At 30.9% G+C, this 60,948-nt stretch overlaps 3 protein-coding genes and 1 non-coding gene across 7 annotated transcripts; 3 read left to right on the top strand and 1 right to left on the bottom strand.

Annotated features, from left to right (window-relative positions):
* Window positions 1-404: 404 nt before the first annotated feature.
* Window positions 405-2,920, top strand: LOC129303277 (mitochondrial import inner membrane translocase subunit TIM10). Of its 4 annotated transcripts, none has more exons than XM_054942492.1 (6): window positions 405-551; window positions 621-683; window positions 1,287-1,339; window positions 1,815-1,853; window positions 2,079-2,148; window positions 2,610-2,920. In XM_054942492.1, the coding sequence occupies exons 2-6, from the start codon at window positions 651-653 to the stop codon at window positions 2,658-2,660; spliced, it is 246 nt and encodes an 81-aa protein (XP_054798467.1). In that variant the 5' UTR covers window positions 405-551; window positions 621-650; the 3' UTR covers window positions 2,661-2,920. The 4 variants fall into 4 exon arrangements, with proteins under 4 accessions (XP_054798467.1, XP_054798466.1, XP_054798465.1 ...); XM_054942490.1 differs by having other exon boundaries at window positions 409-551; window positions 621-679; XM_054942491.1 differs by having other exon boundaries at window positions 408-683.
* A 16,240-nt stretch (window positions 2,921-19,160) lies between these two features.
* LOC129303485 (telomere repeat-binding protein 3) lies at window positions 19,161-24,301 on the top strand. Its single transcript, XM_054942832.1, has 9 exons — window positions 19,161-19,418; window positions 20,487-20,627; window positions 20,738-21,581; window positions 21,682-21,906; window positions 21,996-22,075; window positions 22,337-22,566; window positions 22,676-22,996; window positions 23,079-23,142; window positions 23,819-24,301. Exons 2-9 carry the CDS (start codon window positions 20,547-20,549, stop codon window positions 24,077-24,079), a joined length of 2,106 nt encoding a protein of 701 aa, XP_054798807.1. The 5' UTR covers window positions 19,161-19,418; window positions 20,487-20,546; the 3' UTR covers window positions 24,080-24,301.
* A 2,181-nt stretch (window positions 24,302-26,482) lies between these two features.
* On the top strand, window positions 26,483-26,557 carry TRNAE-UUC (transfer RNA glutamic acid (anticodon UUC)). Its single transcript has one exon. It is a non-coding gene; the product is annotated as a tRNA-Glu (tRNA).
* Window positions 26,558-28,263: 1,706 nt separating this feature from the next.
* LOC129297966 (actin-related protein 5) lies at window positions 28,264-34,039 on the bottom strand. Its single transcript, XM_054936331.1, is given in 13 exon segments — window positions 28,264-28,966; window positions 29,100-29,439; window positions 29,562-29,689; window positions 29,882-29,949; window positions 29,952-30,321; window positions 30,397-30,487; window positions 30,575-30,684; window positions 31,173-31,282; window positions 31,552-31,654; window positions 31,934-31,978; window positions 32,925-33,049; window positions 33,539-33,609; window positions 33,751-34,039. Coding segments are annotated over 13 exon segments (2,166 nt in total). The 5' UTR covers window positions 33,852-34,039; the 3' UTR covers window positions 28,264-28,462.
* Between the last annotated feature and the right edge of the window lie 26,909 nt (window positions 34,040-60,948).

The raw sequence follows: 60,948 nt of genomic DNA, 5'->3' as shown, positions 1-60,948 counted from the left end.
TAGAAGATTAAAAATACTTTATATTTTTTAATATTTAATTCAAAAAATATCTTATATTTTTGAATGAAGGGAGTATATAATTATTATATATTAATGAAATTTTTGAATTTAATAATTCACATAATAATATATTTGGTTTCTTTAAAAGGCACTTTCAAATTATAAGATGTTTACAACCCATTAACTACTTTTGAAAAATCAATCAATCAAATAATTGAATAAGTTTCTAATTTTGCATTCATTTAAAATTACATGATATAATTTTAAAAAATGAAAAAATATCTTGAACAACAGTAATATAAAAAATATAAAAATATCTTATATATTTATTATTTTATAACAATGACCAACAATTTATAAACCTTTGTGGGGAAAAAAACAGTGAGAGCGGTGCATGGATGACTCTTAAATTTTTAATTGTTCAATGCCTTTTTTTTTAAATTCTTCTAAACCCTAGGTACATGTCCGGAGCGCCGGAGCTTGTAGCTTGTTTACACTTCCCCTTCTGCCAGTGCCGCTCCGTCTAATTCGGGAACCCTACAAGCAAATAGGTTCCCTCTCAGAGTTCACATTTCCACGCTTTTCTTTCTAAATTTGAGTGTGTTTTCCTCTTGGTGTAGATTTCTTGGGTGCCATGGCTGCCAATAACAATGCGCCCTCGGGTTTGGATAAAGAACAGGCAGGTATTCTAATGACTTCTTTGATATATTGGCCGCTGATAAAGGAATTTCTGCGCTTATCACCGTTCTTTTCTTTTGCGTCCTCTGTTCATCGTTTTTTTCCCCCTGGTAATACTCTAATTATATTTTTTGGTTGCCCTTGAATTGGGTACCGGATGTATTTAAGTGAGTTTTCCCCTGCTTTACTGGGAATGTAACTTGCAAATTGATGTGGCGTTTGATGTTGTTTTCTCTTTACCTATCTGTTTCATTGTTATGAATCTTCGAGTTTCTGTCAATTTATCAGTGTGATCCATTTCAATGTGGTTTTGTCACATGGAAAGAAGATGAAAGGGGAAGATGATATATATAGGAAGAAGGATACTAGAGAGAGAGGCAGCATAGAGCAGAACTTAAGTCTCCGTTATGATATCCAAAAGCCTAGTAATTACTATAAAATACCCGAGACTTAACAACCTAGCCTCTCTAACTACGCTATAACCCCCTAACTAACTCGCATTTGTTTGAATAAACATTTAAGCTTTCAAGCATGAATTTGTCTGATTTGATTTTTTATTATTTGCTCGTTTTGGATGCTTTTGAATAGTGCTAGTGTTGATGGTGCAGATATTTGGAATGGCCGAAAAGGAGATGGAATATAGGGTCGAGTTGTTCAACAAGTATGTTTCTGGCACTTCAAAATTCAGTTTTCCAAATGCTTCTCTCCCTCACAGTTGTTATTTCTTAGATAATTCAATTTGTTATGTTGTTGAGGTGGGGAGTGCGGACCTAATTAGACCAAGTTTTCTTCACATATCCTTATCATACAAGTTAACTCCTCTCCCACCACTTTTGAGTTTTCTGCCACTCATGTGAACTTAGTGGATGGAATTATATCCTGAAGGGAAGTCTACTGATTATGATATGAGCTATTCTGTGATTGATTTGTGCCCTCCCTGCTCTCTTGGTGGATCTTTAGTCCACAGTACTCTTATAGTTCCTTAATTTCAGCTCAGTGTTTACATAGAACCACACGGCTTATGAATGGTTGCGGACTTCTTTTTGGTGACTTAATTTTGGAGAACTTCACAAGCTTTATTTGAGTCATATGACATGCTACGTACGATGGTTAACCCCTTGGTTTTTTCTATTCAGGCTGACTCACACCTGTTTCAACAAATGTGTTGACAAAAGGTATGAAACTTTCTTCTTATAACCCTTGTTTAAATTGTACGAACTCATTGATGAAAGATCACTTTCTTGTTCTTTGAAGGCATCTAACTACTCTGGAAGAAAAATTGTTCTCTTTCGTTTTAAATTTATTTAAAAGGAGTTATCCGCTTCTAGACGCGGGATTATATGTATAAAGGTTGAATGCAAATAGCCAAATACTGACATTTGTTTGCCACTTTATCTTAGGTACAAAGAGTCTGAGCTAAATATGGGTGAAAATAGTTGCATTGACCGCTGTGTTTCAAAATACTGGCAGGTATGATGTTGCCTGTTTACTTTTGATTTTTAATTATTACTATAACACTTTCTTTTTCTTTTTCCCTCCCTTTTTGATAATACGCGCTCTTTATCCGTTTGTCTACTAGTTATGTACGCCTTCTTCCTTTCTAATAATAGGGTAATTTTACATGTTTTAAAATGAAAACTTCACGAACTTTGTTTCATCTTGTTTCATTTCATATGTCCTTTCATTTTGCTTGACATTTGTGTAAGTGCGCTTCCAATGAAATGTCTGCGATTTAAGGTGCCTTGAAAATTCGACACTATAAAATTTCGAGCACCATCTGCACTTGTGCAATCATATATTATATGGAATCATGGAAGCATCACATTGATTTCAATCTTTTCATATTTTGGATCATGAAATCTGTGTCATTCAAAATGTCAACTGTTAATAGTAGCCGTGTTGTATAAGCATTGTTTTCTTGTTGTTGCCAGGTGACTAACCTAGTCGGACAGCTGCTTGGTTCCGGTAGACCTCCAATGTGATTCAAGTGTATTGTTTTCTGCTGCAATTTGATCCACCCGGGAGCTAGGCTTGGTTGGCTACCCAAAGGGAACAAGAAGTTGAATACTATGCAAGATCTTTATTTTGCCTATGACGATGCTGAGGTTGATGTTTCGTTTAAAAAGATTAATATCTTTCGTGAGTTTGAGCTGGCCCATGGTTAGCATTAGAAATAATTTTTTTGTCAACTTCATTCTTCATTTTATAATTATTAATATACCAATCTTCCAAATTAAGCAAATGTTTTTTGCCGGTTTAATTTCATTGGGGTTCCTGTTCGATAAATTTACCCCTTGTGCGTTGTTGAATACTACCACTCAACTTCTGTGAATTCAGAAATATAAATCCGAATATGAATTCTGGAGTATGTATAAACATTATAATATAATTATTAGCAGATAAATGAGTTCCACTCTCCCCCCACCCCCCCAAAAAAAAAAAAAAGTTTTCCCCTATGTATGTAGAGCTTTTCATAGTTTCGGAAGAATTGGTCGTAGACATTGGATAGATGTTTAATTAAAAAATGCAACGAAATTTATTCTTAGGACTTTGATTTAACTGAAATCGATATGAAGCATGAGAAAAACTAAATGGCCTTTGGATTGGCAAAAAAAAAAAAAAATTATTGAGAAACTCACGAGTATTCCAGATTCATTATGCTTTTGCAAATTTTTCCTGCTTTATGAACTTCTCGGGTCCAACTCAATCATGTAGATATTGTAGAGTTGATTGGATCATTGAAAGGTTGGGTTGACGTCAGCCCAAAAGAAGCTTTTATTTATTGGCAAATTAAATGTTATCTTTTCAATATAGATATCTAATTCTATTCTACCCAAAAAAGGTTTCTAATGCGAGTGGTTAAGAATTACCTGTTTGATTAGTTAAATACCGTCACAAAGGAATCCCATATTCTCTCAATTAGTGGACAGCTGCACATATTTATCTAATTAATAGCTAACAAAGAAAAAATATTTATATTATTTTAATATTTTGCTATTTAAAATAAACATAAATCAAATTGTCAAATTTTATTGTATTTTAAAAATTCAAGTACCAAACAAAATTTATTAAGAAAATATTTTAGTATTTGAAAATTAAACAGATGAGATGTCCATGTTTTTATAATTAATATGTTCTAAATTTTAATAAATGAAACAATTTCGATCAAAATGTTTAAAATTTCAATCTGTATTTAAGTTATATCATATTTATGCCAATATCTGACAACTAGATCAGTTGTGGGCTATGGATATTAACTAATTTATGAAGAATTGTAAATTTGGAGGATGAAAGGTCCATTGCGATTGAAAGAACTAAAATGATTATGAAATTAAATTAAGAATATTTTTCAAAGATTGAATACACACACACACACACACACACACACATTTATAACAGCTTGGAAATATTAATTCAATCCCAATAATCCTATCAGCGATGCGCGTGAGATAGACCTGATTAAAGTCACCAACGTATTTTCCTCTTTGTTTCGGGCCTCTAGATTTTTGTTTTTTTGTAAAGCAACATAATAAACTTTGCATAATTGAGAGTTGAGTCTAGCTGAAGGGTCTAATTTCTCATAACTTAATGAATCAAGATTCAAATCTCCACTATAATAGGTACCTATATCTAGTGCTTGATAATGTCTGGAATAAAATTGACTTCAACAAGAGAACATATGAAAGGGAAAAAAAATAAAAAAAACGTGCAGAGCCATTGCACTCTAAAGTATAGCCCATGAAGCCCATAAAAACGGAAAGCTATTGAGCTGCAAATCATTTTGAAGCAGCCAAGATTTGGTACGAAAAGTCAATAATCAAGTTGCACTAATATGGACCAGGTAAGTAAACATGTTTTGGTTTTTTGGTTTTGTATTGATACATTGATAAATTTTTTAGGTGGACTTGGTTATTACTTTAATATCTTGTAACCAATGGATTACATCATATGATCTAGAGCCTTATTTTTCATAACAGAAAATTGACTCGTTTTAAAGTAAGTAAATTATGTATTTCATTTTTCACGTGGATTGTATAATGAATAATATTATCTATGAGTTACCAATATTGCAAGCTCTTATGGATTTATATTATATATCGATGACCTCGATTTTGATAATAATCCAACGGACTTAGCTCATCTAAATTTATTAACTTAGGGGAAAAAGTAAATGGTAGCATGAATAGAATTAGAGTATTAGAATAATAATGAAAGGGCAAAAGTATTCCTTTTTTGCCCCCATGAGGACATTAACGGATGCATGAAATCAGAATCACATGGAACCACATTGTTCACAGCTGGGTCCTGCTCACAAAGTCACAGGCTTTCCGCAATAATATAGAACGACTTCCACAACGATGGTGATGCTGATGCTGATCCTTATGCTTCTTCATCTATATATTTGTGTTTGTGTGTGTGTGTTATATATATATATATATATATATATAAAATTGAGCGGTAATATTTATGGAGGAGAGCATATATTCTATTGGGAAGTCTTTTTTTTTTTTTTTTCCAGCCATGTGGGGGTTTGGAAGTTATTTTTGGGTATCCTAATTTTGTTTTTGTCTTTCTCTTTTGATGTGCCTTGAAAAGAAAAAGTACCATTGTGTCAGGGTTGTTCCTGAAGTTTTAAGCCATCAATATAAGGAAAAATGGATACCTTCAAATTCAAGATTTGGAAGTAAATTAAACAGAGCAAGTGATCGAGAAAAGTGAGATGAAGATTGAAGAATATGATGAATCGCACAGCTTTTTTGTTTTTAAATGCACACAGTTAGAGTTAGAGGAAGGAGTTCATTTGGGTAAATTAAAAGAATAAAAGCCTGTTTATTGTCAATTACACATGCTCCTTTCGATCTTATCAAAGTCATTTTCAAAAGGAATTTAAGGGCCTTTTTATAAGTCACGTTATATAAAAATGTGGGTCATTAATTTTTTTTAGTTTTATCCTTTTATAATTTTCAATTAGTAGAAGGAAAAAAAAATTACAAGAGAGAAAAATTCTTTTAAAGATGATACATTTAATTTTAAAAAAAGATGATGCATTTAATAAAAGAAAATTGAAAAAAAAACTTTTTTTCCAAACACTATCAATAATTTAATTAGAAAAAATCACATACAAGGACCTATGAAAAATGTTATTCATAAACAATGACTAATAAAAAATAAAATATTATTAAAATGACAACATTAATTTGTTTTTTTTCTCAAATAGTGACTTGTTATTATATTGGATCTTGTCCCTAAATAATTTTCTTTACAAATCCTTAAATGCAATTTTCTTAATTAATTACATTTCTTTAGTTCACGAGATAATTAAAAATAATTTATAAATAAGAATACATAAGTAAATATTAATGTTAAGAATAAATGAAGAAATTTTTTTTTAAAAAAAAAGCCGGGCCAAATGGAAGGATGCCTTGAGGAGGACGTTAGGAAGACAAGATGCAAAGAGATTCATTGAATAGCTGTCCAGGCAAAGAGAGTTGAGATGCTATCTGCTTTCACAAGCAATCACATGTCTTCCCTTCTATCTCCACTCCAACATCTCTCTCTCTCTCTCTCTCTCTCTCTCTCTCTCTCTCTCTCTCTCTCTCTCTCTCTCTCTCTCTCTCTCACATTCTTTTTTGGGAAAATGACTTTCAGGGATCTTGCAATATTTGGCTCAAGGACTCCCACTTTGATGAAAGAGCTTGGTTGTTTGCAACTTCTACTTCTAAATTGTTGAATATCAAATTACCAATGGCAAATTGATTGATTTTTATTCCCAATTTATAACTGATTTTCATTAAAAATAAAAAATAAAAACAAACCACTATTAAGTACATATTAAGTTCCCTAATTTATCACTCAGCTCATCAAGGACATGGGTCGTTCAATGTGTCTTCCAAAACTTGGTGCATGGCTCTTGGTGTAGTTTGCAATTCTCCCCACGCCCCTAAATGTCATTTCCCCTTTTCTTTTCTTTTCTTTTTTTTTTTTAATTTTTTACTCAAGGCAATCTTATTCAAAACATGATAAAGTATGTATCCCTACATCACTTAAAATTAGGACAGGCAATATCTCCTTTTATCGACGAACATTGAAAAGTTATTGGTAAAAAATTGAGGCCTTCCCCATTGTTATTCTGTGGGTCTGCCGTCCTTCTCCAATGAAATTGTATTCTGTGATACAATATATATGTAGCAGTATCACCATCTCCATGACATTTTTTGAAGATTAAAATTAATATGTGGTACTAACTAGTGTTTGTTATAATAGAAAATATTATGACTATTTAAGCACAAAAACTCGAATTCAAATTCATTTGCATGCATGAGACAATTTTAAAAGACCTACTCATAATTAGATATGACAATGCTTGAATTCACTCCAACATATTGTCATATAAAAAATTAGCATGTGGTAAATATTTACTCTCATATATCTCTGCTTTACTATATTATTATTATCCTCATGCCTTCTTACTACCTCATCACGATTAGGCAAGAGCATCGCACGTTTCCCCTTTTACATATTTCTGTTATCTAGTAAATCTTCTCTGTACTATTAAAATGTATAAATATTTTATATTATGATATGTTTGATAATAAAAAAAAACAAATAACTCATAATAAAATTCTTAAAACGCCAGCTTAATAATTTCTTCATCTCCAAACGTCAAAATGTCACTTGTCTGTTTTATAATAGTGATATTATTCAAATATCAAGAAGCCACTGGTCTTTCACCAAAGAAAATCTTTTCAATTAAGCTCGTTCTTAACTCGTAAGTCGTAACATATAAATACTAAATAAGGAAAACGCTTAGCAACATATAAATAACTTATTATTTTATTGGCAAATTAGTGATTGGGATGTTTGATAAAGTTAAATGAGGAAATATCTCGTGTCAAAAAATCAAAGTTAAACCTACCTAACAGAGAAATAAACTGCTTCATCATCAAATAACAGGTTACCAAATTAAACTCAAAGCTAAACAAGAAAACTAAAAAAAAAAAAGGAAAAAGAAAAATCAATAAGGTTGTCAAATGAGAGATACCTTCCTTCAACCTCCAGCTATGGTTTTCAGATAAAAAGGTGACTGAACCTATTACACATACAAATAAATTATATTGACAATCTCTCACCAACCATTCTTTATTATTAAAATAAACAAATTTTGGATTCAATTATGTTGATTAATGACGTTCTTGATCTGAAAACTGGAATGATCAATCAGCAATATAATAAAAACCAAACGACTCATCCTTGTTGATCCTAAATTAATATATTTTGCTTATTCAATAACCACTATAAATAAAATTGTTGGATCGTTTATTTATTTATACTTTCTACAGTCAAGTCAAGCTCAACCATATGCAGCGGCAACTCAAATTGACCCCATCTGGATGTACCAAGACGCCATGCATTAAACTCTGAGAGGAGAGAGAAGAGAGAGGAAGTATTAAAATATATTTTATCTTTTTTTTTTTTTTAAAGGCAGGGTTGGGTTGTGAGATTTAGAATGTAGAATATAGAAAGATCATCACGCCCTATTTAAACGTGTAACCATTCCATTCGTGTTCTCTTAGCTTTCATGTCTTTTAGTCAACTATCTAAACAGAGAGTTATTTGGATTGGATTCTTTTTATCTTTTTCTTTTTTATTTGTTACTCTTGGAGTATTAGCGTTGTTGGGACACCGCGACACAGATGACCAAAACTTTCAAAGAGAAGGCAAGTACAAATAAAATAGGAAAAATATAATAATTAATCTTTATAATTTTATTGAATTTTATTTTTAGTTTTTGTAAATTTTTTAATGTTTTTAATCCCTATAGTTTCAATAAAATTGACTAACATTTATTACTTAAGTTTTTGATAGTTTCAATATTTTTAGTGTTTATAATCCATATAAAAACTAAAAACACTCAAAAAAAAAGTATAAGAGGTAAAAGTAAAATCCAATAAAATTATAAGGGCAATTGATCATGCTTTTTCAACAAACTATTAGGAGGGAAAGACATCATGCTTTTATGAGGGCAATCAAGATTCTAGATTAATTTTCATGGAGTATGTGATAAAAAATTTTAAGTATAACTTAGGGGTCTATCATTGCCTATCTTGATGGATTTATCATTACCTATCTTTTACTCATGCAAGCTTCTCTCTCTTATTCTTTGATTATTTTGATGATATCATTCCTATTCAATCTTATTTTATTTATGTATTATTTGTTAAAATTTTAATTAGCTCAATTCACCTCCTCTTCGATACTTTTATAATTGATATTAGATCAGGTTGCTCTTTATTAGTATGAATGACAAATTTTGCAAATGATAACCTTAAAAAATGACTCTCAACCACTAGGCTAGTAGCATACAAAGGGAAAGACTATCCTTTTATGAAGAGCCAGATGATGATGTATTTATAAACTCTAAATCTAAAAATGCCCAAGAGTCACAAAAGGTCCTTATATTTCAATTGTAACATCTTGAAATTAAATTAAATATAACATTAATTAATAAGGTGATTTAATTAATTTAATTAGGGCAATTAAGAGTTAATAATTGGGTTTAGATAGCCATTTAGGTCTATTGTGCCCTCTAAAAGGTTTAGAATAGGGCTTAGGAGACTATTAGGCCAAGACAGGCCCAAAATTTTGTGTTTAAGTGAAACTTCCTGTTTTAGGTTGTTTATTATGGCGAGTGCGATAGAAATTTTAAATCATAAATGTGGTTATTTCTCATTTTTGGAGAAGATTTTTTAGGGTCTTGGTTGAGACTAAGCCGGAGGCTTTACTAAGTGTAATATCTCACTCTACTAAACACATTAATTAATAAAACTTATAGTAATTAAAGGATTAATACAAAATGGTGATTATCAAGTTTTAGTTCAAAATCGAGGGATCTCAAATTTTCTTAATTGAAGTGAATTTAAATAAATTAAAATCTCTTATATCGGAGTAAAAATAAGTTATGAAAGCATGAGATATCTTAGAGGGGTGAAATAAATTGAAACAAGTGAAAAATAACTCTTTTGCTGTGTGACACAGTAATGCGCCACGGCTTGGGGATGCTGCGTTGTAGCATGCTGTTCTCTATGCCATGCATTATGGCTTAGGCGACATGTGCCGTGGCGTATTGCACAAAAATATCAGCAATTCTGCTATCATTGAGAAAATTCTAATGCGACCCAATTCTCTATCCGACATTCAAATGACGTGATCTAGGTGTCTACGAAAAGCTCTTTACAAGAACTAGCTAGTGGCATAGGTATTACTTTTAAAATAAGTCACACAAGAAAATTGAACACCTAAACACATTTTGATCACTTTTTACATCTTTCATGCAAAAAGGGTGTCCTAAACCCTCAATATGTGCCATAATCAGTTCCTAACACCTGGACCATTCCATTAAACTTAGAACTATTAATACAATACGTCACACACATTAAAACACAATTTTAGCACAAATTCACTTCTCAACCTCTTTTTATCAAAAATAGAAGGGGAGTAAAATTGTCATTACTTTGCACCAAAAATCATTGTAACATATTTAAAATATCATTTTTACATTTGCACCATCTTTTTGACCCTATAAAATATATATATATATATATATATCTTAACATACATAAGCACTCAGGGCCCAAAATACAACTCAGATGTTTGCCACAATAAAATAGGGCAAGTGTAATGGCTTGCAATCTATAATTGACAAATCATATACTATTACACAAAATAAATTTAAATTAGAGGCACACAATAGAAATGTACTAATTCCTAGCCTCTTGAGTCTTCTCTCTCTCTGCACCAGAGTTAGAGCCTGAAAAGTGTTAAATGAAAGGGGTGAGTTTAGCCACTTAATAACCAAGATAAAACCTATTCTATGTAGTTATATATCAATTATAAACCAAACATATGTTTATAAAATCAAGTACTCAAAACATGCTTATACACATCATAACTCATCATTTCTCATTTAATGACATCTTTATCTCATATATACCAGGTGCATTGTCACATTACTTTTAAACATGTGAGCGTAACCATTATTCACACGACTTGCCATAACTCCGCATATGTGACACGTCATATATTTATATAGGCAATGATCATCTAACCTTATATCCTCCTTATTTCTGGTTAATTTACAATCAATTAACAATCAATTAATATATAACTACTCAGAGTAGGGTTCAAGGAGATGTAGATCAGATTCATTCATATTATTAATCATTTGATGAATCTGGATGAGAAGTATACTTAAGTCGAGCAACTGAGAAAGTTGCCAAAAAGTCTTCCAGTATAATGATAACCTAATATAACTACCATCATAGAAGCACAAGGTTCTTCCATGCATTCTGTTGCAACTCCCAAAAGGGCATGAATCTACCCTTCTTAATGCAAGGAAGACATGAACAAAAAAAAGAAGGGAATTGCTCTAAAGGTTGTAAAAGGAGATTTTAAAATGGAACTTGATGAAGATAAAGAATTTACTATGATGGTCACACGCTTCAAGAGATTCTACAAAGGGAAGATGAACTTCAAGAAATGGATCCTCTAGCAACAATAGCAAGACAGACCAGAAGGAGTCTCTCACATGTTTTGAATGCAAGAAGTCAGGACATATTAAAGGGGATTGTCCCTAATGGCAAAGGAAGTAAGAGAAGGAGAAAAAGAAAGAGAAGTGCTAAAAGAATAAAGCTTTTATAGCACGGGGAGACAACTCTTTTGATGAAGAAGAAGAGGAAGAAATGGCCAACTCATGTGTCATAGTACAAGAAGATGATTTAGTTGAAATTCATACTTAATCAAAAGAGGTAAATTTTGAATCTCTTCAAGATGAATTTCATAATTTATTTCGCCATTTTCAAAAAACCTAAAAATTGTTAACGCTTGCTAAGAAAAAAAGTCTCCTTTCTTAAAGATAAGCTGAAAACTACTCCTACAAAGGAGATTTCTAAAAAAGACAAAAATTTTGATTTATGTGATCATTGCATTGCATTGAAAAATCCGAATAAAACCATGAAAAATGATTTGACTAAGTCCACATAGAGAGAAGTAAGATGCCAAACATTCAAATAAAATCTTAATGTTGCATCTTTGATAGGTAAGGTATTGGGTGTAATATCATGAGAAGCCAAAGAAGGTCATAAGGTATTATCATAGTTATTTTAAACTTTCTATACATTATTCTAGCACATTTATTACTTATGCTTACTGTAATGAGAAGGATTATATGTCAAGTCTTGCCTCTACAAGAATAATGGCACAAGTGGCACCAAGAAATGGGTTTCTAAATGTTATGCAATAACAATTTCTCCATTTTAATATTATTCATTCATTAATTTGTATTTAATAATTATTAAAATAAAATAATAATTATAAATATTTAAAGAGCTTCATAAAAACAATTTAGTAAATGGTATCCAAACAAATTCGGTTCTTTCAACATCATTAAAAAAAAAAAGTTTCCAAGCTATTTTTTTAGGACAATATTGTAAAGAAAATGACGCATATAACCAAAGATTTCCCTCTGGGTGAGTGATGTTTGCATATATTATTATGTTTGCACTAATTTATTATTTTCACATAACTAGAACAATAATGCAAAATGTTTTGCATGTTTTATATTAAAATGTTTAATTTAAACATAGAAAACACTTGAATGTAACATATAAAAGTTTATAATTCAATTTAAAAATTGAAATAAAAAAAAAGGAGTGAGTTAAAGCTAAGTTCACTGTGGGACAAATTTACAAGCAGGTCCTTTTGTTAAAAAAAAAAAAAGTTGTTGATACAGTAAATTATGGTTATCAATCTCAATACGGTTCTAGTTCAAAGGGATATAAGTGTAGTTTACCAAAAAAAGAAAACATAAATGTAGTACTTTGTATGGGACTTGAATGTGATTTTCTCGTTGTATGCTAAAAATGATAATTAAAGCGAAAAGTATAGAATATGGTTTTTTATTTTGGTAAAAAAGAATATGGTTTATTATAGGGTGGGGAATGCAATTTAAAGTAAAATTGATTACTCAATTTTCGTTGGGGGTGGCGATATCAAGACTGACATTAATATTACACCTCATCTGATACTTTCTGCTAAACGACGCTGATATTGCTTGGATTATATAAATTGTAAATTTTACTAATATGAAATTTTGGTTGTATGCAAACAATTTACCAAAAAAAAAAAAATCCGCTTACAATTTCCATACAAATTCTCATTACATACTTTATCAGCTTTACATCAAAATTTAGACATTTTTGCTATTAATTTGTAATTATTTTATTATTTTATTTTGAATTATAAAATTTTAATGGATAGAAGAATAATCTATCTTATTAAAGATTTAATTAAAGGCGTCTTGTTAAATTATTTTGATTGTAATACTTATAATATATAATGTTGTATCATTTTATAATATCACATTTAACAATGTTTTTAGAGAAGTAAATAGGTATACTAATCTCCTTGCTCATTAAATATTTAGAGACAATTTTAATATCGATGTCTACAATGACCTACAATTTTTTTATGGTCTTGCATTCAATTTTTATTTTTTCATATTTTCATCGCAGTTAACCACATATTGAATTGTGACCAAACCAATAATTATTAAATTAACATATTGTAAATTCTATGTTTTATATACTTTGATGTAAAATTATAATTTTAAAAAGCTATTAAATATTTGATAATTTGAATAATAAAAATAAAGTAATTATGAGATGTAATTTATACGGCACATACCTATTGAGGCAGAAAAATGTACATACTTATTATATAATTTATAATTGAATAAGAGAAAAAATTGATCTTTATATTATAAATTTACGAGTGTCTAGAATCCTAAATTTATTTTTGATATAATGTTTATCTTCAATTTTTGAAAATGGTTAAAAAATATTTCTTTTAATCCTTAATTGACCATAAAATAATAAAAAAGACCTCAAGATAGATAAAGATAAACAAATGATAATAAAGGACTCAAAAAATTACAGAAAAGACCAATAAATTTTTTTTGGTTTTTCTGGTAATTTTTGAAGTTATTTTCTAATCAAATAATTGTCAAAATTAACTTTTGTTAAAAATAATGATTATATTATATCATTTTTAGAAGTTGAAGAAAAGCATTATACAAAAAATAAGTTTTAAATCTCAAATACTTCTAAGCATATACTTTAAAAGTTAATTTTTTTTATCTTTTATAATTTTATAATAACATTTCCCACTGTTTTTTCTATTAGTTTTCATTTTCTAATACCTATTAAGTGTATCAGTTCATAAAATTTCAAAAGAAAAAAATTGACTAATTTGTTTAATATTTGAAAAAAATTGATTTTTAAATGGTTAACAAAAATTTTAATAAAAAATTTATTTTATAGAGATTTTATAAAAAGAAAAAATTATTTTATGTTTATCTACAATAATAAAAAAAGTGATTATTATTTATTTATTTTTAAATTTTATGATATGTTCATTTACTTTTATTTTATAAAAATAATTTATTATTTAATTATTTTAAAATTTTATGATATTTTTGCTCATTTTAAAATTTTTTTACCACCTGTCACATTAAATTATTTTTAGAATCTACTGAAGTAACTTCTTAAAATAAATAGAAAAATATTTTTTATTATATATTAATTTTTTTAAAAAAATTTAAACTAATATCATAAAATTCTCAAAATAGTTTCTTTTTGACCAAAAAGTAATTTTCCCATTAACTAAACTAATTTGTCCTTCAATTTATTTTTAGTTACGCAGAGGACCCTTAAATCAAGGATGACACAATTAAATATATTAAATTTTAAAAAATCTCAATAAACTAATTTTTTTTCTTACTCACATAAAATATAAAAATACCATTTCGTCCAACCATTGGGTGATTATTGATTTATTAGATTTTTTTTGCCAAAGATTATTAGATCATCAATGCTAGAGATATTAATAAATAATTAAAAATGTTATATTTATAGGTGAATATGTTTTTGACACTAGTTAATTTGTAAGTTAAAATACTATGATAAATTATTCTATGTTCCTTTGAAATTTGCAAGTCATCCTTTAAAAATTTGTATATCCCAAAAGTTGACTTATAAATTGTGTGAAGATTTTTAACCAATAATAATATTCAAATTATTAAATATTTTTTATATATTAAATTAAATTATTAATACTTTAACAAGATATTATTTAAAAATTAATATTTTTAATTAATTATTCATGCTGTTGCTAGCAATGGTAATATGATAGTTACTTAGTAGTCAATCAAAATGATGTGTTAAAATAGTATTTTCTAATGCTGGTAATTCAGGTTGGTCAAGTTTATTCAAGTCAAACTTATTTGTGTTGAGCTTGAATTATCCTCTCCTCTTAAAAACATATAGCTAAGTGTCACGGGCTTAGAGTCTGGCGTAGCACATGGCGCTCGTGCGGTGTCTCGAGGATCCCATAATTCTCGAAAAAAGCTTTACCACATACGAATCCTACTGGTTTCGCCCTGTCATGGGCTCATCAAGGAGGCGGCACTAGCCTCCGACCAGTTGTGCACTCAGCTCGAAGACTGAGGCAGAACGCACCCAAATGCCAATGTCACCCCTTTTATCCATATTATGTTAGGCTAACCAGCGGATCGTTCATTAAATTGGTCTTTACACGGTCACGAAGATATCATTCGTGACATTCTCCTATACCTAATCTAGCACGTCCTTGTGCTAGGGGAGAAAGACTCCGCCCAAGGATTGCACGTACATACTGCCACAAACACATCAGCTTACTATTGAATGGCTACCCGAGTCCAGCACTCTTCGAACCCACTCGCACCCACGAGCCAACAGGAGTGGAGTCGACCACTGCCAACTTTCCCGCCCGAATCCCTATTTTAGACCCACCTACACCTCGCAGGCCTACTGGAGCGGTGTCGAGATCAACTGGTCCCAACGTGGGACTTCACAAGCACATGACAGTAAAGTACGTCCCGCTCTGATACCACTCTGTCATGGACTTAGAGTCTGACGTAGCACACAGTGCCCGTGCGGTGTCCCGAGGACCCCATAATTCTCGAGACAAGCCTTACCACATACGAATCCTACTGGTTTCGCCATGTCATGGGCTCATCAGGGAGGCGACACTAGCCCCCGACTAATTATGCACTCAGCCCAAAGACTGAGGCAGAATGCACCCAAATGCCAATATCGCCCCCTTTACCCATATTGTGAGAGGCTAACCAGCGGATCGTTCATTAAATTAGTCTTTACACGGTCACGAAGATATCATTCTTGACATAAGTTTGACTTAACTTTTTTTGACTAGGTTTGAGTTAGCTCATCGGGCTTTGTCAAAATTGCCAACTCTCTCTATATATATAATTGAAAATTTCAATAGTTGAGCTTATTTAGGTCGGACTCAATTTGAGTCAAACTTATTCAAATTAGGTTTAAAGTATGATATCCTCTTAAAAAAGCTCTATATAAACAAGCCTAGCTCTAGCTTTTTTTAGGGTAGCTCGTCAAGCTTGACTTGAATTATTGGCTCTAACATTTTGATTTTTTATATTGGTGAGAAATAGCATTAATCTATCAAAATTTATTTATAATTAAGGAATTTAAATAATATTAATTTTTATATAGGATTTTTTTTATAATTTTTGATTAATTAATGGTCAATTGATGGATATTCAACGGACGGATGATATTGTTACGTTTTCTTGAATACATAAGAGGCAACATCACGTCACCTTGACTTGATGGTACTTAGCGCACTTGAAAAATAGTCGAGGCAAACTAACATTTTATCTTCTTTTTTGTTTTTTTAAATTTATGGGAAGGTAAAAATAATTGTGGGACAATGATTGATAAATCCTCTTTGAAGTAAAATAATAATAATTTGGTTTCACAAAATATGATAATTATAATGAGGTCTTAAAAGACTTCTTTAAAATTAAATTTATAAACAAAATTATTTTAATATCTTTTTACAATTTAAAAAGTCGTGATTTTTTAAATTATTTCAATCATTGGTGAAACTAAACTTGTAAATATTTATACTAAATTTATAAATGATATAAAATTAGTTAAATTTTGCTGATAAACAGTTATGATTTTTTAAATTGTTTTAGTTATTATTAGAATCAAACTTGTAAATATTTATATCAAACTTGTGAATCACATAAAATTAGTTAAACTTTATTAATTGAAAAAAATTACTGATAAAAATTTTTAATTTTTTAAATTACTTTAATAATTTATAAAACTAAATTTGTAAATGTTTATATCAAACTTAAAAATTATATAAAATTAATTGTAGAGAAGTACAAAAGTAATTTTATACAAAAATGTAACTTTAAAGTAGTCTCTTTAAGACTTTACTTGATTATTATATTTTGTAAGACTAAATTATCATTTTTTGATTTAAAAAGAATTTATCTACCATTTTCCTAACAATTATTTTCCCGTCTAGCATAAAAGTCCACATACGATTAGTTGTACGAGTTAATTTTTTTTTTTTGGACAAAGTGGTACCGGTTATTTACTTGCAGGAAAACTTTTTTTTTTTGAGTATATTATAATTATAATGTAAATAATTTTTGTGAAGGCAGACAATCAAGATTGATACTGGTGCTTTATTAATTTCTTAGCCTTGTGAAAAAGCGTGTAGAAGATGCTAGAATTGGCAAATAGTAGAGGAGATGCTAAAGGGTATTGACAATTGACAATTTTATTTTATGTGAAAGGCCTCGACAACAATATATTTGTGTGACAATGACTTGGGGCGACCCAATGCCCATAAGAAACTATAAAGCTCTTTTTTTTTTCCCCAAAGAAACCATAAGGGTATGCTTTGCTTTAATTTGGCTAACTAAAAAAAATAAAATTTTGGCTGAAGTTAGTTTTTGTTCTCTTATCTTATATAATATTTCACTTAATTTTATAAACTAGCTTTTTTATTTTTTAATGTCAACATCATTAGTTTTAAGTGATTATTTTTTGTTAATCATTGTTCTTTTAAAAAATCAAACATAATATGCTAACATTTAAAAATATTTTATTAATATTTAAAATTTTAATGCATGAATTTTTTATTAATAAAATAAATAATATTAAAATTAAAGGATTGAAAAAATATTTTATAAAATTAAATGATTAAAATAAAATTTGGTATAAAGATAAAGAATTAAATATACAGTATAATTTAAAATTTTTTTAATTTAAAAGATAAGCACTGCTATTGTTGTCTGTAGATAACTTTTTGGCAATTTTCAACAAGGGGTTGGCTGATTCTTAGTGGCTCAAGCCCACAAGTCTCTGTATACTAAAGTCATTGTATTTTTCAAGTCTCGTCCTTATTTAAAATTTGAATTATCCAAATATTCAATTTAACAAATAATGTCATCTTCATATATCACTTCAAAAAATTAAATAAACCAAACAATTTTACAAATGATATTTTGTAATATCAACAATTTCTTCAACCAATTAATTTTTTGACAATTTCTAATACAGAGCTTGTAAGAATGAGTTTAAGCTCCTTTTTAAAAGATTCATAAGAGTTTGGTCTCAAAATTTTTTTTATATGAAATTTTTCAATCTTTTCAAGTGTAACTCTGAAAAAATACCAATGCCCGGATAGTTTGAGGGTTAAGAGGTGGAGAAATGTATGATGAATGAAAGAATCATTGAATAGAGAATAAAGAATGAGGAGATGAAAATGAAAGAGAGAAAATAAACATGGAAATTGGAATGGTCAGGCAAAATACTAAGCGACACATGAAAGCCCAATCCTAAAATAAATGTTTCTAATCATGGCTTTCGTACCATGAACGACCACTCCTCCACGTGGCACGAGCTATCCTCTGCCACGGAAATTTGAGGTTCAGACAATTTTAGTTATCTCAATTCTATATTATATTATATTATGTATATATGTACATGGGCATATGTACAACAGAGAGTTTGAGAGTAAGTAAACGCGGCTTCAGTGCGTCTGAATTTTATTACAGGACTAAATCCTGTTTTCTTTCCTAGTAAAACTAATTCAAAAATTTTACCTCGGAAGTTGGATGGAATTTTTGTACATTCTCTTCATCAATTTTTAATTGAAATTTAATAAAATAAATTCGTTGACAAAAGTATATAATAATTATTGTTTTAACCTGCACGTTGTAATATGCAAAAAATCCTTGTTATATAAAGTCAAGATTATTTATTATATGAATACTACATATATATTTTTAATTAAATATATAAATTTATGGAAAAATATAAATACTCTATATCATTCCATTGATATAAAATAATATAAAAATATTGCTAATGTTAATATGTCACTAAAATAAAGTTTAGGATTAAAGATAATGGGATACTAGATGAGAAACCTTGAGGGGAAACCTGATATTGCCGGGACATTTATGCCCTTTAACTGGCTGGTCCGGTTTTGTGGTCAAAACCATGAAGATATAAGGGGTTTAAGGCCACTGTTGCGTGGTTTTTGAATTAGGTGGGTTTTGGGTTCTCTGGAACTGTTTCTCTTATTTTCTCCGAGCGAAACAAATAAAAAAGAAAGCTAATTTACAAATAATCCAACGCAATTTTGGGTCTTGAGATTAGATTTCACAGACTCACAGATCTCTTGTTTTTCTCCGCACTTCTCCCATATCGATTTGTTCTGCAAATGGTTCCCCTTCGAAATTTCGTTACTTGATCACAATTCAGCTTCGGATCATTGCTCGAATGGCGTTTCTGGATGAGGTAAGTTGACACGAAGGTCTCTTGCATCGCATGAATTTTCAATTGTGGCTTTGTTTCACTTTTGTTCCTTGTCTTCTGGTTGCGATCTCATGGTTTTTCTGAATATTTTGTCTTGATTCTGCAAAGAAAGAGATGAATTCTAGTAGCGTGTACCCAAAGTTTGTGTTTTTGGGAACAGTTCTCTATGAATTATCCTATTGACGTTCCGTAAAGATCCGATCGTGGATGCGAGGCTATTCATTGACGTGAGCAACTGATTCTTTGTCTGTTTCAGTTGGAGAATTTACATGTTGTCGTGAATCTCTCCTTTTCTTATTGATCGGAGTTTCTCTAGATTTATTCTGGTCCTGGATGCAAAATTTTGGGAGTTCGAGGACGTTGAGGATTAGAATTGGGTTGTTTATCATCGATTTTACGCATTTAATGCACATCAACTAGATGCAGCTTACAACTGTTTCTGTTTGTGCTTTTGTTGACTTTAATGATTCCACCACCATAGAAAAAGCTTGCTTTTTTCTGTGTTGTGCGTGAAATTTTATGCGATCCTTTGTTCATTGACTTCTCGATTTGTTTCTTGCGGTTCGTGGGTTGGAATTTCAGGAAAATGAGCTCTGGTTTGTTTGGCGCGTGAGCTTTTAATTGATCCATTTTTGGTTTGTAAGGTGTCGATTTGTGAGTTGTGTGTAATTAGTCTGTTTAGATTGTTGTATATTACAAAGGGACCAGCGTTCGTGGATAAAAAATGAAGTTGTTAGATTTATTTAAAATTTTGCCTTATTTTTACATCTTCGTTTGGGACTTTATTTTAATGAAATAAGCATTTTGATAAGATATTATATCATAGTTTAATAATTTTATTTTCTCGTGTTTTTTAATCTTCTTTTATGAATTATATATGCTTTTAATCTTCTTTAGGCCTCTGTCCAGTCATGGGCTGAGAAAGAAAACTGAAATGAGTCATTAGCTGGTGTTATTCACTGGATCTTGAGATTTTTACTTTTCTAATATAATCAATAGTGAAATGAAGTTGATGGATGGGTCTTTTTGATTTTTTTTCTCCTTTGGCAGTGAGGAGGAACCGGTGTATTGATTGTTCTGGTTATTCATTAAGCTTTATATGTCTACGCTATGGTGTGCAAGAAGAGGCTTGAATATGGATTCAATGGCTTTCAGGTGCCGTTTATTCCCAGAGCTCCTAGATCTGTAAGGGTAAGTGCTTGCTGTAATTATTCTTTAAGCTTTATATGTCTATGCTATGTTGTTACAATGTATTTATGCTTTGAACATTGTGCTAATCCCTGAAGTTTGATTAATTTCAGAGGAGGATTCTTTACAAGAAAGATGAGGAGGATGGTCAAGCTTGTGCTATTGAAGTACTGGCATCTTTAGCTGGCAAGTTGTTGCAAGAGAGTGAAAGTTCAGCTTCTAGCAATGCGTCAGAAGGAAGTCACCAGCCAGCCTCAGGCCAAGGTGCTGTTGAGCAGGAAAGTCAAGATGAAGCCAAACTGTTAGCACCAGAAGGTGTTCATCATGGAAGTTGTGCAGAGAGCGCGTTTATGACTGAGGTAATCTCACGAAATTCTAGTCAGAAGTTTCGGGGCCAAGCTGAGACTGATGCGGTACCAGAATGCACTTCTATTACTAATCCTGCTGACTGCTGCAAGAAAATTGAACCTAACATTAAGCCTGAAACATGCAAATGGGAGGATCAAGTTGAACATTATTCCAGTAGGTTAGCAGAAGCACCCCAAAATTTTAGGGAGTCTTATAATAATGGTAATATAAACAATGGCTTTAAAAGGGAACAAGAAGCTGGAAGTTCAGGCATCGAGGGACCAAATGTTGCTGATAAACGTAGTTTGAAGGATCCTTTGGAATTAGGAGTTAACTCTCATGCAATGAGTAACTCAGATAGTAAGGTTAATAAATATCCATTCTCTAAAGGAACTTTTCCAAATAGTTCGTTTTCTAACTATGGAAATAATATTAAGTTAGGTTTTAGAGATGATGATGAAAACTTTATAAGGTGCAACAAAATTAGCACCAAATCAAAGGCTTTTAAGCCTCCACGTCGGATTGCACACCGAAGAATTAGGAAGCTCATGACTTCCAAATACTGGAAGGCTGCTCCGAAGTTGAAGGATTGCGAGCTTTCCAGATCTGGTGAGGTTGCTTACAAATTGTTTTTGCATCCAAATGCTTGATTATTTGATGCAATCAAATGCTGTGAGTTTTTCAACTGAAAATAATGTGTAATTTGCAGATGCTGGAGAAAAGCCTCTTTTTCAGAAGAGGAAGGCTTGTCACAGTTTTGAGAGGGGTCATTATGGTACTCTTTTCAAGAGGAGAAAATTCTCTAATCGGGCTTCAGGCCTGACATTTGATGGAGGATTCAGTAGTGAGAGCATATCTAATTCACTCGAGAAAGGAATAGATAGCAACAATCCTAGCTCATCTTCAAAGCAGCACGAATCGAAGGATTCTCATGGTACTTTGTTATGAATTTTCAGTCATTGTTCTATTTGTTTGTTCTTTGCATTCTATCATGTTTATATGCCATTTTTATCTTGTGAACAGTGAAGTTTAGCATTAAGTCTTTCAAGATACCAGAGCTTTATATTGAGGTTCCTGAAACTGCTACTGTTGGTTCTCTAAAGGTATGAATGCAGGCGCTATTTTAACAGAAATATAAATTTCTGAAATAAGTTTTATCTGCACACTAAAGTGGCATTATCATATTCTTTTCTGTTCCACGGCAGGAATTTTCTATGATATGTTCTTCGACTGGTTTACTATTTTACATAACTAGTAGCATTCGTTGTGTGTTTGCCTTTTCTCTCCCCTAAAGTAGGATCTTTTAACTAGTCAGTTATTGCGCTGTTATCATCTTCTAACTTCAGCCTTGTCTCTTCCTCTAGAGGACAGTCATGGAGGCTGTGATGGCAATACTTGGGAGTGGAGTGCATGTTGGTGTTGTTCTTCAGGGGAAGAAAGTTAGAGATGACAACAGAACTCTTCGGCAGACTGGTTTATCATGTGAAGAAAATATCGATAACCTTGGTTTCACATTGGAGCCAAGTTCCTTACAAGGCTCTCCATCTGTATGTGTTGGTGATCCTTCTTATCATGAACCATCCCATTCAAACAGGTGAGGCAAACTTGGTGGTATGAATATACTGTTATTTGTATTCAATTGCACTCTTAGCTTTATTCAATATGGCTAACATTATTATCATTTGATTGATTTATTCTTCTAGGTCCCCTAGAACTCCTGTGTTAGATTCAGGGATTACTGACATCGTACATGACTCACCCTTGCTGACTACTCTGAGCAACCCTATTGAAAGTAACCGTGGATCAATTTCTTCTCCCACCACTGACATAATGACTGACAAAGTAGCACCAGACTCCAAATCTTTAGTAGTTGTTCCTGATAGGAGCACAGAACCACTGGCTATAGTTCCAGCGACTCAGAAAACTAAGCGCTCTGAGCTTGTACAGCGTCGAACCAGGAGACCCTTCTCAGTGTCTGAAGTAGAAGCACTTGTTCAGTCTGTTGAAGAACTTGGAACTGGAAGGTCTGATGTTTTGTTTATGACCCTTTTTTTTCCTATATATTGTGGATAGGAGAATTGAATTGCTCATCTTTACCCTGTGCAGGTGGCGTGATGTTAAGTTGCTTGCTTTTGAAAATGCGGACCACAGGACTTATGTAGACCTGAAGGTGTACATTTTCTTCCTTACTTGTTGGTTACAATGCAAGGATAGTACATGACATGTGGTATTTTAAGTTGATTCATTGCTTTCCTTATGCTTGGTTCACATGACAATTCTTTCTGAGCAATGCATCCGGTTTCATTCTATTCGATGATTTTTACAGTTTAGCATTACACAATTGTTCATTCTGATTTTTCTCAAGAATAATCTATTCACCTGCACCTGCTGAGTTTTTATTGGGAGACCTTATAGCAGATACCTAAAATCATCTTTGTCAATTTTAATCCTCTTCATCGATGCAGCTGTATAGTTAGACATATTCTTCTCTTCATACTCCAACCCCTTGTCTCACTATTTCTTTTTGTATATGCATATACAAGTTTTGGGTGTTAAGAGTCTGAATTCTCTGCAGTCAAATAATAATGTGGTAAGAGAAAGAATGAGGCAAGAAAATGTGGTTGTTTGTATGATCCATGTCTTATAATCACACTCTTCTATTCTCTTCACTTCATCTCTCTCTCCGAATGCACTATATACATCAGGATGCACACTGGTGATAAACTCACTTTTGTGAATGCAGTAAATCTGGCGAGCATGTGTGTTTTGAGACAATCAATGAAGAGATTTTTTTGTGTGGCATATGTTTGGCTTATGTTGTTTTTGTGTTGACTGGGATGATGCAGGACAAATGGAAAACGCTAGTGCACACAGCAAGAATATCTCCTCAACAGAGAAGAGGAGAGCCAGTACCTCAGGAGCTGTTGGACAGAGTGTTGTCTGCTCATGCTTTCTGGTCACAACAGCAACATGGGAAGCATCATCATCAACTTCCAGGGACTCCCGACAAGGTCAAAGAATCTTCTGCTCCTCCTCCTCAATTTCTCAGTGTCGTTGTTGGTGAAGCTGGTGGTGTCAGTGTCATCCAACCCGTTGGGACAATGTAAAAACAAAAGGATATAAAAAGGAATATTATTAGTGGTGACACAGGTAAGGAATTAGAGGAGGACTGGGAAAAAAAGCGAGCCAGAAGAAACCTTTCTGTACATTTTGATTCAATTTCATGTATTATTCTCACACCACTTATTCATTGCCGACCCCTTTTAACTGCGATTTGCTGGTTGGCTTTTTTGTAAATGACTTGTTCAAATAAGATTGTTTCTACACCATCTTAGAATTCTTTCTTTGTTGGACTTGTTTTATTCTTTGCCTTGGAAGTGTATGTAGTCAGAACTGTCTGATAATAGACTTGACATGTTAACGCTCAACAAAGCTTATTCTTTGCTTCTTCTTCATGTTACCTTTTGCCTTTTGGGATTTTCTAGATTGATGTCTGTGAAATTGAAATAATGACATTTTTTTAAAATTCATAATTAATAAAAAATTAAATTTTACTTGGATTCTTTGTGAAAATCTTACCTGTCCTTTGCCTGATGTATTTGACTATTATTAATTTCATCTAAAAATTTTTAAGTTTTGATATGACTACCAACATAGAATAATTTGTAGAAAACATTAATTTCTTTTGAAAAATAAAAATGGTATATGTAATTTATGATAAGAGTCATGTTGATTATGAGTTATCAAACAATAGGACTCATCAGAATATTTAAATGAAGGAAGATTGATGAAAATAATTAACTAGAGAAAATGAAAAAGAATCAAATTGGAAAGGCGCGTGATTAGATTAGTTTAGATTTTGAAATGCTGCGGGAGCATGTTGTGCCATTAATGATGGAAAAAGAGTAAAGAAGGTTATTATATTAATATAATTTGAAAGCTTGGATGATGGAGATGAGATGAATGAAAGGAAAGAGGAGAGAGAGGAGGGTGTGGGGTGAGTTTTATTATTGGATGAAGACAAAAGCTGAGTTGACGGTGGCCTTAGAATATTCTCTCTATCCTTTGGGATCCTTATCCTCACGAATCCCCATGTGCCTTTACATCCTAGGAGAAAGAATTAATGATAGTTAAATAATTTTTTGATAATTTTTTAAAATAAATTATAAATAATATCAACTTTAATTATTATAAATTCATGAATTTTAATTATAAATAAAATATTTAAATTTTAAATATAACTCACAATTTACCTAAAAATTTTATTAGAGGCTTAATTGTTGTTAATTTATTTTTGAAACTTTATTGATATTGTCCCTTTTTCATTTGCCAACACCAGAATTTTTTCATATTTCTTGAATTTATATTTATAATTCAATTACAATCTTGATGGTTATAAAAATTTATTTTATGTAAGATAATAATATTATAAAATTATTTTATTTTGAATTTCATATAATAATTAAATTAATTTTACTTTTTTTTTTAAGTAAATGTTACCCGTAGAGCGTGAAAGATGGTTTCGGTGTTGTGACATTGATCTCATCAGTGTACGAACTGCGAAGTTATTGTGTGAAATGGATTAAATCTCTTACTTCAACTTACACGACACATCAAATAATCATACTAAGAGTACCGTACGGTGTATCTCTGTTGATTGTGTCGAAAAAGAAGTTGTACTTGAATTCTCATGAAGCCAACTCGCTTTCCCGCACAGAGGAAAAAAGAAAAGAAGCCTAAAAATAAATTAAACTATAGATATTTATGCTTTTGTGAGATTATATTTAAATCTTAAGATAAACAATTTAAATATAAAGGAAGAAAATTTAATCACGTAAAAATTTTATACACACATATATATTAATCCCATACTTTTTTCAGTTATTTTTAAGAAAAAATAATTCTTAATCTTTAAACTTTTTTAAATTATCAATTTAATCTTTAAATTTTAACTTGTGAAAATGTAAAATTACAGTTTCTTGATTCAGAATTCAATCCTTGTAGTTTTGGGGGTCCATTAACTCCATTCTTATGATTTTTAAACGCAATGAAATATAAAAATTAAGTCCTATTGAATGAAAATTAATTGACTAAATCAATATTGGCAAGAAAATTCAAGACCAAAATTATATTATGGTTTATTTTTATGATTCACCATTTCATTTCATTCCTGTTCGGGAAAGACTTGTCACAATCAATATTTTTTATTCGTAAATATTTGGGATTGAATGTCAAAGGAGGGAGTTGCGTCGGATGGAACCTCACGGAATGCCTCATGTCATCCTTATCTCATCCTTTGAGTGTTCGGTCACCCCAAAATTCCCGTCAAAATAATCAAATCAAATATACTGTCTTTGTATTATTTTTTCATGTTTATATATATATACGGGGAGGGGGAGACACACACACCCACAGAGAGAGAGAGAGAGAGAGTGATAGAAGAGGCAGGTTTTGGGTCCAAAAACATGCAATTCAATTAATATTAAAAATTTGGAATGAACAATCGAAATTCCATTGTCGTCTAGTCCGGTTTAGGATACCTGGCTTTCACCCAGGCGATCCGGGTTCAAATCCCGGCAATGGAAAGTCTTTTGTTGTGAAGTTTTTGTCATTAAGTAATTAAAGCAGCTGATTTGGATCATTGATAAACAAGATAACATAATATATTACTCTTTTAAGCAATGCCAGTTGATCAAAGAACATGATTTTAACCCATAATCCTGTAACCTAATAGCATGTAGATACCTCTATAAGTAAAAGGTTATAGTTTGGTCTCGCTTGTAAACTTAAATTCCTATCCCTTTCATTTAAAAAGGAACAGTATTTTAGTTTTATAAGAAATGCTTCAAAGTAGTAGTAGGATCTACTTCTTTCATGCTTCAAAGTACATCATATTTTGTGTTGTTAGGTAGAAAAAATGAGTTAGGTGATAAGAATCACGTTCTGGCAGTTGCTGAATTGCTGATTATATAGTAGTGGCGCAGCATATAACATTTCATTTTTATTCCATGACCTTATGATTTGTTAGGTTATATGATGAATTGATGATATTTTTAATAGCAACAAAGACAGAGATATGGGGATGGAAAGAGAATGACACAGAAAAATTATCGCTATATGTCAAGTTCGCATCTTATAATTATATTTCTTCATTTATTTTCGCTTATAGTTAATTTTGTAAAGTCAGCGGATTTGTAAAATTTGTGGGCTATTACCATATTCTTGTAAGAAATTTTTATATGGATTTCGTGTACAATATTATCTTCCGGTTATATTTTAATCAATAAAACAGTATAGCATAAAAATGAAAAATTGAATACATAATAATAGTTATATTAATGAATACCATGGAAACATTTTACTTCACTTCTTGTAGTCGCTATTTTTTAATTGTAAAGTTATAATTAAATTTTATTAGAAAGCAGTTTTTTAATGAAGTAATTTTATTATACGTCCTTTTGTTTCTTGAAAGAATGAAGGTTGTTAAAGCATCTCATTCTTACGCTATTCAACTAAATTTTCAAGTAACAGCAATAGTAATAATTAATATAAAATTTAAAATTTATAGTCAAATATGTTACTAATAAATCATAATATGACTCATTCCTCATATTTCATGTCGCGCTTACTTTCTAATTTCTAATAATAAACTAAATATTGCCCCATTACAAGGTGTGGAACTGAAGTATGAATATGATACCCAAATAAAATAGTAAATTTTGAATAACAATCAAGAATTTTTTTCTTTTTGCAGGATTTTTATCCCAAGAAATCAATTCAGAAAATTTTCATCTAATTCTATTAATGAATACTATGAACGTAATAAAAAACAGATCAATCATTGAATAGATCAAGATATTAATTCAAGAATCAGTGATCCAGACCATAATGAAATTGCGATTAAATCAGCTGTGGACAAAACATTTTGTTGAAGTGATTAAAACTTTTTGGAATAGGAAAAAATGTTAGATAACAAATAAATGACAATTGAGATTAACTCATCCCACAAGGATGTCGTGAGATGGGAGTAAAATTTAGGGAGAATTACTAAGGTCCAACATAACATAATTAAATTCTACAAATCCATTGACAATTAAGGAAAATGACAACTTGTTTACCCTGCTGTCAATAAGCCTCACAGTATTTAAATGTGTTAAGTGAAACTTGTATGTAATTCTCCCTAACTTATAGAGTTCAAACCTCTTCTAATGTAACCAAACAAAAAAAAAAAGATAAATAACAAAGTTCTCAACTTAAAAACAGTGGAGAATGAAATATTATACAAATGATATCAAAAATTTAATATCACCCCACTTGATAATTCATTTGGTTAGAATATGCGAGCTCACATAAATACACTACTTCAAGCTTAAGCAAAAGCAAGAAGCAAGAAGAGAAAAATAAAAGTTACGGATTAAAAAAAAGAATAAACTAAGGCTATGTGTTCCTGTTCAGAAAAAATACAATACAGCAATGGGTAATCAAGTCAGCTATAATGTATACTGAAGTTGATAACTGCGAAGCCAATCTTCACCCTTTTCATAATAATCCGTCCTACTGAAAGTTTGCGTATGGAACAGAGAAGATGAGGCATATGCAGAAGCCCCCCTCCATGCATCCAAAACTGGATCCAGTGCTCTAACTATTTTTATAGGTGATCCGCAGGGTCTTATCATCCTAATCCCAGCTTCAAGGCGTTCAATCATTCCAGGAAACAGAGAACTTCCACCAGTCACAAGTATGCAATCGGTTAGTCTCTCTTCCAAACTTTCATCCTTGTCTGGTAACCTCCTTATTGAGACCCCGGCCATCTCGTCTAATCCTACCTGATCAACCCCAATCCAGTTTGGATTGAACAAAATCTCAGGGCATCTGAATCTTTCGACCCCAAGAACAATCTGGAAATCCTCTTTGGTGAGAGGTCGAAAACGTGGCACCTCAGCAGATTGTGTGTTACCAGTTTCTAACTTGGGTACAAATGTTGGATCCAAATCCTAACAAAACAATTCAGCAAATTTTTTTCTGCCAGTTATGCATCAAGAGTCATACAATGTAATCTTTCACAAGCATGAAATCATGCACTGCCCATAGTATTAGTTTTCTCCTCATAAAATAAGCAAAACTAACCTGGAGCCTAGAAGAGATGCGAGCCAATTCTGCCTCATCCTCATCAGGTCCCTCATCATCATCGTCATTATCTCTACTCATCAATTTGTAAAGTTGCCAATCTTCATCTCTGGCGCCAAATGTATCCTCACCTTTACCACGATCAAAGGCTGCAGTTGTCAACAGGCGCATTCTTTCCCTTTGAGCAGCATTTAGCCTCTCACCACGGCCAACACCACCAGACAGACTATTTCCATTTGAATGGTTTCCGTTTGTCTTGAGTCTTTTTCGTTGGTCAACTTTTTCGAATAGATCTTTGTATTTAGCATGCAATTGCTCCAGGTACAGCTCTGGGTTCTCTCTACAGTAAGAATGAAAGGCAAAAAAAGAAGGGGGGAAAAATGCTTTGAGCACAAGAGTAGTTCAATCATTCAAGCCTTGTGAAGATTGCAGCCACAAATAATAAAAGACACAAAAACATACAGGCGTCTCTCCTCTTCCAGCTGTAATCTTCTCTCTCGTTGCATTTCCTCCTCGTAGCGTTTCTGTTTTGATCGCTGCCGCCCTTCAGACATGGACTTAAGTGACAACTGCTTCCTCTTTTCAATAAGCTACCAATAAAGTACAGCCCAGGAAAACTGTCAAACTCAGCCATAAGACAAACAAGCAGGGGAAAGACTGAAAAAGGTTACATTGGGCAAATATTTATCAAATGTAAATATAAAGGATAGGATAGGTGGCATACAGTTATCTCAACTTATTGATGAATGATATTGAGATTAGATGTTTAATACAAAACTGACCTGCTCTGGGGTTAGTGATTCATCAGGGATGTTTATGAGAGAATACTTCTCATTATTAGAAGAGTCGGCTTTTCAGTTTCAGCTTGTTCACTCTTTGATTCACCTTTTGCTTTCCTTAAAGATTGTGTAACTTTGGCACGGGCAGATTCTATCTCGTGCTTAGAGACATAGCCAGTATCTGACAGGAAAGATGGAACGTCACTCTCCTCTACTTGTTCAAGCTGCTGTAAGAGAAACTCCAAACCATGCAATTCATTTTCCAGTTCATTTATTCTGGATGATCTCTTTGCCTCAGCCATTTCTCGCAACCTTTGACCTTGTTTCTCTCTAATTGCTGCCTTTCTAGCAATCTCTTCCTCAGAAGGAGGCTCCTCAGTTGGTGGTGGAACCCAAGGGAGCTGCCAACACCTGGTTTTCTCCTCAGCTTCCTTCCCTCCTCTCTATTATATCAATGGTTAAAAATAACTTTTTCAAAAAGTAGAGCAATCTAAAAGGAAAGGAAACACAGTTCCTACCTGAAACAGCCGAGCTTCAGAAGCATAATCCTGTGCAATGTAACAATGTTCCATCTTCAGGTCTTCAACTTTTTCCCATGTAAATCTAGCCCTGTATTGAAAATTTAATAAATTAAAAAAGGTCCTACATATAATACGGAGAAAAATAGAAGCAAAGTCCAAGTGATCTGATGCTCACAAATGGTAGGGATATTTAAGTGAGAGAAGTTGCTTTAAATAATCAGTCACATGGAAGCCACCGATATTTGTACGGCAACATCCTTTATAAACTGGTTCCCCATCTACAAACTGAAAATTTTAACCCAAAAAAAAAAAAAGTTATCGAGGATCATCGACAGATTTCATAGTGGACAAGATAGTACTTAATGCAATGCTTAAGTTCTAGCCGCCATTAATACATATTCTAACAGTATTAGAATCTTACATTGGCACAAGACTAGGAAGTCTACCATAATTGCGAATAGCATCTTATGCATACCAATAAAATAAAATAAAAATTATATGCAACTGACGCTTAGTACATGCGCACTTGTATCATAAGTCATAACAAATGGATTGGCTTTATCACACGATCAATCTTGAAGAAACTGGTGCACAGGCCAAATATAATTTACTAAGATGGTTTACACAAAAAATATAAAGCAAAATGAGATAACATGTGCACAAATAATTAAACTGCGTGTTGAATTAAGAGTTGTAAATAATCACTGCTTTGACTAGCACTTCTCATTGATATATCAAATTCCTAAATTCAGAAATTACTGAGAAAAACATACCGGAATCACATGGGTTGTGGTAAATCCAGGACACATAGCAAGACCATCTTTATTGCAAACTCCAAGGTGTTGATTATACTTATAGCTGAAAGCTGCATCAACCCCAAAGGCTGCCATGACAGAAAAAGATGGATTGCTTTGTCAGTGGAACACTGGGGCGCAGCATCTCAGATACAAAAAAGACAAGCAGGCTTCAAGTACAAGTCATGAAAGACAACTAAATATGGTATTTTGCAGCTTCAAGTAGAAGATGGTTTTCCACTCTAGGCGAGACTGAGTGGCACAGATTGGGAAAACCACATAATTCATATTTTCTTATACAGCTGAGGCGGCTTATCAAAAATGAAGTTTCCCTAAAGGGTTAGAGAAGAACTAATACCTACTGATGGAACACCATAGGTCTCAAAAAGAAGTTCTGCCATTTTACTACGAGATTGAACTGGATTACACACACATTCTGTCATCAGGACAGGATGATCAACCTGCTCTGGCAATAAACATATAAAAAATAATAGTGAGTCAAAATTATTCACATCCTGTAAGGCCGAAATGAAACAATGTCCTCACTAAGCCAGAGAAATCTTGGATACCAAGACATAAACCAAAAGGTTTACTAGCATGTCAAATTAGAAGAAAATTAAAATTGAATATTTAAAAGATATTAAGTATCTAACAAAACAATAGGCGAGAAAATGGCTAATTTTAAAAACAAGTTGAAGGAAAGGAAAAATGAAAAGAACTTTTTAATCCTACGTTCATACCTGCGATCCATTGGCCCCTATCCGGTCAAAGCCAAAGTCAAGAATCTATATATGAAAGAAAAGGTTAATGATGCCATCCTCAACAAATCCTTCCAAAAGAATGAAGCATACGAAAAAACATTTTGATGTGCATGACCTTATGCCCATGTAAAATATACTTTTCTGCTGAACACACCAAACAAGAATGTGTGTGTGATGCGTTTTGTCTTTTGTGGGGGGAGCAAAACAAAGAAAAAAACTACTAATGCAGTCCCCCCTGCTTCATAACTTAGTCATTATCAGCTCATACTTCCATATTCCATTGGCGAACACCTGGGATCATGCTTCTTCATATGACGAAAAGGAACTTTTGATCAAAATGAAACCAAAGGCACAAGGGGTACAATATGAAAATGTCACCCAGCATATACCCTAGCCTGGGTCAACACTAACTGTGCAAGACAAGAATCAACAAATGAGATTTTGAACAGATGCAAATGTTTAATCAAGTAAAAGCAAGGCACAAGAAGGAGCCTTGCCAACTCTGCATTGATTCCTGGATACCCATTGGTTAACATAGGGAAACTTCCATAACTCCAGCAACTAAACAGCACAGAAATCATGGGTCTAAATGGTCTTCTTTAGGAGTAGAAACACAGGTCATGCCACAATATGTTGCAGCTTGTAAAGCAATTGCAATTTCTAATTCCTTGAAAAAATCCGTGCATAACAAGCAGAGATAATGGCAAAATGGAACTACTTAAGAAGACCAGGATAAGTAGTTTTAACTTTTATAAAAAAACTTGCAATGGCAGTATATTAAAAAAAAAAAAATAGATCACTGCCTTCAATAGGAGAGCAGCCCCATATGCACATGGCATAAACGATAGACAGAACTCATACAAAATGAACGACTATGGGATGCATGATGATCGGATTTAGTGGAATGTTTAACATATCATGCATCCAACCAACAGGCCTAAACCAATATTTTAAAAGGAAGCTTGCTTACGTATTCCATTACTTCAAACTGGTAAACAACATTGCTATCAAATGCTGAGCGTGGTCCAGAGCGAGTGCAGTCAAAGTACTTCATTAATGCTGGATTATGATCACCAACAATAGTTACAGTTTCACCTGTGTTGCAGAAAGGAAAACAACAATTATTGAGTATGTTACTGTGCATTCTGCGTTTTGTTAATTATGAGGCGGTCAAAGAGGTCAGGGTAAAGATAGAAGTTACGAAAATGTAAAATATAATTTATGCAGAAAGAGGAGAAAATACCATGGAAAAAAGTTACAAAAGTAATAATGCAAATGAATGGGAGTGATTGGCACATGTATATCATCTTTTCCATTGCTTGAAACTAACAACAATCTTTCTTTCTTTCTCTCTCTTTTTATTACTCATACCAAAATAACGTTGTCTTCTCTTCAATTCCTCCAAATAATCTTTGAGAACAAAGAGAAGAAAACAGCTAAATAAACATTAGTGAAGAAAAAAGGACCCAAAACCACAATTACTCATCCAGAAACTCTTCCAGCTCCTATTCCGGACACATATAAACACACATGTAGAAGGAAGATCAAGAAGACAGAGAGAACATCGTGAAGTGTGGAACTTACCGGTGACTTTATGGCGTGGCCTTTGCACAATGTTGCGGAAAACAACACGGGGGTCAGTCTCTCCTGCCCATCTGATAGTTCACAAAAAGAAGAGCTGACATAAATTAACAGCCCAAAATACACGAATTTGGAATAATTCGGAAGCAAGCAACCCTATGAAGGAAGGAAGCAAAAATTCATGTCGGAACTCAAATTAGGGTTACTGAGGGTACCCGATACGAAAGTATGATGCGCCATTGTCAATCACGATCGGAGTGGTGGAACTGAAGAGATTGTAATCGGATTGACGTTGAAATTGCGAGATGAAAGGCATTGTCTAATAGAGGAAGCGGCAAAGTGAATTTCAGCACCAGAGTTGAAGAGGAACTAGGTGACCGCGCCCTGCAACTGAACTTTCCTGAGCAGATGATAAAGAAGCCAAGTAGCAGCGACGACCTTGAGAAGCCGGACCGACGAACCGGGCGGTCTCATTCGAACCGGTTTATGTCGGGGGCCAAGTCAATGAAATCACGTGACACTCAAGATCGAAAAACAAAAACCAGTGAGATGGGTCTTGGAAGAATTACAGAATGAGTGTGTGCTTGGTTAAGATCCTAGCCTAAGTTGGAATGATCCAAATAGGTTGGGATATAAAAAAACCCATTGGATCTTGTTTGAAAAAAAACTAAAATTGAACGGGCATTAGAGAGAGAATGAACATTTTCACTAAAGCTACACAAGAGAACTTCACTGCCACGTGTTGAATCTTGCGGTGGCCATTTGATTTATTTAATGTTTTTTAATTTTTGATTAAAGGGGCAAAAATATTCATAAAGCAGTTAGTCATAAACACCCAATATCCTAAAATAATAAAAAGAGTGAAAATACTCATAACGTTATATGGATAGGTGCAAAAGTAACCAGACCGTTAACTTTGACTTAACGCAGTTAATTTTAACTGTTAAATGCTAACTGTGCATGCCACGTGTCAATTTTTATTGACGTGGACTAAAAAAGGGCAAAAATACCCTCGAAGTTGTCAACCAGGAACAAAAATACCCATAACATTATCAGAGTTGGTGCATAAGTGATCAATACATCTAATCCCTTAAATGTTGACCATTTAGTTAATATCTAAGCAAAAGTTGATTATTTTTTCACTGATGTAGGTAAAAAATATTCCAAGATGAATTTTTACAGATGTTGATCGATTATTGTATGAATATCTATAATGTTATTTCAGTGGGTGCAATAGTGACCAATCCATCAAAATCAATGCCATGTGGTTTCTTTCCATCACCACATATCTCACCCCCTTCCTTTCTCCCTCTCGACTCATTTTTCTTGTCTGCAAAACTTGAGATTTAACATAGTGAAATAGGTTGTTCAAAATCAAAGATTGAGACTGAGTATATTTAGCTTAAGAACATTGTCACAACTTTAAGCAATTGCATTTATGATAATTCAAAATTTTCAAATGATTTTTGCCACTGCTGCAAAGAAACAAACAATTTAATTTGATATTCAATCAAAATGATATTTTCTCATATGATATTCATGTAATAACCGATTAACTTTTAGAGAATTTCATCTAGAAATATTTTTTATCAACGTCAGTGAAAAAAATAGTCAACTTTTCTTGGGTCTCAGCTAAACGGTCAACATTTAAGGATTGAATGGATTGATCACTTTTGCACCAACTTTGATAACATTATAGGTATTTTTGCTTTTGGCCTACGACTTCATGGGTATTTTTGCCCCTTTTTAGTCCACATTAGCAAAGACTGACACGTGACATGTATAGTCAGCATTTAACAGTCAAAGTTAACGGTTTGGTTATTTTTACACCCATCCATATAACGTTATAAGTATTTTTGCCCTTTTCGTCGCTTTAGGATATTGGGTACTCATAGCTGACTACTTTGTGAGTATTTTTACCCCTTTACCCTTTATTTTTTTATTTGTATTCTTTCTCTTTGCTTTGCTCTGCCTTCACCCATCTTCAAGCTTTGCATCTCCATCTCCTCACCGCAAATCGAATCAGCGATTGTGCCCATAATAGTGTTGCTTGCGTGCCGTGTTTTGTGCTACGCGTCATCGTACCTTCTTCTTCTTCTTCCTACCAGATTTGCACGAGAGCACCTTCTGTGGTTTTTGTTTACTTTAAAGTTTGTTGAATATGCCTCCAATTGCCTCTATTTTTATTGCTTGTGGTTAGATATGGGTTAAAAGGATACAAAGGATGTGTTAGTTATAATTTGGTTCAAGTGGTGCCTACTGTTTCTTGTTGCATTGATCATGTGATGCTGTTGCAAGAGAATGATGAATGGTGAAACCAATAAGATTAGCAATGATGCTGTGAGCATCATAAATAATTTCTCATAAGAGATGTTCAGGATTGCTATCATGGAGCAGGAGATTCAAAACTTCCCCAATTATACTAGTTTGAAGTTTCAAAATTCACCCAATGAAATGATCGAGTTTATGGACTATTGCTAAGAACCATTCCTTGAACATTTTAATTTATTCCTTCACATGCTATTGAAGTTCTAATTTGATGATATATGTGTAGTATTAGGATTGTTCGTTTCTTTATTTCTTAGACAATGCTCACATGCTACTTGTTATCTTGAAAAAATGAATCTATTTTAGTTTTTAAAATTGAATATTTTGAATTTTATCATTTAATTCCATGTTTCTAAAAGTTAAGATTTTTTATTTATCATCGATGTATTTTATATTTGTAATCTATTTTTTTAAAAAAAATTATAATTTTAAGTTTAATATTTTTTTAAGGATATCAAATTAATCACAAATAAATATATAAGAAAACTTATATCCATTTTTGTTATTATATATCTCAATTGACTTTTAAAATCAATTCATCTAATGCAATGACTTCTAAAAAAAATATACAAATATAAATCACATTAAAATCATAAACTTTTCTTCTAAAATTAATTTGCTAATCTCAATTAATTCTAATTTCAATTGTAAATTTTTTAATTCAAACACACCTTGATATTGGCAAGGTGTTCACAAGACCAAAATAGTCACATGGCATGTATCATCCCAAAAAATAAACAAAATGAACGAGATTGAATTTTTATCACGAATCATGTCTTATTTTAAAAGTTAACTCATTTAAGATCCAGGAAGATCAAGACTAGGATAAATCAAGAAAGCAAACAAAATGTAGATAAAAGACATGACTAATAATATTTATTAAATTGTATAACCTGCTAATTCTAAAACAAAAATAACAAAAGTGTATAAATTTAGTTATTGAATTACAACAATTGCAAAATGCACAACAACTACAAATAACTTCCCAACTACAAATACAACAATGGAATTATTAAGCTACATAATTTAAATAAACTATAGCTAAGTACAATATGAAATCATTTATTTTTCTTTGAAGTTAAAATATTTGAAGTCATTTCATATTAATAAAAATATATGTATATTATTATAAATATATATACATTGAATAAACAAATTATTGCATATTAATACAAGAAAAATAATAACAGGAGAATTACATCTAAAGACCATTCAAGAAACTTATTTACAGATAAAAACTAATAACAAGTCTCATTTTTTTACAAAAAAATAAGTCCATATTTTCATTTTGACAATAATTTATTTTGTATTAGTCATTATCTGTGAATAAATTTCTTGAGTGATTATTGGATGTGATTCTCCCACAATAATATGTGTTTTATATTCAAGATAGGATGTCCTGAAGGTGGTCTTGTGTCCTGTCCAATCTCAAACCTTTTTTTATTTCATCTTACAAAATCTCATAATATTTTCTTTTGAGCCAAGATAAACTCGTTCTTATATGATCGAAATGAAATCAAGTCAATTGGAATGAGAATGAGAATACAATTTGGCTTTCCCATTTTTCCTCATTTCCTTTTCCTTTAATTTTAGATCACAATTTAAATAGCTAAGACTTAATATATTATAAAACTCTTATTATAAATATTAAATAATTAAAATAAACAAATTTAAATCATTAAAATTTAACATATAACTGTACGATTGCAATAAAATGATTTTTTAAAAACTTTTTGATACCTGAACTTTTCAGATCAACTCTTAACTGTTTGATTTTTATCATTTAATATTGAAATTGAAATCTAAGGATTCAAAAAAGGGGGGGGGGTAAGCGTAGGGTCGGAGGAGGAGAGGGAAGGAGAAGTGAACAAGAGGAGGAGAACAACTGGGGCATGATAATTTTTGTGTTCAAGAACGCAATGTTTTCATTTTAATTGTAACCTTCTTTGTAAGTAACTTAAGTCAGCTAATCATTGAAGTAAAAGTAACCTCAAGTGCCAATGATCTTGTAAACTCGACATGCAAGTTCCTTAAAAATGAGAAGCCACATGTCATTAGTTTATCCCCTTTAAATAAAAAATAATAATCTTAAGCAATCACTCAAAATTATACGACGCCTAACCACGGTAACTCGGCTGACACGGACCGTTTCATGTGATGGCAATAAAATACCTTGGCGCATCCAACCTTGGTTGAAATGAGAACAGAAGAACCATTACAGTAGCTGTTGATGCCATAGAGCGATTAGGTTTTAAAGAATTTTTTTAATTGAAGAAATACATTTATAATTAAAATAAAATTACATTAATGATGTATAACTTGCTGAATCACTCTAATTATCCATCACCTATTGTGATAAAGATAGGAAATGATTAAAGATGTAAAAATTACTCCCTCTATATTAAATTATAAGACATTTTTGAAGGAGCTTTTCTATCTTAAAATATAAGATATTTTGAATGGATTAATATTTCATTAAATGCATCAATTTTGATATTATCTTTTCTTTTTATATGATTAATTTTATTATTTTTTTTCAATATATTAAATGATAAGTATTTTAAAAATTTTATATTTTTATTTTTAAAAAATAAGTTATATATAAAATTTTATTTAAAAATATTTTATAATTTAAAATAAAAAATAATATTTAATTCAAAAGACATGTTAACAAGATGATCAGCGATTTTAAAGCACTTGACACAGCTACAAGCGCTCTCTTTGGCTTGTCTTGTTGAGGATGAGAGGGTCCCACCACCCAGAAGAGGCCACGTGGAGGCAGGTAATGGAAGCCAAGTTTCTTGCACCGCACGACTGGACAAGTCAAAAGGCAGAAATATCAATAACAACCTACCGCTTTCAGACTTTCACTGCTTCCCACTCTCGAGTCTTCGTCTATATAAATAGAGCAACACAAAGGAACAACTCAAACTTACGTCTTGGATTGATGACGATTATGGAAGGTTGCCGGACGCCCACCCACAGCGGCTGCCGGATACCGGAGCCGGCGATGTGCCCGCCGCCTCCCAAGAAGAAGCCGCCTGAACGGAGAGCCTCGCCGCCGAAGAAGCACTACTTTCACCCTCCTGATCTTGAGCTCGTATTCTTAGTTCCACAGCCGCCTCCAGCTCCCCTAGATTCGTTCTAACTTCACCTGTTTCTAACTCTCTTTGTATTCCTTTTGTAGGTGTAAATGTAACCTTGCAGGCATATTTCTGAGTGGACTATGTGTAAATGATTCGTGAGGATAAGATACCGCCTAATCTCATAGTCGTAGTGCTCTCTTACTGTAACAAGGACGATCGCTTTTTGTTGGTTTCTGATATGCCTGTCTTTCAATGCTGAGATTTTGTTCTTCAACTCCCCAAGCTAAATGAGTCGTCTTCTGATTTCTTTTCCTATGTTAATTTTATCTTCTCATATTGCCACTTGTATCAAGTACATGTATCATAAATAGCGAGAATGACAGTAATGTAAGATAATTTTTTTAAAAAAGATAAATGTTAAATATTAACTAGATTTATTCCCGGATAATGCATGGAATATTTTAATATTTGAAAAATAGAAATAAAATATATACGTTAAAATATTAAAGTGTATTTTTATCATCTAATTTTATGTAAGATTTTAGTTTCATCTTTTAATTTTATAAAATATTTTCTCATTTATTTAATTTATTATAATATCATTATTTTTAAATAATTATTTTTAGTACAAATTATTATTATTTAAAAAAATTAAACTTAATATATCAATATTTACAAATATTTTTTTAACATTTGAAAGTTCAATGGAAGAATTGTTTATTGATGAAACTAATAATGTTAGGCTAAAAACAGATTTTATCAAATTAAGGGACCAAAATGAAATCATGCATGAAATTAAATGACTAAATATGTATTTTAACCAATTAAAAAATAATTTATTTTTGTGTACTCAAAATATCATATTTTATTAATAGGTAAATAAGTAAATTATTTTTGAATTTTAGATTCAATAGCATTATAAACTTTGAATTCATTTATCATACAAATTGTTCTCTTGATTATTGAAAATGATACAATCTGATCTTTATTATTAACAAAAGTTAACTTTAATTATTAGTTGGCCAAAAAATGATAGAAAATAATCTAAAAAGTTATAGAAAAGGATAAAAAATTATGGTCCTTCATGTAATTTTTTTCGTCCTTGCATCTAACTTTGGGGTCCTTTATTATATTTTTTTAATCATTTTCTATAATTATTGACATTTTTTTCTATCATTTTTTATCAACTAATGTCAAAATTGGCTCTTATTACTAGCGGAAGGCATATTGCATTATTTTTAAAAATTAAAAATAAACAAATCCAAGGTCTATAGTACTAGTTGATTTAAAGTTTGGAGAATAATTTACTCCTTTACCCTTTGTTAATTCATATGAATTAAAATTTAAATAATAATTTATTTTACATTAAAAATTGTTTTGCCCATACATAAAGATAAAAATAGTTACTTATTTTGTCTTAAAATGTGTTATACCCCAGGTATATTTGTATTTTTTTATTCATACGTGGGAAAATTTTGAAATTAAGTCAAAAAATATACTTTCTACTAAGTTCTTACCCTCATAATTAATCGAAGGAAAAAACTTGCCTTCAAAAAATATTCCTGAATCCATTATTAGTTGTTCCATGTAAATAAAAATTTAAGCAGCAATTTCTATTTTGAAATACGTTAACCTTATCATAAGGATAAATTTTTAATATACATTAGGACATTATGTATATTAAAAAGTATAAATTGTAGTTTTTTTAAATTTCTCACTTCTTGCTAATTAAATTATAATCAATTTTTAGAATTTTTTGGCCTATGCATTATCCTAAGAGAAATAAAATATACACTATAATAAACTCTATACTATAATTTACATCATAATAATATTTATCACTTACAATTATAGCCAAGACTACAAATAAATAAAAATATACATATATTAAATAATGATTTTAAATTAAGCAAATAGTATAGTCAATATTACAGTACTCTCTCATATGGTATATGTAAGTTACTTTTAATTATCTCATTATAATTAAGGAGATATAGTTAAATCATTAGTTTTCTCTAAAACAGAAAACAATTCAATTTACTTTTATTAAATGCATCATATTTAAAGATAGTTTTTTTTTATGTATAACTTTTTCCTCTATTTATGACAAAAATTAAAGGGTAAAATTGAAAAAAGAAATGATGATCAATTTTTCATGTAAAAAAAAACTTATTAAACAAACCATCAATTACTTATAAAATTGACAATAATAAATTATATGTATTACATTCTTACAATTTCTCAAAATTTCTCCCAACTATAAAATTTAAGAAGAAACTAAAAAATACATTGTCAAAAAAAAATTAATGGGGTTACTGTTCAAAAAACTGTTGATGAACAGTAATTTCCATTAAAACTTTATAATATATATAGATGATTTTTAAATTTTTACCTCATGTATATTAAAAATAAAAATAATTTATTATTTGTATTTTATTGTACAATTTATTACCTTTTCACCCTTACAATTTATTATTTTATGCATATGCAAAATACAAGCAACAAATAATGTTTTATGCCTATCATTTTAACATGAATCTTCACAATTTAGACATTTGTAAATAGAAATTTTTGTAATTAAAATTTTTGAATTTATAATTATTACTCAACGGTAAAAAATTTTACATAAATAACCGTGGGTTATTTTGTGGGTCAATTCAATATGGGTTTTAGAGCCCTACAAACACACATATGGTTGGGCTTTATGGGCCTTGTTATTATGCCTATTTGTTAATCGGAGTAAAAATAGGAGAGTGACAGAAAGGTCTCCTCAAATTAAGTTTCAAGTGTCAAATTTTAAAAATTTATAAGTATAATTCTCAATTTTATAATTTTATTGTGATAAATTTATAACCTATGTTTTAAATTTTAATTAAAAATAAATTTATTTATTTCTCAACTATATAAAAATTTGAAAAATATATCGTAAATTCATCATAACGAAATTATAAAATTAAGAGACAAGCTTATAAATTTTTAAAGGTTGACATTTTGAACATATTTTAAATTAATTAATCCTTTTAAAATTTATTTGTCATTCTCCCAATAAAAACTCTAGCCTAAAGAAAAAGACCCGAAGGGAACAAGAAAAGGATGAGAAAAAAGATCGGCGTTTTGTTATGTGATTTGGAATATCAAGATATAAAAAGCCCACATTTAGTTACAAATAAGAATGGAATTTAATTAGGAAAATTCATATCTCTCTGAACTCTCCTTCATGATGTTGGTTTAAAATAATAATAATAATTTCTCCTTCATAGTGCCCATGCTTCTTTGTTTTCTTTTTAGGTGTTCCGTACATTCAGAATTTCAAATTTTTTAATTTCTTATGGTATAAAATGTGAGAATATAATAATTAAAAAATATTTTGTCATGTAGAGTGGGAGATATAACAATATAAATAATTTATATACCTTTCTGTAATGCAATGACACCAATAAAATATTATTTACGAGTCATCTACAAAACAAGGTTTGAACTTTGAAGCGTGGTAGTTCTTTGTTCTTTTTTGGCAGAACCAGAAATGTCATGTTGCAAAACACCAAACGACACAAACAAAATCAAACAAGGGGAGGGGAATCATAAGGATATTTACGCCTTCAAATTCAGAAATTATAATATTTATTTGAAAATTTGATTTCAAATTTCCTAAGGATAAAAATTTGAATTAACAAATTAATATAAGAACTTTTTGAGAAGATAGCTTTTTAAAGAATGTGATTATTTAAATCGATCCCTCATCATACAAGTTTTTAAGACGCTATATGAAATTTAATTCTTTTTTTCCACTCATTTTTTGTTTCCATTTAATTACACAATACTCAATATATATACACACATACACAAAATAAGTTTCAGTTTCAACGTCAATTTAAAATCTTCCTTACTCATGTATATGAATCTTTTTTTTTTTTTCATTTTGGCTATTTGAAATAAGAATCGCCACCAATCTGAAAGGCTTGTAAGTTATACAAATCATTATTGTTTAAAATTTAAATTTATTTTAATTAGAATTACAATCAGGAAAATTTCAATGACAATTAGGGATAGATTGTGAAGTGCTCGAATATTTCAGAATTCCAACTGGATTGTTTATTTGTAACTCATGCATTATAATCAAATAGCATTTAAATCACAAAAATTTCTAGAGGTTTAAAACTCTATTTAAAAGAGATCGCACTGTTCATGATATTGCCTTACACTATGTTTGGTACATTAAAATTGATTATTAAAATTGTATTAGATTATAAGTCCTTACTCCATGGAATTTGTTTATAAAATAATATATTTTCTGTAGTTTTATATGGTGTGTTTTTGGTTTTATAAAATGTTCAAAAAAATAGTTTTTGGAAAGTAAAGACACACACACTCTCTTCAAAATTCGTTTGACGAAACCGCTGATAAATCAGAAACATAGTTAAAGAACTATTAGGAAGTTTTAGTTAATAGTGTGTTAAACATGAATGACAACCCTCAAACATGCATAATCCTGTGCCTTCCATAACATTAAAAAAATTCAAAAGAGCTTATTGACGTATTTTTCTACTAAAAGGGAATAACAACGCAGTGTTGTCCTTTTAAAATGTGTTAATAATTTGAACAATCTCCGAAAGTATGATTTTGTATTACGTCCAAAACTGTATTATATATTGAAGCTGCAGAAACATACAAACATTAATAACAGCTGCACTATTACAAAGGACTAAGGTCAGACGATGTTGTCGTCTGCGTTTCAAAATCATAATATATGAACACAGAATTTATAATTACAAAAACAAAAACCCTTAATTATTACCTAAATATCATTACTTTGAAAGAATCTTTCCTGACACATTCCTTCTTGCGATGGTGAAATTATTGAGAATAGTCTCCCAAATCAACATTATGATGACTACATATGCTAAAGAGGTTTGAAACATGCATTTAAATTAATCTAGTACAATTCCAACATTATTTATGGAGGCAATCGTATGGTAATTAAATGTTCGATGTCGACCGCCTTTAAAGAATTGGCAAACATCATACATATGATTCATATAAGATAATCCAACTAATAGAATAAGACTTATTATTATATGAATTTTTTATTTCTTAAATATATGTTCACTATATATAATAAAATGTTTAATTTAATTATTCATATATCAATAATAATCATCAATAACATATAAAATCATATATCGTTAATTTGGACAGTGCAAATAATAGTGTTTTATTTTACGAACATCAGAACACTCACATGTTTAATCATTAAAACCTCTCTAGTCAGATAGTTAAGACTGTAGTCAAGTTCGTTGAGCACGTTAAGATTCAGGGCTAAAATGTTGTTTAGCTTTCTTCAATGCATATAGTAATTAATTAAAAATAAATGAATTCGTATCAACCTAGCTGTACAGATATTGATCTGCAAAACCAAAAAAACTATGCTCTCATTCTGAAACTTTGGAGGTAACACACACAAAACATATAACAGAAGAAAGCAGATCTCATACTTGAGACCGTAAAATTTAGAGGAATATATGTAGAATTGTAAAGTCATGGCTAAAATTTTAAGATAACAAATTCTTGTATATGTATCACATTGTAAAGGCGCTACAGAATAGGCCAGTGATGCGAAACCATATTATGCAATATGAATCGAACAAAAGTCAAAGCAATGGTTTCCCTAGAACATGGTGAATTAAATTCTTCGGGAACATATCCTATTCTGTTCTTTAAATCATACTCACAGAAATCTGAAGTACTTTAACACACTGTATCCACATAAAGGGCCATATTGAACATCAATTATAAAGGGGACACACACACGATATATCACTTGCTGGATCCAATATCTCTGCAACGTCAAGTTTATATATTTTTCACGTACAGTAGCAAACTTCTAGTATTGTATATATCCCAAATACATATCATACGATAAAAGTAAAAAGCTGGTAAGAACTATACACCTGTGTGTGTGTTGTGTCTACTTTAAGTTACTGTGTGACAGTACTGCAAATATCCAAGAAAACAATTAACAAAAGCATTATTGAATATATGAGCCCATGAGGTAGTACACTTTAAAAAAATGTTCCACCAAGTTAAAAGACATAACCTGCTGAACTTTGTAGTACAAATTAGTTCCCCAGAAAGGTAGCAAATGGTCCCAATATTCCATCAAAACTGAAACATCAGACCTCGAAATAGCACCAAAGATTGCTACGCTGCTAGTACTACTAGTGCACACAAGCCATTGATACTTAGCAATCCTCATTAATTTTCTGTCCAAAACTTCTTACCCTAATCCTCACTTATATATCAGCGGCCTAAAATTCACACAAACATATATGGCTGCTGCTTATGAACATAAAAATAATTTAAACTGTGTATGTTTCTGAAGGAACCTGATGAATTCTTCAAATTATTTGTAAACAAAAAAGGACACGCACAAACAGATAGAGAATACATCACCTCTCTCTCAGGGTCTTTGTAGTGAAAGGAAGATCCTGAAGCTGTTGCTGATAGATATATAGTGTAAGCCACTGATTGCCGCTGCAGCATCATCAAGATTCTCAAAGGAACTAAAGGGGCTTGCTGCTGATTGATAGGGTTTTGGAATGGAATCATTTGGGACCACACCAAATAATTAACTGAAACCCTCGCTTAGCTTCCCACAAAAAAGCCCTCTGTGAATCTTGATGATGCTCCACCGGCAAACAGTGACTGGTTTTTCTCTGCGTCGTCTCTTTCGCTCTTATCATCATTCAAATCATCACTCTTCCCATCCGAAAGACAAGGACAAACTAAAAAATTAATAGATATATAGAATCAACGAAGAGAATAGAATAGAGAAGCCCTAGCCCTAACCCTTAATCCCATCCCATCCAATCTAATTAACGAAACAAGAGAATATAGTAGAAAGGAATCGTGGTTCAAAAAGATGAACCCAGAAGAATAATTGAGGGGTAAAAGAAGACATTAAAGTCGGAAATCAGAAGCAGAAGAGAAGTGAGAAGAGAGATGGTGGAGAGGGGTGTATATATAGAGAGAATAGAGAAGAGAATTAATGCGAATAAATAATAAATGACGAGGAGATTAGTTGGAGCCAAGCTAGCTAAGATGAGAGAGAGAAGTAAAATAGGGATGATAACAGTTATACATCGTAATCCTAGGGTACCAAATTTACCCAAAAACTTAAAATCTGAGGGACTGAGTCCTTTGTTGCCAGGGAAGGAAAGAGAATAATAGGCAGTATCTGTGAGATTTGAAAAACGTTACAAGTAAATGGCATGTTTCGGAAGGGACGAGATTTGGAAATGAGAAAACTTACCGAAGCTAGTAAGCTAGGCAGGTCAGGAATGGATTGGCGTTTAGGGCTGGAGGAGCATCTGTTGCGTCCTCTACAAGCGTTTTCAAAGTGACAGACTGCCCCTTCTCAAATGTCAAGTGATGAGGGAAGGGTGAGGATCCCCTGTAGTTTCTGTCTCCTATCTATTATTTTACTTCATTTCATTTCAAACACCCCCCTTAAAAAAAAAACATCACATTTGCCTCTTTTGGAATTTTTTTTAAATTCCATTTACATCCATCCATCCCTAATCCTATAACCTTTTAACATTATCACACTTCTCCTTTCATATATGTCATTTAAATCCCAGCTAATTAACCTGGGAGCTTAATTAACTACACCCTCTCTTTAGAATGTTCAAGCATGAGTATAGTTGATTTGATGCAGGAGTAGAAGCCCCACTTCAAAGAGAAGTGGGCTTGATTTTTTTTTTTTTTGGGGGGGGGGGAAGAAGTGGAGTGACCAGTAAAGTGACAACTTAAAACTTTGAGCTAAAATATACTCCCTCCTATCTCAATTATTGGGAAAACTATAGATGAATTTTTTAATTGGTCTTTAATATACTCTCTCCATTCTATTTACAAGGCAAAGAAAATAATATTTTTGATCTATCTATAAGTTATATCATTAAATTTTTATTATAAATTTTCCTTTCACTCTCTATTAAATATTGAAAAGAGAAAATATGTTGTTAAAGTATTTATATTTAATAAGAGGCAAAGTCATCAAGAATTATTAAATTATTAAATAGAAAGTTAATGAGTTTTAAGATTTTTTTTTAGTTTTGGTGAAACATATTGAAAGTGACTTTATAAGATAAGAGAAGTAGGTCACATAGAAAGTTATTAATTAACATTTTTCAATTTTATCCCTAGTTTTAAATTACTAAAAAGAGAAATTAATTCTAATTTAACATTTCTATATGGCTCCTCGAATGCTCTATTTCTCTTTTTATTAATAGGGGCAACATTGGAATGTTTGTTAAAATTTTAAGATAAATTCAATGAGTTAAATGATATTCTATAGTTGAAGTTATATTAATCGTTTATATTGATTGATTTTAAATAGTGACTCTGTTGTAGTAGGTGTTTTTTGCTTTGTTGAATTGATGCCACTCTCTTCCACCATAACGACTCTGCCAAAACATCTCATAACACACATTTATGCCCTTGAAAGTCAATCAAATTCACTAAGCATAGAACAATGTTGGGTAAGCCACTTGGTGTTGAATTATTGGCATGAGGTCCATCTATATAGTACATTAGTCCCACAAGCGTGGGTTAAAGGCTTTAAGCATGCTGCTCAATGTATGGTTATGGGCTGAGATGTCACTGAGGCAAAATTAACATGGTTGACGTTGGACACTTTTCAAAGAAACGTAGTTATCAACTTTTCTGGCTCAATGGGCCATGTGTGTTGCTGCTAGTCGTTTTCCAACTGATCTATTGCTTCCATATGGTTTCATTCACATTAGTGGTTCCTATACTTACACGCACGCTACGATATTCGATCCCTTTTTTTCCTTTTACTTTCACCTTCCTCTCTTTATTTTCATTGCCATCTAATTAACAAAACACTATAAACATACGTCTATTTCTAGCAGCACGCCAAATAAATATATAAATTCACTAACAGTAACGACCACACAAAGTTGCACTCACAAACAGTGTAGTCTAGTATCTGGACTTCAACTGTAGTAATATCTATTGGTCGTTGCCATGTAGGTAGTTGTTTTTTTTTTTAACTGTTTTTAAACTGCGTCTGAATTACTTTCATCGTATCAGTGTATTTTTTTTAATATGAATACTGCATTTTTTAAGATTTTTTGAGTGTCACTGATGTCACTATGTACGTATTTCGCAGTGAGCAGTTCAAGATGAATCGTATTGACATATCTTACATCAAATTAACATGTAAGGATTTTATGAATATCTCAAATCCTCTTATCTAGTGAGTAGCCACACTGCAACTAAGATTTTATCAACACTTGGAAATTTATGTTTGACCAGAAACAAAAATGAAACAGTATATGAGTTAAAGGACATGAGAATGTATTTCAACCATTTCTGTGCATTCATATAAACTATTAGATTAAAATATAGGCACAACAAAAGATAGAACTGTGATTTGATATTCTCTTTGTATGTGTCTACCGTTTAATTGACTTAACCTATGTCTATGTATAATGCTACATAGGATATACTCATTGAGTAAGAAGATTTGGGATACTCAATTGATACTAAATTAACAGTTACCATCGAATATATGCTTAGTTATTTTACTTATTCACCTACTCATATATACGCGGTTTCTACTAATTTTATGCATTTCCACTATCAAAATAGAGCAGCTCTAATTAAGTAAAATCACTCCCCCTAAATATGTTCCTTTTCCTTAATTCTTCTCAACATTATTTTATCTTGGCGGCCTGTTCCAAAGCATTAGAAGATTAAAATTAAAATTTTTGGAATTAGGATTAACCAATGTACGGGTGCCAGGGTACGAATACTATTTTTTAAATTTTATTTATTTGGGAATGAGGTTTATTAGCAAATTAATTAATTATTTCGAAAGTATGGGTTAATTAACAGTTTTATTTGTACAGATACGCACATCCAAAACACCGCTCCTATTGGCTACATCATATGTAACCCCACATGCACTTCCTAGTTATTAATAATTAAAAGCAGGGTGTGACTTGTGACTTTTGCATTTTGACGGAGGACGAATATTGTGCTAAGATTGAAATAAATTGTATTGGCTAAAATGTACATTTGATATATAACTTTATATAAGATTTGACTTTAATCCTTAATTTTATAAAATATTTTTTAATCCTCTAACATTAATATTATTAGTTTGAAATGATATTTTTTTGTGTGCCAATTATTGATGAAACTAATAGCATTAGTATTAAATGATTAAAAAGGCACTTTATGAAATTAAGATATCAAAATAAAACATTATGTGAAGTTAAAGAATTAAATGTGCTCTTTAGCCAATTGTATTTTATATTTTTACATTTATTGATTTCCACTATTAAATATAATGAAAAAATATATCTAGAGATTCAAATTAAAAAAAATTAAATTGAAATACCCTAAAATCATACCAAATATCTTCAAATCTTTCTAAAATCTAGTATTAAATTTCGGAAAACAGATCTAAGGAGTCCCCTAATTAAGATCAAGAGATATCAATTATTTTAAAGATTTTATAAACAAAATTTTAATATTTGAATCTCAACCTTTCCTGTATATATAAGAACATAACTCTTCAAGTTTAATCTTAACGGCAACAGAATAATATCACAGGTTGACCAGCTGAGAACATCACGATGGGGGCCCTAAACCTCATTATAATTAATTACAAGCAATGAAACTTGTACAAAGATCCTTTGATTAAAGAAAAAAAGATTTACCCAGAAATATGGATATCATTAAATAACGAAAACGATCTGTTACGAATCTCTCTTTATCTAAATTCCGGGTACTTGATTATGCAGAGAAATACCGCACTACCAGCTAATGAAATATTCTCAAGTACAAATTTTGTATTTCCAAAGGCAACCTATGTTTATGGCGATTAATCTAAGAACTAATTCTCGGGGTCCTCTTTTCTTCTTGACGAATATTAAATATCATCTTCTTAATTAATTATTACTAGTAAGCTCTTTTTTTTATTCCACTCAAGATTCCATAATAAACTTGTCAGTTTATTTGACCAGTTGAACCATGCACCATTAATACTAATATAGTCCCTCCCCCTAACACCAAAGTCTTCTTGAGTCTTAAACGTCACTTTTTCAACTTTAACAATACTCAAATTTTTCACCTGTTCTATTGATATGTAAGTTCTCATATAATTGTATGGTCTTTAAACGTAATTAACTTTTTAATAAGTTTGTGTAATTTATTCTCTTGATTTTAAAAATTAGGTAAAATATGACTCCTAGTCCTATTAGTTTCACACAATTTCTGCAATTTCCGTCTTACTTGGTATCGATTTGGTTCTTTATAATTTCAAAATTTCAAATAAATAGTCCTCGTCCTATGAATGCATAAAAAAAATTTTAAACAAATCATTTCAAAGCATGAAATTAATATCTTTGAGAAGTAATAATAAATAAAAGAAAAATACGGCATCTTAGGGGAAATTTTATTTGAAATTTATGTGATATTCGAATCATGAGAACCATTTTTTCTCAAAATTATAGGGATTGAATTAATACCCATTAAAACATAGGGCTAACTCTCAAATTAGGTGAAACTTTGAGAACTATAAGTTATATTTTCTATAAAAAAAATTAATTAGCTGAAAATCCACTTTCCAAATATGTTTAGTTTTAGGTAACATAATCTTTTTGTCATATTTTTCAGGCAAAATATATCTACCAGGGCTTATGATGAAAGCTATCTTGACATGTCGATGCAGGAAAAATGCGAAAACAAATAATAAATTTAATATATATTTAGAATTGTATATATGATGAGATCACATATTGCATAAAAGCTCACATAATTATGATAGGTTCATCAAGGGGAACAAAAGAGAAGAAATTATAATGGAGGGAAGGAAAGACAAGGGGTTTTAGCTAATATTGAGATCAATGTCGACAATACCAGATCGAATATCAAAAGCTAGCCCATCGATCCAACCCAAACCCAAAAGAGATCAATTATAATGAAAGAAAAGGGACAGGATTACATAAGAGATTTTAATATTAATATTGATATTGATGAGATGAAATTAATATTGAAAAGCCAGTCCAGCTGGATGTTACTATCATCAAGACTCCAATAGTACTCTCTCTAATCCTATTTATAAGATAAATAGAGAAGAATTTTTTTGATCCTATTTATAAGTTACATCATTAAATTGTTATCATAATTTTTTTTACTCTCCATTGAATGTTGGAGAGAAAAAATATATTATTAAAGTATGTATATCTAACAGGGCAAAATTGAGAATTTATTAAATTTTAAAATAGAGTTAATGAATTTTAATGGTTTTCTTAGTATTGATAAAATATGTTAAAAGTGACTTATAAATAGGACCAGAGGAGTATATTTTAAGGCAATTCTTACAATTGCATATAAAATATATTAAACTTTTTTTTTCATTAATGACAGTTGATTGAATTTAAATGTCCATTTCGATTATCAATATCATTGCCCGCGAGCCGACATTATTAGTACAATATGGGCACCACACTTTTACGTTTCTCTATTTTCATAAAAAAGAACTAGCATAACAAAGCTGTATAACGAATGTACTTCCTAGTCGTCATTCATGTCCTTAGGATTGGTTAAAATATATACGATCTTGAGCAGGAAAAGTGGATTAGAAATGGTAAGTGATTAACCATTGAATCTCCAAATACACGAGAGCAAACTCGAGAAACTATTGTATTGCTTGTCCAATTCAAGTTCTCAATGGAATATATTCTCATGAGTTATGATCATGAAACCATTTTAATTGATAACTTCAGTACGTTTATTTGATCGCAGAGAATCATAAAACTTTCAACATGAATATCATTTGCATGTTACGGAATATTTGCTCAACTCTATTCATCATAGTAGTGTTCGAAGCGCCATGATTTCTGCTTTTGAAAAGTTGTTCTCGCACGCGTCAGCGCCTATGGCTTGACGCTTCAAAGAATGAAGAGATATATCATATGATTGGTTCGGATCACAAAAATAAACGTAGATGACTTGTTTACAGAGAAATAGAGATGCAATGGAAAGCAGGTGAATATAATTATAGAAGGAGGAAATAGGACCAAGGGGCTCTTGGTTTAACTAATTGAAAGAGTTAAATTTGTTTATCTTGGAGTTTTAGGTTTGAATCTTGGAATATATATGATGGCATTAAATGAACATGCCAAAGTATGTCTTACATACCTATGAGGCCACCATTAATAATAAAGGTTCCACATATTGAAAGTTTGAATCAATCTATATGGAAGTAGTAATATTCTCAAGTGTTTCAGGATATTGGGCAATGAAATAAAAAAAATTAAATGAGAAAATAGGACATTGGTCCTAATAGAAAGAGTTATGATTGCTTAAGTATAAGATTTTGGATTCGAGTTTGTGCAAATGCAAATTAAGGAGTTACTTTTGAAAAGAGCTATTTTTGAAAATACTTGAATATGACTTGGTCAAATATACATATAAAAAAAGATCAAGAAAATAGGAATTTACATCTAACCACATTTATTAACAGAGTCCGATTTGAGAAAAGACAAATTAAGGATTAATTAAAGGGATGTGAAAGGCAAGGTGGATTAATTCAAATCTAGTTTGCAATCCACTTTGATTAGCACACAGTGGCAAAAGATTCTAATATGGTTAAGTGAGATTAATTATAAGTTAAGTAAGGAGAATAGTTTCAATGCTCATCATACAGATGAGTACTAAAACTCATCATCCTCTAGACTATTCAGATCTAATTTTTACAGTTTAAATTTTCAGTTTTTCAACAAATACCTTTTAAATAAAAAATTATTTTTTAAAAAACTGACAGTTAAAATATTGTTGTCTTTATTTTAAATTTTATATCCATTAAAATATTTAAAAAAATAAAAATAAAAAGCTATTTAAATGGTTAAGAGGTGATGAGCTTTCAATGCTCATCTGTTTGATGTAAAATAAAACTGGTTCCGTAAGTAAGAGGTTTTCTTAAGTGCAATAGGGGGGTCAAGGCTTTATTAAAGTGGATTGAGACTAATGAGTGATCAATTAAGAATGACTAATATGGATTGATTAGCATTTCCACTAGTTAGTAGCAGCTAGGGTTTGAGAAGTTAATCTATTGGTGTGCCTTTGGCTTTACCTAAGGACGAATGCAAGGGGGGGCTAAAGGGGGTGCTGGCCCCCCACAATTTCACCTCTTCTTTAAATTTTTGTTCCCTTAAATTTTGCATGTAAAAATTGTGAAAATTAATATTAGTCCCCCATATTTTAAGTAGTTTTTAATTTTGCCTCCCCCATGTACTTATTTCAGGATTCATCACTGGGCCTTACCCGTACACACAAGTCGCGTTGATTGAACCACGCAGTTCTTATCTTAATAATTTCATCTTCTCTTTTCTTTGGCTTTATCACTGCTTTTAAATTATGTGTTCTCAGAGATCACGTTCTTTGTTCTCATTCAGTTTCACTCTTATTGGTCTCTATTATTCTTTGTCTATATTTGATTAAATTTAATTATTTTTAGATGCCTTTTATTTTATTTTATTGAATTTAATACATCTTTAAAGATCTTTCGAGATTTACAAGACTTTTGAATTCTTGAGAAATGAGCAATAGTTGAGAAAGATATTGAGCGTTGAACACGGAGGAGTGGAAGATTGCCCATGTCCTAAAATATTAATATTAAATGCTCTTCCTCGTACCATCTTTTGTTTCTTATCCTCTACAGTCAAACTGATAAATAATTAATGGTCCTCTTTTCCTTTAACGTTCTTTAAGGATTTGAGGAGTGCAAATATTTTATTCCCATGGGTGCTAAATACTCATCGTGTAGATTAAGGAAATTAATTAATTACACACACACACACACATATATATAAAACAAGAAATTTAGGTAGCTGCATTTTCATAATATCAATAGTTCATGTCTGATGCGTGACCATGAGAATTCGAGATGCCTGTAGCTACTGCTTTGCCCAAAACCTAGTACCAGGTAACCTGGTGTTATTTCTTCTAGTGTTTGTGTCACCAGCAAAACATAATGCAAACATATTGTTGCAACTTCCTTCGAAGAAAATGTTCTCTTATGTAGATCGTAATATCCTACTTGTGTCATCTCTCATAAGATTACTATTATACCATCGATTTATAAGATATTGCTCTATTCGTAAGTTGTGTGAATTATAATGATCTCACATTAAACTCAACAGCCCAAGATCTAATTATTACAGACCGTAAGAATGCCGCTTGAAAGCCACTTATATACATGTGCATTTGATCGAGGACAACAAACTACAACATTATTCTGTTTAGAAGCAAGGGCGAATCTAGGAGCTCAATTTAAAATAAAACATGAAGTGGGAGCCAAATTTTGTTTAATATTTTTTATAAATAAAATATTTTATTTTTCTCATCAAATTAAGGATCATTGAGGTGTGGGGGCTGAGGCAAGCACCCCTCATTGCTCCCCTTGGCTCCGTCTTGGTGTTCAGAAGGTTAATTAAGCAAAATTGTATATAGAGGCACATTTCAATATATATTAGGTAAGAACTATGTCAATAAATATTATTCATTTGGTATGGAAATTTGACCTCTAATTTAGAGTCCACATTCAATGAGCACCGAATAATGCTTATCAGGGCCAAGGGCAATCTTGGCCCTCCATTTCAGATTTATTTGATTTTTACAATCCATTTAAAATAATTTTTTAAATATTTTTAATATTATATTTATTAGAATAAAAAATATAAAAAATTTAATATTAAATTTAGACTATTTAAAGTATATTTAAATAGTTAATTTATAAAATTTGTAAATTTTTTAATATTAAATTAGGTTATCTAAATTATATCTGAACTATACAGAATCTATCTGTATAGTTAAATTATAAAATTATAATTTTTTAATATCAAATTGGATTGTTAGGTTAAATGTGTATTGACTAGATTGATAATAAATAGATATATTAAAATTTTAAAATTTTTATATTAATAAATATAATATTAAAAATATTTTAAAAATTAATTTAAATAAACGACAGAGATCAAATAAGGTTGAAATATAGGGTTAGGAGAGCATGCCGTGCTCATAACAAACAATGAGCACCGAATGGAATTCCTATAATTTACAAGGTGGTGATTTCAAAGCGTTCACATTTGGTGCTCATTATAATGATGAGCACCAAATGCTTATCAGGGCTAGAAGCAATTTTGACCCTCTATTTTAGTCTTATTTAATCTCTGTCATCTATTTAAATTAATTTTTAAATATTTTTAATATTATATTTATTAAAATAAAAAATTTAATATTAAATCTAAACTATTTAGAATACATTTAAGTGATTAATTTATAAATTTTTATTATTAAATCAGATCTTTTAAATTATACCAAAAACTATACAAAGTTTATTTATATAGTCAAATTATAAAATTATATTTTTTTAATATTAAATTAGATTGCTAGATTAAACCTGTACTAACTAGATTGGTAATGAATAGATATATTAAATTTTAAATTTTTTTATATTTTTATATTGATAAATATAATATTAAAAATATTTAAAAATTAATTTAAATGAATGGTAGGGATTAAATAAAGCTGAAATGAAAGGCCAAGATTGTTCTTGACCATAATGAGCACGAGGCATCAAATGCAATTCCATAGAAGGATTTGTATTTGAATCAAATTCCCCATTTAGATATATAAAAATTTATAGATATGGATTTGATCTAAACCTAAATTCATATTTTATTACATATTTTTTATAATTTTAAATTCTCTCTATATTATAGTTATTCAAAATTTTAGCTATTCTAACGCTTTTTTTTCCACATTTTCAAAATCAATGCCTTTATTACTTTTACCTCTTCTCTTTTTTAATGTTTTTGTCTTTCATCAATTGAAAAATGGAAGTAAGCTTGTCACTTCTAATTTTCTATTAAACAATAATTTTAAATTTGAGATTTTGAATTTAAGATTCTAAATTTAAAAAATAAATTTAAATTTATCAATTCAAATACTATCTAAATGTTTTTTGACCACAAAAACATACCTTAATCATGATAAACTCTTAAGAGCCAACTCATATCGATTTTATTGTCACCGAACAAAGTATACAAGGAGGAATCTTTCATTCTATATTCTACATGGAGGGACACGCTGACACGCGCACACATGCACAAAGAGATCACCACGTAGGTTTTAGGGGTCACAATTGTTTGTCGTCCTAATTCCTGAATAACTTAGTAAATCGTGACGAATAATGATCATATATAGGTAAGTTATTTAAAATCTCAAGTTTGTTTTGTCCAAGAGGAGCCGTAAGGGTCGGATTAATTATTCAAACTAAACTCAATGTTGACTTAGAAAATTAGGGCCGACGATATTATTAATATGCCAATTAAGAATCTTTTGTTGCGTCAATAACGACAATTGTTGAGTCATCATTTTAAATATGCTACTGTTTAACGACAACGAGTCATTTTAAAACGTCAATCGTGTTCCATTAATTCAAGTCTACTGTGTGTGTTTGTATGCATGCTTCTGTAGTTTAATAAGAATGTGTAAAACTATATTAATGATGTCTGCCAACAGAACTTGAAATTAACTTGCTGGCATGTCAAGGTCAGATCAAACTGCGTTTTTTTTTTTTGTAACAACAAAAAAATATCTTAAATCGCAAGTGTTAATATCCTATAACTCCATTAATTGAGTTAGGCTTGCATGGCTAACTGTTTTGTTTCCAGAGTTTGAAAAATATCATTATCATTATCATCAAATATAAATTTATACTAAGTTATACATTAATTGTAAATAACGTAGGAGTAATTGGTTTATTTTATATTTAATATAATATTTAAAAACATGTATAGTTAATTATATATACCATTGTCAAAAGTAGGTCATGTAATTAATCAACGGTAAAAACAAACATAATTAAGAAAAAAATCATAGTATAAGAAAGATGCTGATGAGTGGGATCTTCCTCTTTATTGTCATCACTCAATCCCAAACGATGACTTGACAGGATGTAAAATAAAAGCCTAAAGTTACTCAAAAAGCTCATTCATAGGAAAAGCTTGTTCATGCACTATGAATTATTATATTCTTTCTTTCTATCCGTTTATATTCTCGGGCAAAATATTTTTATTTAATTCATTAATTTCTTATATGTAGTTGGAGCAAAAGAAAAAAAAAAAAACCAAAGAAAGAAAAGAAAGTATATGGTCCACTCAGTAGATCCCATCTACTTTCGAGAAATAAGCCAGAACAAGATGTCCGTTTTTCATAAATGATACATTCTTATGATCTCTAATAAACGTGACATTTATTTTAATTTAATGGTTTAACTATACAAATTGATGCTTAAATAATTCACTGATTGTCCTTGTATTATAAAGGTAGTGTTAATTAAATCTTCATTAATTAAGGACACCAGCCAGCCTGGCAAAAGCCAAATGCCACTTCTTCTTTTTTTTTTTTTTACATTTTAAAAATCTTAGCTATATATACTTATATATTTCAATCCCTTTTCCAGAGTTTATTCCATTTTCAAGTTAAGAGATTAACCATTTTAAGAAGTAACAAAGTCTATGAATTGTGGGGCTCCTAACCTACACGCTGCCCTTATTAATGTCTGATGGACATACCCTGAACGCTCGTTGACCTATCTGATCATGCCACATGAAAAGAAACGAAGTTAATGTGTGTTGCCAACTACTTGTTTCCTTTTAAGGTTTAGAAGTTAAGGCCCACTAATCCTCCCATATATCAGAGTTTTAAGAGTATAGTGTTTATCAATGTCTATCAAGTATTTCTAGCTAGTTCATCTCTGAAAAAGTAAAATGTGGTGAGAATAGTATGTTCAGAGAGTTCAAAATGATATGTAAATCACTGCCTTAATTTTTCTAAATATAAAAAGATATAAAAAGCTTCGTGGGTAGTAAACGATTCAGCTCATATAAGCCTTCATTTGAATGTACTGAGTTTATACTCTGTATATTTTTTTAATAAAAATGTGTACTGAGTTTATACTTTGTATATTTTTTTAATAAAAATGTGTGCCTAACCTTTTAATTTTATATAAGTTTTTAATTTGATCTTTTAATTTTATAAAATAAATTTCTATCAATAGTTTTAAATGATTATTCTTTATACCAATTTTTATTTTAAAAAGTTAAACTTAATATATGCCAATATTTAAAAGTTTAAAGTCGGTATTTTTATTAAGAAAACTAACAATATTAAAGTTATAAGTCTGAAAAACACCTTGTAAAATTAAAAGTCAAAATGAAATATAATCTAACATTAACAGATACAAAACTCGTTTACCTTAGCTTCTTTGATTTAAATTGGTTATATTATATATTGAATGGCCGATATTTTCAAATTAATATAAACAAGTTTGTATTAGATGTAAATACTATTAAGTAATCCTCTAGTTCTATTTATATGATAGGGGGAGAATATTTGTTTTTTCCCTATATTTATAGGGTATTTCTTTATTTTTATGTTTATCTTTATCCTTTTGAAATTCTGTTTTGACAAAAAAAATTCACCTAAGCATCTCATTTTTTTCATAAACTCTGTTCAAACCCTGAAACTATTAAGTATGTGTTTGATTTTGAGTTTATATTCAACAAAAATTCATTTGAAAAATTCAACTGTTCGTTAAATTTGATAAAAACACATCCCAAATGTGATTTAAATATATTTTTAAGGGTTATCTATATAAGTCTTAAAGCTATTTGAAGTTCCATACAATAATCAATTATATATTTTGAAGCTCCATTTGACAATCAATTTTGTTGGTGAGCAAATTTACCTAACTAAAATCTAAACACACCCTAGAATTTTTCTTCATTTCAGTAAAACCTTATAAACAGATCAGTTCTATAATAAATTGGAATCAAATGCATAGCTTAGAAGAACCAGTGAGAGACTGTAGCCAGCTAGGCCAGGTGTGTGTACACATTCAAATATACACAATACCTATTACGTACACCAGCAAACGTGTCTGCATGTGTTTGATTAATTAGTCTGTATTTTCGCGTGGAAATTGATGAGTCGTCTTCCCCAAACTCATCGTAAGTTGCCCATTTTGTGGCATTGTTATACATATGTTTAGTCGTTCACGCCATCCATCTGACGTCCTTTCGATTAAGTTAATGATTTAAATATTAAGAAAAAAAACCCCCAAATTCTGTACCATTAGAGTCGATCATGTATGTGTGACAAGCATTTGATTTAACCTTGTACAAAATAGAAGCACACAGATTGTTCTGGACCATATCTAAGATTACTTTGGTCTCTGCAACTAATTTGTTTGTTTTTGTTGTGCCTTGATTTTACGCTATTTTTAAACATCAAAATTCACAAGGTTAAATGTTAAAAAAAATTAAGAGATTAAATATTAAAAAATATAAAACATTTTTAATATTTTAAATATATTAATGTGTTTTTTGAGTATCCCTAATAAATAAATATTATTATATTTATTTTAAAATAAAATATCTTAATAAATAAGAATAAATATAAAAATATAGTGTTAGTTTAAAAAAATAATTATTTTATTAAAAAGAGATTCAGTTAAAAAAATATAAGAAGGAGATCTAATTACAAATATTTTATACACACACAATTTGAAGGGATGGAGATTTTCTTTGAGGGTCCTGCAACCGGTGGTGCATGAGTTTTTAAAATGTTTTACGATTCTGTCATCTCTGCTAGACTGCTACAAGAATCCATCACGAATCTGTGGACAGATTGATAAACTGTTTGATAGGTTCGACTCTGACGTGGGTGACATACGCATGTGATTGATTCATATACTCACATCACATGGCCTTCAAAGCAATAAATAGGGTCTTTCTAACTGCTTCACGAGTCATAGTACTTAATTAGTTTCATAGTTTGTATTTTTTTTCTTGATTAATTAATTAATCACCTGCAAACTGCGGCGTGCACATCAATTCCTAATCAACATAATTTAAACGAAAGTGGTTGCTCTTCATTACAGAGTAAGGGACAGAGAGAGTAAAATAAAATTTATGTACATACACGATGGATTCAGCTTGAAATGAGGTTTTTTAGAACACCTTATGGTACGGACTTATTTCATATTAAGTTAAAAAAATTTTAACAGAGGGTTAGAGTCAGTAGTGGCAAAGCACATGGTGGCGGGCAAAAGAGGCAAATGCACCCTTCATTATCAAGAAAATTATAAATTTAGTGTATAAATTTTAGTATTTTAATCAACTGCAGGTTGTAGGCTATAGATCACATCAATTCCTAATCAACATAATTTAAATGAAAGTGGTTACTCTTCATTATAGAATAAGGGATAGAGAGAGAGCATGAGAAAATTTGTCTATGTACAAGATGGATTTAGCTTGGAATAATATTTTTTTAAAGAACCTCATATTACAAATCTATTTTATATCAAGTTGAGAGAACTTTAACAGAGAGTCAGACTTAATAGTGGCATGGCACATGGTGGCAAGAAAGGCAAATGCACCCCTTATTACGAGGAAAATTATATTTGAAATGATTTTTTTAGAACACCTTATGGTACGGACATATTTCATATTAAGTTGAGAAAATTTTAATTGAGAGTTAGATTCAATAGTGGCAGAGTAGATGGTAGCAAGCGAGAGAGGCAAATGCACCCTTCATTATCAAGAAAATTATAAATTTAGTGTATAAATTTTAGTATTTTAATCAGCCACAAGTTGTAGGCTGCAGATCACATCAATTCCTAATCGACATAATTTAAATGAAAGTGGTTGCTCTTCATTACAAAATAAGGGATAGAGAGAGAGCGTGATAAAATTTATGTATATACAAGATGGATTTAGCTTGGAATGATTTTTTTAGAGAACCTCATGTTATAGAGCTATTTTATATCAAGTTGAGAGAACTTTAACAGAGAGTCAAACTCAATAGTGGCAGAGCACATAGTGGTGAGAGAGGCAA

Source organism: Prosopis cineraria, unplaced genomic scaffold (genome assembly GCF_029017545.1).
Source record: "Prosopis cineraria cultivar Desert tree isolate PC_DT_omini unplaced genomic scaffold, ASM2901754v1 PC2, whole genome shotgun sequence".
NCBI classification, from domain to species: domain Eukaryota; kingdom Viridiplantae; phylum Streptophyta; class Magnoliopsida; order Fabales; family Fabaceae; genus Prosopis; species Prosopis cineraria.
This window is presented reverse-complemented; position numbering and strand designations above follow the sequence as displayed.

Excerpts from the sequence above, each read along its gene's own strand:
- LOC129303485 (XM_054942832.1), top strand. The coding sequence starts at position 20,547 with ATGGTGTGCAAGAAGAGGCTTGAATATGGATTCAATGGCTTTCAGGTG. Across the intron at positions 21,582-21,681 it reads TTGCGAGCTTTCCAGATCTG|ATGCTGGAGAAAAGCCTCTT; the intron begins GTGAGGTTGCTT and ends TGTAATTTGCAG. Across the intron at positions 22,997-23,078 it reads GAAGAACTTGGAACTGGAAG|GTGGCGTGATGTTAAGTTGC; the intron begins GTCTGATGTTTT and ends TACCCTGTGCAG.
- LOC129303277 (XM_054942490.1), top strand. The coding sequence starts at position 635 with ATGGCTGCCAATAACAATGCGCCCTCGGGTTTGGATAAAGAACAG. Across the intron at positions 680-1,286 it reads CGGGTTTGGATAAAGAACAG|ATATTTGGAATGGCCGAAAA; the intron begins GCAGGTATTCTA and ends TTGATGGTGCAG. Across the intron at positions 1,340-1,814 it reads AGGGTCGAGTTGTTCAACAA|GCTGACTCACACCTGTTTCA; the intron begins GTATGTTTCTGG and ends TTTTCTATTCAG.